The sequence below is a fragment of the Vigna angularis genome, chromosome 7 (assembly GCF_016808095.1).
Source record: "Vigna angularis cultivar LongXiaoDou No.4 chromosome 7, ASM1680809v1, whole genome shotgun sequence".
NCBI lineage: Eukaryota > Viridiplantae > Streptophyta > Magnoliopsida > Fabales > Fabaceae > Vigna > Vigna angularis.
The window spans coordinates 6,502,170-6,574,258 of NC_068976.1; the positions used below are offsets into that span (position 1 = coordinate 6,502,170).

General features: G+C 35.9%; 6 protein-coding genes across 8 annotated transcripts in view; 1 reads left to right on the plus strand and 5 right to left on the minus strand.

The window, feature by feature from the left end:
- Positions 1-10,013: 10,013 nt before the first annotated feature.
- On the minus strand, positions 10,014-11,685 carry LOC108337582 (protein NODULATION SIGNALING PATHWAY 2). Its single transcript, XM_017574139.2, has one exon. The coding sequence runs from the start codon at positions 11,573-11,575 to the stop codon at positions 10,169-10,171; it is 1,407 nt and encodes a 468-aa protein (XP_017429628.1). The 5' UTR covers positions 11,576-11,685; the 3' UTR covers positions 10,014-10,168.
- A 20,031-nt stretch (positions 11,686-31,716) lies between these two features.
- LOC108337601 (uncharacterized) lies at positions 31,717-32,945 on the minus strand. The gene is made up of 3 exons (XM_017574158.2): positions 32,699-32,945; positions 32,550-32,618; positions 31,717-32,062 (listed from the first exon to the last, which is right to left on the minus strand). Exons 1-3 carry the CDS (start codon positions 32,864-32,866, stop codon positions 31,883-31,885), a joined length of 417 nt encoding a protein of 138 aa, XP_017429647.1. The 5' UTR covers positions 32,867-32,945; the 3' UTR covers positions 31,717-31,882.
- Positions 32,946-50,420: 17,475 nt separating this feature from the next.
- On the minus strand, positions 50,421-52,259 carry LOC128197805 (uncharacterized). Its single transcript, XM_052880604.1, has one exon. It carries the CDS (start codon positions 52,257-52,259, stop codon positions 50,421-50,423), a length of 1,839 nt encoding a protein of 612 aa, XP_052736564.1.
- Positions 52,260-52,355: 96 nt separating this feature from the next.
- Positions 52,356-55,048, minus strand: LOC108319186 (uncharacterized). The gene is made up of 2 exons (XM_052880605.1): positions 53,922-55,048; positions 52,356-53,733 (listed from the first exon to the last, which is right to left on the minus strand). Exons 1-2 carry the CDS (start codon positions 55,046-55,048, stop codon positions 52,356-52,358), a joined length of 2,505 nt encoding a protein of 834 aa, XP_052736565.1.
- A 3,158-nt stretch (positions 55,049-58,206) lies between these two features.
- On the minus strand, positions 58,207-59,760 carry LOC108336922 (uncharacterized). Its single transcript, XM_017573365.2, has one exon. The coding sequence runs from the start codon at positions 59,758-59,760 to the stop codon at positions 58,207-58,209; it is 1,554 nt and encodes a 517-aa protein (XP_017428854.2).
- Positions 59,761-70,012: 10,252 nt separating this feature from the next.
- LOC108338114 (uncharacterized) overlaps positions 70,013-72,089 on the plus strand; it is a 12,107-nt gene continuing 10,030 nt past the window's right edge. The window contains exon 1 of one of the 3 annotated variants that reach the window (XM_017574824.2): positions 70,013-70,098. The gene's annotated coding sequence lies outside the window, so the exon portion shown is untranslated. Of the gene's footprint in view, positions 70,164-72,089 lie in introns of all 3 variants that reach the window. The other 2 variants (XM_017574828.2, XM_017574826.2) reach the window with 2 other exon arrangements.

Here is a 72,089-nt window from a genome sequence, read left to right on the forward strand (position 1 = left end):
ATATTATTTTTGGATCAACTTATAGATCTCTTTGCAAGGATTTTGCTAAGACTATGCAAAGTGAATTTGAAATGTCAATGGTGAGTTGACATTCTTCCTTGGTTTAAAAATAAAGCAAACGAAAGAAGGTATGTTTCTTTCCTAAACTAAATATTGTAAAGAAATCTTAAAGATGTTTGAAATGGACAAAGCTAAGGAGACATTCACTCCTATGGTAACATCATGTTATCTTGACAAGGATGAATCATGTACGCTTGTAAACCAAACTCTATATAGAGGCATGATTGAGTCTTTATTATATCTTACTGTAAGTAGGTTAGATATCGTGCAACGTGTTTGTGTATGTGCTAGATGAAATACTTGAAAAACACTAGAATGGGGGTTGACTAGTGTTAATGGAAAAATTCTTTTCGCAACCCTTTTGATATAACACATTTGTCAAGTTTTGTATTTATCAAATAATTACTTAGACGATCGACTTAATAAATGATTGTAAAAGATAGTTGCTCTTAACGTGCTATTCAGAATGTATATTGTAATGTTTCTAAGAACTTCCTTAGTTAAATAATAAATGTTTAGTGCGGAAGGTTCTTATATTCAGAAATAAAAACATAGATGCAACTTTTATAAGAGGAGCATTTAGACAAGAGAGAAATAAAAATTGCACAAATATTTTTACATTGGTTCACTCCAATTAAGTTACGTGTAGTCTCTTCTATAGAGGGTTCTACTATAATCTTCAACAAGATTACAACTAAGTATTTGCACCACTCCTAGTCTTCTCAGTCAACGAATAACCTCCTGTTACCCTAGACTAGATGAGTATTCTTGTAAGACCCTTGAAAATAGTTGTAATTAAGATGCTAGATTATTTTTGAACTATAGAAATAGCTACAGTAAAATGCTATAGTAAAATACATATAGTGCTACAGTGAAATATGTACAATGCTACATTAAGAATACCTCGTGAATCATGTGTGGCTATAGTAGTGCTATAGGATAAATGTAGTACAAGCTATAATACTGCTACAGTGAAATGTAGTACAACTACAGTACTGCTACAGTAAAATGTAGTACAACTATAGTATTGTTATAGTAACCCTAACTTCAACTATAAATAGGGGTGTGAAATGAAGTTTTGGAAGGAGAGTGAAATTGAGCAAGACTTTTGTCGAAAATAAGGAGATATTAGGACTATAATCTGAGTTGTAAAGAAGGTAGCAAGAGCTTCTGAAGAGGTGCTCTTCATCCAGGAAGGAGTGAGAATCAGGTAAGAGGAGCTAACCTTGAGTCTTTTTTTTTTGTATGATCTGAAATCATGAATATGTTTAAAATTTTGAGTCTCTTTACGGATTTAGAATGATATTCTGCTTCTATTGCATTTTTCTGGAAGGATAAGAAGTTGTCTAACTGGCTATGCCAAATTCAACTTCTTGTTTCCCCAGGACTTTTATTGTGTTTCTTTTTCTCTTGCAATTTTTTGGAAGGATAAGAAGTTCTCTAACCGGCTATGCCAGATTCAACTTCTTGTTTCCCCATGACTTTTATTATGTTTCTTTTTCTCTTGCATTTTTCTGGAAGGATAAGAAGTTGTCTAACCGGCTATGCCAGATTCAACTTCTTGTTTCCCCATGACTTTTATTGTGTTTCTTTTTCTCTTGCATTTTTCTGGAAGGATAAGAAGTTGTCTAACTGGCTATGCCAGATTCAACTTCTTAGTTCCCCAGAACGTTTATATTGTGATATTTTATTATTGTTAATTTATTTTGGGATATATTCATTTTGTATGGAATCTGTGATGAATACATTTTATTATGTTGAATAAGTAAACTATAAAATTGTGGGAGTAAATACTCAATCAAATTGTGAAATTTAAAATTTTGATCATGTTTTTATTTTTATTTTTCGAAGCTATCTTAGTAAAACTCTAATAGCTACTTAGTCTACCGTTAAATCAATCTGGAAATTTAATACATAGTTTATAAGATATAGAAATTAACTTTGACCATCAGGATCTTTAATTTGAGAGTTGTTCTTAGAGGAAATAATATTATAATTTTGGGTAGAATAACCATCACTTTATTTCAATCTCTAACTTTTATCGGAAAAATCTAAACTCCCCCTTCTTTTGCCGATAGATTAAGTTGGAAATTTTTATAAATGATTCCATAAATATATTACTATATTTTGACCACTCGGATTTCTAACTGGATGTTTGTACTTGGAGGAATTAATTCCACAATTTTGATAGACTCGACAACCCAATTGAATAATGTTTTCGAGTTGTATAAATCTCAATCTCTACCTAGTTAACCGTTAGATTAACCTAAAATTTAGATATGTAGTTCCTAAGACATGATGTATTTTGACTATTCCATTTTTTTTAAAACTAAGTGGTGTTTATTAAGGATCTCAATTTTATGTTCTTGAATTACGGATGCAAAATTTCAAATTTTCACCTTATTAATGGTCAGATCGAACTGAAATTTTTATCCAAGATTCTAGTAAATTATGATTCAATTTACCAGTTTAGATCCTGAATGTGGAACTTGTACTAAGAACAAATTTTTTTGTGTAACGTCATAAAAAAAGTTGGCTGATCTATAACCTTTGATCGGTGAAATTATGTTGAGTTTGTACTCGTTATGGGAAAGAAGAGATTATAAGAAGAGTATGATATCTGACAATAGGTTTATTTTATTTTGGATATTGACACGAAAATGAGTTATTATCAATTTATGATTAGAGAACGAACATGATTGAGTTAGGTGGATGAGAAGATATGATTTGTTGATTTTAGGAAATGTTGGGGTGAATATAAGAAATCATTGATTATGAAATAATGTTTACTATTGGGAGAAGTATATTTGGTTTATACCATGAGACCTTGATATGAGCAGAGTAACACATGAGGTTTATGAAAGCAGGCAAAGAGTGGTCTGACCATAAGGCTTTGACATAAACATATTACTCATAAGTCTTATAGAAAAAATCAAAGAGCGGTCTGACCATAAGGCTTCGTGAGTAAGCATAGTATACTTGTAAGGTTTATGAAAATGAGAAGTATGATTTTGAAGAAGTTAAGGAAAAATGAATTAATGACATCAAGATAATTGTGTTCATAAATTGTAATAATACATGATTGAAATATATATTATAAGTAATTTTAATGATTGTATGTTATGGTTAGCTTACTCTTATTTGTTTGTGTTATGATCGTATAACTCATGTTATACGTGAGCAGATAATGTTGCAGATGCAATTGAAAAAGCTTAGAGATGATGAGAGACATGTAGGGAAAAACTTTGAGGGGTTTTGTTTTTGTAAAAAGAATAAATTTGTATTAGAAAAATATGTTGTGTAAGGCTTGTAAGTCTAAATTCGAACTTATGTTAAGTGGTGAAGGCTATATTGTTTAAAGTTTGTAAGTTTGGAACCGTACTTTGATCTAATCAAAATAAAGTTTAGTTTTTATATTAGATATCAAATTAATTGGGTTTTTTTTACTACTAGTAATACCCTTAAATTAATTGGGTGTTACAATTCTCACCACTCCTGGTCTTCTCAATTAGCGAGTAACCTCGTGTTACTTTAGACTAGATGAGTATTCGCATCACTCTTGGTACTAAGCAACCTTGCCTAGATTTCCTTAATACAACCGAGTTTAACAAGTGTTTGAATTCTCTTCAGAATTACAATCAGCAATTACTTGCAAGTCCTTCAGACTATTACTATCGCAGAGAGGATGTGAATACAATACAATGCAGTCTAAACACTCGCAGGTGTTTCTCTCTTTCCTCTTTCTCTCTTTCTTACAATCAGTAAGCAAATATTACAATAAAGCTTGAGAGTATTGTTTTTCTTCTTTTCTCTTATTCTCTTTTTCTGCTCAGATATTCTATTTTTCTTAAGCTTTTTTTGTGTTTCTCTTTTGAACGAGTTCACAAAGGATGAATATTTTCATTGTATGCTATCGTCTTTTTTTCATTTGAATGAAATTATATTTAAAGGCTTTTGGATAAATGTTTGTTAGACTAAGCTCTTGGCCTTGATTCTTGTGTCTTCTCTTTGTTCGTGTACAGCAACCATTGGTTAAAGTCAACTTGTCAAAGTAGGCTTGCTTTTCAGTACTTTGCTTGAAGTAGGTTGTACTTTCTTTTAGACACCGGTTCAAGTGAAGAAAATTCTGTGAATATCTCTTTTGTCTCTAACTTTCACTTCTGATATTTTGATTAAGGCTTGTGGATGCGTGTATAGTAGGTTGTCTACAAAGAATAAAGTAGATTGTGCATGTAACAGATATGTCTTAACTCTTATCACTTTTGTTGTTTTTGAACGTTGAGCATTTAATGTCATTTAATGCTTGCTTAGAACAACAAAGTGTTTTTCATTTCCTATCGTGGAGGGGGCGTTTAACAATTAAGTTCTTCTTCTAAAGATACCAAGCATTGAATCGGAACTTCATCATTGAATGAAGTAACAATTTAGCTCATGATGTCGTTTAGACTAATGTAAACATTTTTTTGTAATTTCACCTTTTTAGAGCAATAGCGTTTAGCATGCTTATGTTTTCTTTGGTGTTTTAGGTTTAGGCTTTTAAAATGTTTTTGTCAAAGACTTTGTCTTGACACTTTTTCGTTTTTCCGAGAGTTCAATTAAATACTCCTTTGGGTATAGTAAGCTTACGCGTTTATCTTAAACTCTCTCAGACGTTTTTTACTTAACAGTCGTTTAGCATTGCGTTTGGGTGTTTTGATCTTAGGTATTTTTATGTTTTATACAATCCTAAAGGTTTTCCTAAGGTTTTTCTCTGTTGGGGATCCTTGAGTCTAAGTCGTATGTTTCAACCTAATGAATTTTCATATTCTTATTTCGTTTAATGTTATTTAGTTAAACTTTAAAACATGAGAGCGTTTAGATGTATAGACGAATTTGTCTTAACAATCTCCCTGTTTTTTATGTTTAACAAATACACATAAACTATATATAATCTTTCTTAGTTCAGCGTAGAGTTTTAAGTATATGTGTTTATGGTTCTTTGTATGTTTTACATCTTTTATTTGTTTTTATCTTTTGTACGTGGGTTAGTTGAAATATATAGAAAAATAATTAATTTAAAGCGTGATAAAAAAAATATACTAAGGCATAACAAAACAAAATGTAGAAACAACACAACAATAAACAATAAATTTTATATTTAAACACATAAACATATTAAAGGAATGTAAATATGGATTCCTAAGATGAACTTCTAAGAATCTGGAGACTCCCTCTTATTATGTGCTATCCTAACTTTTTGTGTACTCCCCATGAATACATGCTCCTAGATGTTGGCATGTTTACTCTCTTTCTCTATTCTCCCCCTTATTTGATAAACATCAAAAGGGAAGGAGAGAAAGGACATCATGGCCCAACGGATTAGGGAAAGCGGAAAGAGGGGAGAAGACACATAATTCATCAAATTAACAACATATTAATCATGTGTTGCATATTAATAATAACATCAAATAATTATCATGGCAATTACCATTCTAAGAACATCTAGACATTAAACCCAATTACCAAACAATAATCCTCAAGTCTCACAACCACGTTATTTCCTAATACCAGAATTTTCTCAGGTCTTACAGTTGAGGATTGGATGTGGTTGTTTGAGAAGATTGGTTCCAGGTTGAGAAGTTGAGGGTTGTGTTGGTCTAGTTGATTGAAAGGCAGGGCCATGGTCTTCTACAATTGGGCAAGGTGTTTGTTGAGGTGGATAGGTAGTGGTTGGTGAAGGATTGAATGGTGTTTCAGTTGTATCTTGCAAAGCTTGTTCTTCTTCAAGAGGTTCTTCAAAAGGTTGTAATTTTATTTTGAATTGTTCCTACTAAATCACTACTAAAACTTTGCAGCACATTGAATTGAAACAACTCGACAAGCTCAATATATTTCAACAATTGAAAGAAACCTAAGGAATTCAAGAAAGAAACCTAAGGAATTCAAGAAAGAATAAAAAAAACTTGAATCAAGAGACAAAGGAAACTTAATACTATAAACTTGATAATGATCAAGTATCAAGCGTGAACACAATTATGAAAAGTAAAAGCACACAAAGGCTAATTAAATCAGTGAAAATGGATTTTAACATGTTCAATCACAAATCCAACAAGTCAAATTGCAAATTATAAGATTAAAGGGCACTTGAATCGGTTAAAAAAATTAATTGATTAAAACCAAGAATTCATGACATGTAAAGTATAAACATGACATAAACACCATGGAAAGGATCTCAAAATGAAAATCAAATCAAATCAAAAAGGAATTCACTGAACAAAATTGATCAAGACTCAAATACAAATCAAAGCACACAAAAGTTTTCAAGATATGGAAGCCTAACACAAGTTATTGATTGGTTCAAGATGAACAATGAATTGAACCAGCATTTGAAACATATGAACTCATTTCAATAAGTAGAAACATTCAAGACATGCAAGAAAAATAAGAAACAACATTAATTAAGATGAGAGAAACCAAGACTTAGCTCATGAAGCCTTTGGGTTGACCTTGCTCATAATACCACTTGATGACTTCAAGATTCATTGATGAATGGCAAATGGAATCTTGGATGGGTGAATATTAGCGGAAGCACTTGAGAAATAGTTTGATGTTTGATTATATAGGTGAAGTATGGTAAAGGTTCTCTAGAAAGGTTAGGCAATCAAAAGGAATGAGGCTAGATGAGGTTATAAGAGAAGCTCTACCTAGGTTGACACTCAAAGAAGAGAAGCTCTGGAGTGATCTCGACATAAATTCACTATATCATTTAAGTGTAGTTTACAAAGGGGTGGAGACCTAAATTCAAGAACAAAAAGGGAGGGAGATTCAGATTTGAATTCCCTAACATGGCCTAAACTTACGCCACACAAGATGGATCGTGTTCCATGTGGCACTCACATTTTCCATGTTTTGCAACATGTGAAAATTATGTTAAATGTGAGAGCTATCCTAGCTTAAGGTGAACATCCTAGGATTTTGATTAGACCTATGAAAGCCCAATCAAAATCGTAGATGATCTCTCATGATCCAGGCCCAACTACAAGCACATTTATTTAAAACAAGGCCTAAAAATATATGGCCCAAATTGAAATCCTATTCTATTGGGCCTAAATATAGAGCCTAACGAAAACCTATTCTAAATCTTTATGTCTTCCTTGGTCCATGTCATCATCATCTTAGGCCCACTGACCTCAGATTTTTCCCAACCTTCTTGTATCTTCCTGGTCATACTTCTAGGAAAAGGTCATATGGCTGAACCTGAGTCATCATCTAGCAAAATTGAGGTGATTTGATTGGATTATAGTTTGAGACCAGTTTCTCAACTCAATCTAAACTAGTTAAATAGATGATTCGTCAATTCATCATTAAGAATAAAATCAAACCATAAATTATTGAATAAAAGCATAGATAAATATCAAAGAGGTAGGAGTACAAAGAATTTGAATTGAACCAACAAAAAAATGGCTTTTGATGTTTGTCATTTTCGATTTTTGATGTTACTGAAATCTCCAACATTATAACCAGTGACATTAAATTGACGTTGAAGTTGGAAACTAACGTCCAAGGACATCGATCCCTGGCTTAACCAATGTCCCTTAACAATGGTTGCTACATCACACCAACGTCCAATTGGAACCATTTCATTTTAAAGTTGGTCAGAAATTGCATTTGTTTTTGCATTAATAGACTTCAAAGGACTATATCATAGCCAACATCCTTTAACATCGGTTAATGAACAAACAAGTGTCAAATGCCGCCTTTTTAAAAATATTTTTGTTTATATATGCAATTTACCAAAACCTGAAAAGCTCATAAGAAAATCCAGCACAACTCAAAAAATTTCTAACATAAATTATATATTAAAACTAAAACTACTAACACAAAATGTAACTATTAACACTAAAACTATTAAAACTAAACCTATTAAGAGAAAACTAAAACTTTCTAAACAAATATGTACTCCTAGATAGTTTTCAAGCAAAGTAACTAATGTTATAGTGGGTCCTAACTTCATCGTTCCAATATATACACTGCTCACTCCTATCTTATATTTTACATTGTGTCATTTGTTATAGGTAATGGATTCTTGAACCTTTGAAAACATAACACCACTTCATTATGTATGGATACTAATGTTTAAAGTTTGATGTGATTTCTAATATGTGAAAGGTATGTGTGTGTGTGTGTGTGTGTGTGTGTGTGTATATATTATTATAATAGTCCAATCATCTCTAATTCCTACTCAAATGATAGTTTTTATTCTAGACATGATGTAATAGCCACATGCCCATGAATATAGTTGTTTGTTACACTAAACATGATAAAGAAAATAATCACATATTGTCATAATTGACATGCCAAAATTAATAACTTTAAGATGAAAGAGTTCTAACCTTTGAATATATTACTTGAATTTGTTGTGATTTGGGCTTACCCTCACCTCTAATTAAATTGAAATTGTACGTTAGTATCAATATAAACTGAGTACTTGAGATGAAAAAAGTAACACTTCTGTTGTAACAAGGATTTCAAATCATATTTCATTTTTCTATCCAAGGAACAAAACTATACAATTATCCATTCTCTTGGAATAATAACGAATAGTTACCAATGAGTCCTATTAAGTAGTGTGCTTGAGAGAAAAATTAGACGTACCTCAAAAGTTAAGGTGAACACGTATAAAAGTCCTTTTTATTCTTGATCTATTTACCATTTCATTTCAGATTAATTCACACACAAAAAAAAAAGAGTCTAGGCTCTAATTAATCCCTCATTTTTAAAGCCATATGAACCAACAAGTGGTACTAGAGTTTGCCTGTAGGTTTAACTAGGAAGAGAGGATTGAACTATTAGACTCAATGGAAGGAGACGGTCAAGTAACAAATTGCCCACTTTTGTTCAATGGAGAAAACTGACTTATGAAAACTAAAATTGCTAGCTTATCTTGAAGTAGTAAATATCGATCTACTATGTATAATTAGAAAAGGCATCATTGATTATTAGATGGCAAGGGAGATAACTACTAAATAGACGATTATTAGAGATACGTATATCAATTAAATGTTAAACTAAAACATATTATATTTTATGCCCTATCCATAGAAGAAATATCATAAGTACATGTAATGTCATCAACCAAAGAAATGTAGGACACTTTGACTTTAGCACGTGAGGATTTGAAAGAGGTAAGACGAAATAAACTAATTTTATTAAGACATCATCATGAAATATTTACAATAGAAGAAAATGGATTTGTTCAATCTATGATTACCCGACTATAAACCTTATTAAATAGTTTAAGATCTCTTATAATTGTTTATTACAATTATGATACTAATGATAAAGTTTTTCCTAATCTACTTTTGAAATGGAGAATACAATACATTGTTTAAAGAGAATCACGTAAAAAAATGTTTCTAAAAGAACTAGAAACATCCTTATTCTACATTAACTAAGTATCACAAGAAGATGAAAAAAAAACTAAAAGCATGAATCTTGCTTTAAAGACAAATTATAGAAGACGAGTAGCTCAATAAGAAAGCTTGAAGCAATAGACTTGATCTATAAAATGTTTAATTCACATATTTTAATTCTTTTAAATTGTTACAAATAATATTATATCATATTACTAATAAACACAATTTCGAATTATGACTTGATCTTCATTCAATAGTCACAAGGATTTGATTTATAAAATGTTTAATTAACAAATTTCCATTCTTTTAAATTGTTACAAATAATATTATATCATATTAGTTAAGCACTATTTGGAATTATATAACGAGTATCACATCGTATTAGAATATTCTTTTAATTTTAAGATATTAAAATAAAGAATTTGTAATGATAATTAAAATTCACTTAGTTTACATTAATTAAAAGTATGTTTAAATCAAATAATTATAATAAAAAGAGAAGTGAGTGATAAATTAAATATAAATTCAATAAAATAAAAAAATTACAAGAATTATAAATTATTCCCATGAACTGTATTGAAACTCTTTCAATCATTTTCAAGTCAACCAATAAAACAACGAGGTTATTTCATTAAAAAGGGATTGACAAGGAATAGAGAAACTCCCTTTTATTCTTAGGATGAGACACAACACAGAGCAAACAGAGGCTGAAATCAAGAGTTTGAAGTCCAAACAGAGGCTGATATCAAACGGCGTGATTTCCAACCCAACACCAATTTATTGTTCCCCATCTCCTCTACTCTATATCCATCGTTAAACAGTCCTAATAACAGATTCGCTTGGCAGTGATTAGCGAAGCTTACGGGAACTCCCCTGAACCCCGCCGCACCCAACCACTCCTCCCACGATCCTCTGTCCTCTCCTCCACTCCGGTACATAAGGCTCACAGAATTTGCTATTCTTGGGCCCAAAAACACGCGCTCCACCAAAGCCTGGGCCCATTTCTGCATGGGAAACCCAACCTCCAGCGAATCAAACACCGCCGAGTAGTGCTGCAGCGAATCCATAAACAAGCCCACAAAGCCGGCATCTCCACCGCGCGCCACCTCTTCCTCTACCACCATTACAACCCTCGGGTTCAACTCCTTCGCACCTTTCAGAAACGAAGCAACGGAACCTGAGGCTCGGAAGCTCAGGTGCGGCAAGTGCAGCATGCAGTTAAAGACCAAGGCCTCGCCGCGAATCAGTTTCAGTGACGAAGGTCGAAACGTTTCGCCAGGGTCCAACCGACATTGGTGAAAAGAAAACGGTTGCCCCACGGATGCCGCGAACGCCGTTAGCCTCCGTCCGGTTTCCTGAATGGTGGCGATGGATCTCCGTCCAGGGGCGGAGCCTCTGGACAATGCGGTAATGCGGAGGTGTGGGGCAGGTGGGCCGGTGCTTCTTGAAGAGAGGGACTGCATTAGGGATGCCCATTGGGCTCCTTCGGTCACGTCGAAGTCGACGATGTGGACCCGTTTTTCATGGGCTACGGCCTCTAAGATAGCCTGGTTGGCGGTGAAATGAGCGAACTTGACGTAAGGAGACATGTCCTGGAGAAGGTGGAACGCGGTGAGCGTGTCCGTGGGATTGGGGGTGTCGGTGGTTATGCTGTGCGCACTCCCGGCGCCATCTAGCAGATTTTGCAGCGCGCTGCTAAAGTGCGCCGCGAGTCTTTCGATGTTGGTGCCGTGAGTGGTGGACACCAACTCGTTGAGCCGAACCAATATCACTCGAGCCAGGTGGTGGCTCTCGGTGCCGGGGGTGAGGGCCTCCGCCGCCGCCATGAGGAGGTGCACCAGGCGGAGGCCCTTCTCGTCGTGGCTACTTAAGTCGGAGTCTTGGGCTATGGTTTGATCAGGGGTCGAAACGACGTCGTCTTCATGGGCGATGGAGTCAATGAGGGTTTGAAAATTGTCTTCGCCGGCGGCGAGGGATCCCCAGTCGACGAGAGGGGACCAAAGGTTGATCCAGTCTTCCTCGGAGGAAGAGCTGGTGGTGATGCTGGGTTTGGATAAGTCGAGGAAATCAGGGTCGTCCATGATTGCGTCTATGGGTGATGAGCTTAGTAAGCTCGCCATGAGTGAGAGAGAAAGTAATTGTACTACAACAGTAAGTAGAGAGGTGTGTCGTACACACTTTGGTTAGTGGGAGATTTATAATTATAATTAAGTTGGCTGAGAAAGCCTAGGAACAAACACAATTATTTTTTAACACCTTCTACATTTTTTTAGCAATCAAAATATAATTTTATTATTAGGTTAATTAAATGATAGATTTAAAGAATATATTTTATGATATAAAATACTAGAGATTTATCACCCCACAAGAGAGATTTATCATCCCACACTTACAAATTCTTATATGTTATCTGCAAACTACTCGTTAATTTGGGAAAACAAACAACAAACTATAATTAATTAAAGTATCATTTCTCAACACTACCAACATTTAATCGAGCTTACAAAGAAAAGATACAGACAGATATCATAATATTTTAATTTAATAACTTGAATGATCTTAATTATTTCATCGATTTTATTTAAAGAAATAATACTAAAAAATATCTGTATAACTGTATACAAGCTTTCTCCGTACAAAAACAACTAAATTATGTCTTTGGAATAATTAATCATGTGAAACATGAGGCAGACATTAAACTTTTTAGAGATATTTAGAAATTAAAGCATGGCCACCATTATTGGGAAAATAGTTGAGAATATGAACTTCTAATTAATTTACTCAATCCAATAACAATTGTTTCTCCATGTGGTGAATAACAAGAATCTCAACCCAAAACAAGTACTTGACTTCTGTGAATTAAGAAGATAATTATGAAGTAAAATTATACCTTTTATTGGGAAATGCAAGACCAAAATTGCGAACAGAGGGTTGTTTAAGAACACATGTCAGTTAATATCTAATATTCTTTAGAAAATATAATATGTCAAAGTAACGTCATTTTTTTAATATGCATGTAATGACATCCAAGATTTTTTTTTTCAGATGTTAATAAAGATTTAAAGGCACTAGGGGTAATTTCAATTATGGTTTATTCATTTAAAATGTTCTAAGTTGAATTAGTTGCCTTTTTAGCAAAGAATTCTTTTTTGTATTAATGAATTCTGAAAAAAAAATGTTTATTTTAATATTCTTCTAATTATGCTTTTTTTTATTATTGTTCATATCAATAATGTATTATTATTATTATTATTATTATTATTATTATTATTATTATTATTATTATTATTATTATTATAATATAGTATCCCATTCAATCTAAATAAATTAGATTGGATTTTATTTACAATTGAGTTAAAGTTCATCTAACTCAATCTTGTATGTTTTTTTTAGTTTTTTCTTTGGATTTTTAATCCTTACATTAAACAAAAAGTATTGTTTTTTTATTGTTTATCACAATCAGCATCATCACTTCTCAGTTTTAAACAAAATTATAACTACTCATCTTCATCAGAAAACTTCATCACATCATAATACCACAAAACATCACGATTAATCAATAAAATTAACTTCTCTTGTCGTAATATCACATAATATCATAATACCTTTAAAGAATTTAATTTAACCTTATTTGGGTAAAATAATATAAATTTTGTATTACTATTTTACTTCTCTTTTGAATTTTTGTTAATTATCTTGTTTTTACTAAGTTTTAGATTTGAGAAGGTCGATTTTGACATTTACCAAGTAAGTAAGAAAGTTAAGAATTTTTATTAGAATATAATAAAAAGTATAAATAAGACTTAAGTGAGTTATACTTCTTGGAGAGTTCTTATATAAAACTAATAAAATATGACTATTGTGTCCAAACATTTGAAGAGTAATGACAAATAATTATCTCATAAATAAGAGGCCACAATAATAATATGACTTGAATGTTTATTATAGATAAAATTACTAAGTTTTTTTTTTGACGAATTAAAGTCTCTTCCAGAATTAGTACTTATATATCTCTTTATAAAATAATTGTTATATATATTTATAAAAGTATTAGACAATCTCTCTTACACCAAATAATCTCACAAAATATTTTTCAAACATGTTTTTGAATATATTATATTTAATCGTTCTAAAACTAACACTTATTTCAATGACCATAATAAAATAAAAGGCTTAATTAAGTTTTGAGTTCTTAATAAATTTGAAAACTTTTAATTGAATCTCTATTAAAAAATTTTGTGGTCCATTGAGTATTCAAAATTATAATATTTTTCAATATAGTCTGAACTTTTCTGTTAATTATATTTCTGTTAACGGACCTGATAGTTATTTTTTAATATTATCTTTTTAAATATATCCAAATATTGTGTTGAGAAAAACCAAGACAATGAGATCTCCGTAAAAAAATATTTGTAAAGTTAATCAAAACAATAAAACTATAAAATAAAAACAAATAAAAATATAAAATATAAAATATCAAAATATAATCATATAAATTATGAATATAAAATTATAAAAATATATAACTATCAAACGATAACAATATTACATTTTGTAATTTCATAATTTAAAAAAAAATGTAGCCTTATAATTCTGTAATTTTGTTAACTATCAAACGAATATTACATTTTGTAATTTCATAATTTAAAAAAAAATGTAGCCTTATAATTCTGTAATTTGGTATTCGTATAATTCTGTAACTCTATAATTATATAATTATGTAATTGTGTAATTTTATAGTTTCTTACTTTTATAGTTTATAATTTTGTATTTTTATACTTTTATTATTTTATAATTTTATGCTTTTATAATTTTATATTTTTATAGTTTTATAATTTTATAATTTTGTAAATTTATTATTTCATAATTTTATATATTTATAATTTTGACTTTTTATAATTTCATAAATTTATAATAATTGTATATTATTTTGTATTTTATAATATTATTTTTATTTTATTTTATATTTTTTAATTTAATAATTTATAATTTCATAAATTTACATTTTATATTGACATTTGGAATAATTTTCATTAAATACATTATGGGAGATTATGCTTATCTTGATTTGATGTAATAAAGTATTATATGACCATATTTAAATTGAGTATCAATATAAAATAATTAGCATTTCATATAATTAATTAAAAAAGCTAAGGCTAATGAATTAATATAATACAAAAATTTAATAGAAAACTAATTAAAAGTTTTTAAATTTATCAAAACTCAAAACTGAAAACTGAATTAAGTAAAAACTTACTAAAAGAAAGCTAGGATGAGAATTTTATATTCAAGTTAGCCAATCTAATCCTCTTGTTTTGTCATACAAATTAGTTGAGATGTCAATTTAAACTATGGCTTATGAGTCAAATCCTAATTCATCCTTGAAAAAAAAAATTTTAAAAAGCTTTCTTAGAAGTAAAAAAAGCTTCAATCCCAAAAACTTCTTGTGTTAGGATCAATGTTAATATAAGTTTGATGCTATTACAAAATTTCAATTAATTTTTATAAACACAAATAAAATTATATATTTTATTGGATAATCTAATATATTATAACTTATAAATATTTTTATATCATATTTATTATTATATTATTAAATAAAATAAATTTAATCATATAAAATTAATTTATAAAATTAAATTTTTTATTTTATTTTTAATTAATGTGAATCTTCAACATCATCCCAATACAGAAAGTCAACATAAGAAATAGGAAGTAAAAAACAAACTACAAAGAAAAAGTACATTCTTAATGTGCCATATGTTTTCCTTAATTATCATACAAAGAGATTCCTTAATTTATGTTAACAATTTCTTAATTGTATATTCAACTGTTGTGACTGCAAGAAAATCACTTGACAGTGGATATGTCCCAGGGTAGGACGCAAAAATTGACCAAACCCACCAATTTTTTAATCCTTATATAACTTTTATGTTTGATTTTCACATGGTTGATACATGAATTTTTAAATTCTTTGGGTTTGTTGGCTCATCATGCCACAAAGTATTAAATTTAGTATTTGGCTAGTCATTTATCTATGTTGAGATGTGTATTTTGAGTTGAATAGGTGGATACAATTAATTAAATTATACTGAATGGTTAAAAATTATACTAAACTAAAAAATGATTTATTTATTTGAACTGAATTGAAAATTAATTAAGACGAATTAAGCTAAATTAATATTTAAAAAAAAAACTAAATTAAACTTTTATTTATAACATTGAAAAAAATTAATTAGATAAAAAATTTTTACTCAATAACGTAAGTACTCTCATAAACAACAAAATTAATTTATTAAGTCGGGCCAAAAGTGTAAACAAGTCAGGTTGAATAAAATATTGAAACGGATCAAGACTAAAATTAGGTCGAGATGGACACCGTCGACACTCAGTTGAGTTAGTCCAAATCTAAATAGATGAAACCCAATCAAGTTAGTTTCAATCGAAATTTGGTTGAGTCAATCCTAATAAAAAATTGACCAAATTCAGTTGAAATGATCATGTTTATCTATCTATTTATATATATATGAGTTTGCTAACTTGCGTACGCTCTTTTTTTAGTTGGTATATTTTAGCAATGTGTGTCGAGTTTTAGTAGACAAAATTATCCTAATATATTATGAATTCTAAGTTTTAAAGTCAAGGATATTTGAACAATTTTCATTCTCATAACTGAAAAAAAACAAGAAACCCCCAAAGCTTTACACACCTCCCTTATTCCTCTCAACCTTTTCTCTTTCATCTCTCACATCCCCACTGTGGCCCTAATTGAAAAAAAAAAATCATAAATACTCACGGTTAAACAATTTGTCTTTGTAAAGATGTGAGTCATTGACATATTCGCCTTCAAGGTTCATTCAAGATCTCTTCAATTTCATCATCTTCATTAACATCTCTAATTTCATCATCTTTATAAAAACCCTCTAGGCCATTACCTATTCTTTCGAATATCATTATACTTGTGAAAATTAGATAAAATTAAATAAAACAAAAATTATAAAACAAAAACTCTTTACAAAATCATTTTTTGTATGAAATTGTTTAACAACGAGTGTTTTTTATTTTTTTTTTCCAAGCCAATTACCAATTTGAATGTAGTTATGCTTGTGAAAATTAGATAAGACAAAAATTATAAAATGAAAACTCATTATAAAATCATTTTTGTAAAAAATTGTTTAACAACGAGTGTTTCTGATTTTTTCAGTTGTTGAGACTATCGTAGGGATGATAGAGAAAATGTTAGAGTGAGTGAGATGAAAGAGAAAAGGTTGAAAGGAATGAGGGAGGTGACTAAGGATTTAGGGGTTTCTTGTTTTTTTTTTAGTTTTGAGAATGAAAATTATTCAAATACTCTTGATTTTAAAACTTAAAATCCCTAATATATGAGGGTATTTTTGTCTACTAAAACCTGATACATATTACTAAAATATATCAACTAAAAAAAGAGCATATGCAAGTTAACAAACCCCATATATATACACACATATATATACATACACACATATATATATATATATATATATATATATATATATATATATATATATACACACATGTATATACATACACACACATGTATATACATACACACATGTATATATATATATATATATATATATATATATATATATATATATATATATATATATATGTGTGTATATATGTATATATGTGTATATGTGTGTATATGTGTATATATGTATATATGTGTATATGTGTGTATATGTATATATGTATATATATATGTATATATGTATATATGTATATATGTATATATGTATGTATGTATGTATATATGTATGTATGTATATATGTATGTATATGTATATATGTATGTATGTATATATGTATATATATATATATATATATATAATAAAGTAAAGGTAGACAAAATTAATTAAATTGCACTAAACCAAAAAATAGTTCATATAAAATTAATTTAGACGAACTAAACTAAATTACTTTTTGTTCTAACAAATTAAAATGAACTATTATTTAAAAACCTTGAAAAAAATAAAAATTAAGTAGATAAGAAAGATTTGTTTTACTCAAAAACATAAGTTCTTTCATAAACAACAAAATTAAAAGGTTGATATGAGTCGGGTCAAGCAAAAGGTTTAGATAGATCAAATCTGGCAAAATCTCAAAATGGGTCAAGGCCAAAATTCGATCTAGTTCCACTGGGACAAGCATAATCGAAATTTGGTTAAGTCCACCCCAACATAAAATTGACTAAATTAAACTGGGAAGACCACAAACAAAACTTAGTCAAGTAGGTCTCAATCGAAATTTAACCGAGTTGAACCCTGTCGAAAATCAGTGGAAATTCGATTGGAACAGTAACGCCCCTTCCAGAAGTCACATGCGATTCTTAAAAGATTATTTTAGACTAAAGAGATATAAACTTCATTACAAACCAATTATAAGTTCTGATAAATAACTTAATAATACATCTTTATATTATGTTTACGCCTAAAGCTTTATGGTCAGATCTCTCTGTCAGCTTCCATAAACTTTACAAGTATATTATGCTTACGTCCAAAACGGTCAAGATTTATTTCCCCTGTTTCCATAAGACTTACGAGTACTCTACTTATGTCCAAAGTCTTATGGTCAGACTGCTCTCTACTTGCTTCCATAAGCCTCTTAAGTCACTTTACTTAAGCCCAAAACCTTATTTGGAAACCAAATACACAATTCCTATATTTATAGTTACGGTAATAAAGACTTATACACCATTTTATAACTAACAATTCCACATATTCATTCATCATTATACATTCATACATCCCAACGAATCATATCATCTCATCCATCCAACTCAATCATATTCATTCACAAATGACAATAATACATTTCCAACACCCAAACATGACAATTCTCTCGATAAATCAACCATACACATATTGACAAGATAAAATATCCCAAAATTCATGTTAACATCATTTCCAAACTCTTCACATATTCATAATAATCAAATGATTCATAACAATAGGGAAACAATCACTGAAATTCAAAATCCCCGATACTGACTTTCTCAAACTCATTTCCTGAAACCATAGTTCATAGTCGTGAAATAATTTTATATGAAAAATTATTTTGCATTTTCGAAAAGAGGTTTTCTGAAAAAGAAATAAGTTGAAAGCTTGTTGAGTAGACTTTTAGAAAAGTGAGATACGTTTCAATGAACAACTTACGTACTTTGTCTTTCCTTAGCCAAACTATTCCCTAACTAGTTTCATAAATTTCACATTATCATCATCTCAAGACATTAATCCAGCAATCAGATTTTCACAACCGAACGATTTCACCCATCATATATTTTGAACAAAGAACATAGAATAATCAAAAGAAAGTTAGCATCTACTTACAATATTAACATTTTCACCTTCACAAATTCAATACAAGACCACAGACAATTTTCACCAACAACGTTCACACAGAAAACCATTAGCAAGGATAGTTCCCCTTACACCACAACAATATTAGACCATCAATGCCTATAATAACAAAGAAAGATCAACTCCCCTTACCTCTTGATGAACTACTTTGATCCTTTTTTTACGAAATCTGAGCAGTACTTCCCTTCTCTATCCTTAAAACCTTCTACACTCACAAGGACAACCTCTATTTACAAACAACTCTCTCTACAACTCAATCTAAACACCCTTTCAGAAGCTCTCACAACTTTCTCCATTACTTAGATCCTAGCCCTCCAATCTCCTTATTTGCTACTAAATTTTTGCTCTCTCTTCACCACTTTCACTCCGATGATGAAAAACTTCATTTCTTCACCCGTCTGTAATAGTACTGTAGTTATACTACATTTTATTATAGTTGTACTACATTTTTACTGTAGCAGTATTGTAGTTGTACTACATTGTTACTGTAGCAATATTGTAGCAACACACTTTTTATGAGAGTATATTACGATAGCATCATACGTATTTATTGTAGCATCATATGTATTCATTGTAGCATCATATGTACTTTACTATAGCATTATACATATTTTTCTATATTATAAAAAGTTTATCTATTTTCTTAAATATAATTATTTTTCAAGGGTTTTATAGGAATGACCACGACCAAAACTCAGTCAAGTTAGTCTTGACTGAAAATCAACCAAATTTGGCCGAATTGGCCTTAATCGAAAATCGACCAAATTTGGTAAGGATGACTATGATCGGAACTTAGTTGAGTTAGTCCATGTCGAAACTGGTTGAATTCAACCGAGCCAACCCTGGTTGAAATTCAATGGAATTCGACTAGGACGACAATAAATGGTTGAGACAGTTCTAACCGAAAATTGATCGAATTTGACTGAGTCAATCCTAGCTGAAAATTAGCCAAATTTGATTGAGTTGGGCGTAGAAAAACTCGATCAAGTCAATCCCAACCGAAATTCGACTGTGTCAATCCTTGCTGAAAATTGATCGAATCTGACAAGTCAACTCCAGTCGAAAATAGACCGAATTTAGTTGAGTCAGCTCCGAACAAAGTTTAATCGAATCAATAGTAGTTAAACTGAACTACAACTTTAGAAACTCTTAAACAAATAAAAAGTATAAAACGATTTAGTTTTAAGTTAATAAGCAGTTAATTGAACTATAACTTCATATGTTCAATTTTTTAAAATTGAACTATAAAATTGTACAATTCAATTTTTATGGTAAACAATTCAGTATTTTTAGTTTTATATTATACAATTAATTGATAGTTCAAGACAGTTAAATTAATTTTGTCCATCTCTAACTAACTAAGATGGACTAATCTTGACTTGCCTTGCAAATGACAAGAACAACGGGTTAAAATGCCAATTTTTACATAAATATTTTTTAAACAAATTTAATTACATTAAATGTTTTTAAAATTTTTAATTAATTAATTAATATCTCTAATTAGACAAATTGAAATAATAATTTATTATTAAATCTTAATTTATAAATATTAATAATTTAAAATATAATATTATTATAGAATAAAAAACTTTGAAATTTTTAGGGGTTGGCAAGCCATGACACACTTTCCTATTCCTAATTCAAAGTGGTCTTATCCATAAGATATATTATTTATAAGATAAATATTTTTTTTTCGTGTTTATTGTGCTTTAAGCTAACCCAGAGTTCCCTCTTATCTCACCTAATCATGACAAGAGTAACCCGAACAACACAAGTAGCCCACCAATCCACGAATGATGATTTGCCCAATCCCAGATGTAAAGGTCAACCTGGTGATATAGCTAACTGATACTTCCGATGTCACGTTATATATTAGTATAACGACTCATCAGTCTTGGAACAATTGTAACATAATTGTCATTTAGATGATTTTCCTTTTTATATGATGCAATCTTTTTCTCATAAATAAAAATGTTTTTAGGATTAAAAAAGTTATTCCTAAAATAGAAAGCATGAACGAGAAATGCATGGATTCATAAAAACAATAGTGAAACATTCAACTTATCCAATATTAAAATATCGTTAATGCCTAGTAGAAACTCATCCTCGTTCATGCTCTTCTCCGAGAGCCGTCAAAAATAACATTTCAAAATAAGTCACAATTCTCTTCATCATCCCCATCAAAACTGTTTTCAATTATATTTCAATCTAAAATTATTTTTGATAGTCATGGTCTTGCTTTTGGTACAATTCATATAACAAACAGATAATGTAAATTTTAAACCTTTTATCTATTTCTTTGGAGTCTTTAAACAAAAAGTAAAAGGAGTTTAAAACAAAGAAAACAAAGGATTGAGATTCATTCATAAAATTCTAATAATCAAGAGGAGCTACAATAGGTGATTCCATTTCATTTCACGGTTAATGAAATTAAAGTTTGTTTGAGGATGTCTAGAACGAAGTAGGAGAACTACCGTACATGGTCCAGAGCTCTAATCACCAAAATGTGAGTTGAATTTGTTAGCAATGCCTTATATTTTGTCAATTATTGATTTGTTGATAGTTTGTTTGATATTTCTTTGTTGAGACCGAGAATTTTCTATTCTGTGAGAACTACAACTGTTTTAAGTAAAGCATACAAGTAAAAAATAACACGAGAAACAAAATTCAAAGGCCTAAAAGATGAAAAACAGTTAAGGTGGTTTTAACGCAATGAAAGGACATTGGACGCATCAGTTAGAAGAGTAGATCACATGATTTTCAGCCTTGCCAAAAAGGGTAGAGAAAGACCAAGAAAGAAGCTGAAGAAAATATTGAAAGGAATCTCACGGTGAACAGTTTTAACCAAATCCAATGCTATGGTGGCATTATGTGATTTATGTAGTCAACCCCTAAGTAGATAAAATTGATGCTGTGGTTATTCATATTTCAAATTTTGAATACAAGGCTCTTCATCTTAAACAATAAGCATTAAATGAAAATAGGAGAGGAGGGGGTTCTCCAGAGGAAAAAATAGAGGAGGTGGAGGATTCAAGGTTTGAAACGGATGTTTCAGAACAAAGTGAGAAAAGAAATATAGTGTCTCTAGAATATACTAAAGAAGATGGGTAATTATGAATCAAGCAATGTGAGTCTTGCTTGCACAGTAGACAGAACGTGGGAAACAACATCCAATTAGGAATTTTTTAAATGCTGAATATAGGAGGGAAATCTCAACTTCTCACCTGAAAAGCTTAAAAAATAATGCTGTTTTGAGAAAAAAAAGGGGGTTTGCAAAAGGTCTTGGCCTAACACTGCCAAGGCCGCCATGCTGGCCATGACTGCAATTCATATATCCGTTATTCAAAACTTTGTAGCAGCTTATGGCCTCTCTGCGCCACTATAACACCCTATTATTGATAACTATAGTTCCTTAATCACTCTCCATATTGGACAAACCTTCACTGAAGTTCTTTTTTGAAGTTTATGACATATATATTCAATGGTAACATCCTTGATTTGTAACTTTTTTTCAGACGTATGATACGGTGTAACGAGGGAAGACCATGAAAACATGAGGGTGGAAGAAACACGTGGAAGCAGGCGCGTGAGGAAAAAGAATATTAGACTCAATGATTATGATTGGACGGGGATTCATTAAATAGAAGTTTGTTAGAGGAGGGAGGGTGTGCTGTCATTTACGAATTCTCTGACTTTTTCTTTTTGTCCTGTGCACTTCTTCACTGTTGCCATTTCCTTTTCTGTTATATGAACTTTTATACTCAGAATATTTGGAGGACGTTTTTTTTACAGAGGATATTACGAAAACCATTATAACTTCATTTCATTCTCCTTCCCAAATTCTATTACTGTTATATTGTTGTCTTACACTGGTGCTTTCATTCTCTGAACTATGGCCGAAAACACGAGACTGAAAGAACTAGCTACTGAAATAGCTCGTCTTAAGGACCTTCCGGCGGAAGTTTGTCGCATCGCGGAGGCCATGGAAAGACGTGAGCGAGAGTTACAAAAGTGGATGGAACATTTGACATTACGGGAACAAGATGCAGAAAACAGATTCCAAACACTTGAATCTACGTTGGGGTCCTTGCTCCAAACGAAACCACCACCCTCCACGGAGCCACCACCGTTCCAAGTGCGTAATGTTAAAATTGATTTTCCTCGCTTTGACGGTACTGACGTTCTTCAATGGATCTTCAAAGCAGAACAGTTTTTCAATTACTACCGCACACCCGATGATCAACGCTTGATCATAGCTTCCATTCATTTGGAGAAAGAGGTAATCCCTTGGTTTCAGATGCAAAATCGTGCCAATGCCTTTCCAACTTGGGTTGCTTTTACTCGTGCTTTGGAAACTGAATTTGGTCCTTCACCATATGAATGCCCCAGGGCCACCTTGTTTAAACTCACCCAAACATCATCTGTTCATGACTATTATACGCAATTCACATCTCTGGCCAACCGTGTCCAAGGCATCACGACGGAGGATCTCCTAGATTGCTTTGTAGGAGGCTTAAAACCAGATCTCAAACGTGATGTTATTGCCCAAAACCCCACTTCTCTGCTGCGTTGTGTGTCCTTAGCCAAATTATATAGGAGAAGTACATTCCCAGATTACCAAACACTTCCTATTATCCCAAAACACAAGCCACAAACACCATCCCCACAACCTCACAATCCATACGATCAACCCCCTTACCTCCCTTATTATCCTTACCGCAGTCATCTACATCCAGTTCCCACCCCAAACCCAATTTCATAAAAACACTTACTGCTGCAGAAATGCAATTACGCAGGGAGAAGGGCCTCTGTTTTACATGTGATGAGAAATTCACCATGAATCATAGGTGTCCCAATAAGCAGTATTTTGTTTTACAAGTGGATGAAGAGGTTCCTATTGATGTCCAACATGACCCTCCGGAGGACATTGTGGAGGCTGAACCTCCATCAATCGTGGCACAACGCCTTTCATACAATGCAGTAAAAGGGTCTTCAGGACTTGGCACGATGAAATTTAAAGGGTCTATCAATGGCATGATGGTCCAGGTTTTATTAGATAGTGGAAGCTCAAATAATTTCCTGCAACCCAGAATTGCTCACTGTTTGAAACTTCCAGTCGAGCCTATTCCCAATTTTCAAGTGTTAGTGGGCAACGATAATGCCTTGGTAGCTGAAGGATTCATCAAGGACTTACAAGTTAAGATTCAAGGTCACTTGCTGCAATTGCCAGTATACTTACTTCCCATTTCAGGAGCTGATTTGGTGTTAGGAGCCGCTTGGTTGGCAACTTTAGGACCTCATGTCTCTGATTATAGCAACTTATCTATCAAATTTTATGTTGGGAATAAATTTGTGACTCTGCATGGAGATCATTCATCCCTGCCACAGCCAGCTCAATTCAACCACTTCAAGAGAATGTGCCATACCAAAGGAATTGCTGAGTTATTCTCCTTGCAGGTTCAAACCTCTCCCACCATACAAGATCAATGGCTGGATCTTCCAAAGAATATGGAGTCGGAAATTGTATTGTTGCTCCATCAATACAAAACAGTTTTTGACCTTCCAACAGGACTACCCCCTGATAGGCAACAAAATCATTTTATTCCCTTAGTTGAAGGTGCTAACCCTGTGAAGGTACGTCCATACAGATACCCTCACAGTCAAAAGTTGCAAATTGAGAAAATGATTTCAGAGATGCTGCAGGAAGGAATTATTATTCCATCCACCAGTCTGTTTTCGTCACCAATCATATTGGTTAGGAAAAAGGATGATACTTGGAGATTTTGCACAGATTATAGAGCTTTGAATGCTATAACAGTTAAAGATAGTTTCCCTATTCCCACTGTGGATGAATTACTTGATGAGTTGTATGGGGCACAATTTTTCTCTAAACTAGATTTAAGGTCTGGGTATCATCAAATATTGATTAAAGAGGAGGATAGGCACAAAAAAGCTTTTAGAGCAAGTTCTCTGATCCTCTTCTGGTGGTCTCTGCTGTCTGCCGGCGGCCGGCCGCCATGGCCGCCGGCAGCCCCTAAAATCTCAGTGGGCAGTCCATTTTTCTTCTTAAATCTCTGCCACAGTCAGCATCAGTCCAGACCCAGTGTGCCACTGCTGTCACCGCCACTTTCCGCTGCCGTCATTGTTAACTCCGGCCACCGTCGCCGCCGCCGGCCACCGTCACAGATTCGACGGGTGACCTACGGATCTGGACCGTCTCTTCGAGCGACGGCCAACCACGCCGGTTTCGAGAGCCACCTCTCAGTCACGCGCCGCCACGCAGCGCTTCTTTCCGACTAGTCCGCCGCCGCCTTATCGCCGGCCACCGTCACAGTTCCGTCCGGCGACCACTGGATCTGGTTCGCCTCTTCACGCGACGACCAACCCCACCGCTGCCAGCGTCTGACTCTTTCCCACGCTCCGCCACGCGCCGCTTCTTCTCCGTTAGATCTCGGGTGCGTGCTTGTCACGCACCGCCTTCCCAGCATTGGCATCAAACTGCGACGCTTCCGGTTGTCTCGCCGGACCTCCCTCTCTCTGTTCAGACCTTCCAGAGCAGCCATTGCTGCCATCTTCGTCTGTCTTCAAAGCATCTTCATCTCGCCGCACGTTCCGCATTGTCGGACCTTCCTTTCTGCGTTGTGTGCTTCATCTCAGCTGCTGATGCCGTTCCAGCACCGTTTTCCGCTGTACAGGCACTGTTTGCCGCTGTCCGGCGCTGTTTGCCGCTGTCCCGCGCTGTTTGCCGCTGTCCCGCGCCGTTTGCCGCTGTCCCCATCACCTCGTCAATTAGTGATGACAGTCCCTGTAGTTTTGTCGCTTCCAGCCACTACAGGCCCCATCAGTCAGTGATGGCAATTTAGTCCCTACAGTTTTATAGCCGTCAACCGCCGCTGTAGTCGCTACCGCCTCAGACAGACGCAAGGGCTAGAGTTAGCTCAATCTTCTTGTGAGACACGGCTAAGTATCACCACTTGGGAGTTGTCCAGCAAAGAATTTTGGACCTCCAACGTATCTTTGGATCTTTGATGTCTTTGTTTCAGCATTGTAGCTTAATATTTTGTTTTGTTTTAGTGGTTCAGCAACTGTGATATTCCACATTTCCGCCGTTCACACTGAGGGGGAGTACGTTTCCAAGACACTGCAAGTCAAGTCACATATATATGGGTGTAGTCCCTGCAGTTCTGTAGATTTCAGCTACTACTGTTGATCCTGTCACCCATCCATCATTGATGAGAATTTAGTGTAGTCCCTGCAGTTTTGTAGCTCTTAGCTTTCAGCTACCACTGTTGATCCTGTCACTCATCCATCATTGATTGGGAATCAGTCCTTGCAGATTGTCATTGTCCACCACTGCTTTCCTTCATCCACTTTTGAAGTTGACGTTTCACAAGCTGTTGTTAGTCCATCTATGTTTACCTCACACTCTTGAAGACAAATCATCTAGTTCAACACTGAGTTCATCTATTCCAAGCTTAGTTCATACAATTTGTATGCTCCAGCTTGAGGGGGAGTGTTAGATATATTATATCTTTTATCTTTTAGTTAGTTTGTTATTATTTTTCATTTGTATTTTGGGCTTAGCCCATATTTCTTTTATTATAAATAGAGAACCCTATGTGTGTATTTAACAAAAGGGAGATTAATCTATATATAGTTTTTCACTATATTCAACAGAACTCATCAAGGGCATTATGAATGGTTGGTCATGCCATTTGGTTTAACCAATGCCCCTGCCACCTTTCAAGCCCTCATGAATGACATTTTTCAAGGTATTCTAAGAAAATTTGTCTTAGTCTTCTTTGATGATATATTAGTATACAGTCCCACTTGGGAAGAGCACCTCCAACATCTTGAGACAGTCCTACAGATTTTACAGCATCATCAATTATATGCAAAACTATCAAAGTGTGCTTTTGGCCTACAAGAAGTTGATTATCTGGGTCATACAGTATCTGGAAAAGGTGTGACCATGAACAAGGACAAAATTGAAGCTGTGATGCAATGGCCAGTTCCCACCAATCTCAAGCAACTGAGAGGGTTTTTGGGACTCACAGGTTATTATAGAAGATTTATTAGGCAATATGCCTCTATTGCTGAACCTCTAACTAATCTTCTAAAGAAGGACTGTTTTATATGGACTGACGAAGCCACTCAAGCTTTTGATGCTTTAAAAGCTGCTGTTACTCAAGCCCCTGTGCTAATTCTTCCAGATTTTTCCATTCCTTTTGTACTGGAAACTGATGCTTCAGGGTCAGCTATTGGAGCAGTGCTGATTCAAAACAAACATCCCATAGCATATTTTTCCAAGAAATTGTACCCCCGACTTCAACGCCAATCTGCTTACGTAAGGGAGTTTTTTGCCATTACTGAAGCTGTAGCCAAGTTTCGACATTACCTTTTAGGGCATAAATTTGTGATTCGAACAGACCAAAGAAGTTTAAGAAGTCTCACTGAACAAGCCATTCAAACACCGGAACAGCAGAAATGGTTACATAAATTGCTGGGGTACGATTTTACGATAGAATATAAATCGGGCAAGGACAATGTGGTTGCTGATTCCTTATCCAGATCATTTCTTATGGCATGGTCACAGCCCCAACTAGATTTCCTACCAGAATTACGAAAGGCTCTAAATACAGATGAAGAAGCAAAAAAAAATCATTACGGATTGTGTAGCCAAGCAGGTTGTTCCACATTATGCAGTCCATGATGGCTTACTTTACTGGAAGGACAGGATAGTCATACCTGCATCTCCTGAATTAGTTCAAAAGTTGCTTAAAGAATTTCATAATTCTCCTATCGGTGGGCATGCAGGAATCACGAGAACATTTAGCAGACTTGCTCAGCAATTCTATTGGCTTGGAATGCAGCAGGATGTAAAACATTTTGTTCAGAATTGCCTGATTTGTCAGCAGGCAAAATCAGTTAATTCTCTTCCCTTCGGGTTACTACAACCTTTACCGGTGCCAACTCAGATCTGGGAGGATGTGGCAATGGACTTTATCACCAGCCTTCCAAATTCTCAAGGCTATACTGTGATAATGGTAGTGATTGACCGACTCTCCAAATATGCTCACTTCTGCCCTTTGAAAGCGGATTACAACAGTAAACAGGTAGCTGAAGCGTTTGTCAAAACTGTCATCAAATTACATGGGTTTCCAAAGACAATTGTTTCAAATCGGGATAAGGTGTTTGTAAGTCAATTCTGGCAACATTTATTCAAATTAAGTGGAACTACCTTGCACATGAGCACAGCTTACCACCCTCAGTCCGATGGACAGTCAGAAGCTCTTAATAAATGTTTGGAGATGTATTTAAGGTGCTATACGTATGAGTCTCCTAAAGAATGGGTCAAATTTTTACCTTGGGCTGAGTTCTGGTACAACACTGCTTATCATCACAACAGTGGTATGACTCCATTTAAGGTAGTTTATGGGAGAGATCCTCCACAATTGACTAAATACACTCCTCATGCTTCTGATCCTCCAGCAGTTCAAGATGACCTTACGACGCGACAGGAAATGATCAGCAAATTGAAACAGAATTTATTACGATCACAGCACCACATGAAAAAATATGCTGATGTCAAACGGAAGCACATGGACTTTCAGATTGGTGATATGATGCTGGTAAAGTTACAACCGTACAGACAAAATTCAGTGGCCCTGAGAAAGAATCAGAAATTAAGCATGAAATACTTTGGCCCATTTCCTATCATTGAACGAATTGGCTCTGTTGCTTATAAGCTGTTGTTGCCCCCAACAGCAAAAATTCACCCTGTCTTCCACTGTTCTCAACTAAAACCTTGTAGGGGAGATCATACTCAGCAATATGTTCCAGCAATCACTATTGATTCTGAGACTCCACCTGTTATTCAACCTGCTGTTGTGCTTCAAGATCGTCAAATTATGCAAGGGAATAAGATAGTAAAACAGTTCTTGATCCAATGGGAAGGGTTAGAAGAATCAGCTCCTACATGGGAAGATGAAAGTGCCTTACGTAAAGCCTATCCAACATTCAACCTTGAGGACAAGGTTAATTTTAAAGGAGGAGGAATTGTAACGAGGGAAGACCATGAAAACATGAGGGTGGAAGAAACACGTGGAAGCAGGCGCGTGAGGAAAAAGAATATTAGACTCAATGATTATGATTGGATGGGGATTCATTAAATAGAAGTTTGTTAGAGGAGGAAGGGTGTGCTGTCATTTACGAATTCTCTGACTTCTTCTTTTTGTCCTGTGCACTTCTTCACTGCTGCCATTTCCTTTTCTGTTATATGAACTTTTATACTCAGAATATTTGGAGGACGTTTTTTTTTACAGAGGATATTACGAAAACCATTATAACTTCATTTCATTCTCCTTCCCAAATTCTATTACTGTTATATTGCTGTCTTACATACGGTCCCACTTTGAAGTTCTCACAAAGCATTATCCCCTAGTGTCTACATCAATTTCGTTTTGTATGCAGAAAATATTAGACAAATATTCCTGAGTATCCATCTCATATTTTTCGGAAGTTTGTCTTAACGATCCCCAATTTAGATCACATCTTCTTTTAGAAGGCTAGAATCATCAAGGCCCACCAGGAAAACATCAAAACCTATATGATTCAATGATTACACTCAGGAATATGTTTTATTAGAATAATAAAAAGACATCCCTCTAGGATTGACTCACAAATAATTCAAGTTTTTTATTAGTATTGTCAAAATGGGTTAAAACCCGCAGGTCAAAAGTTATCAATATTATAAACTTATTTATTCGCTTTCTGGGTTTGCTTTTTGGATTACATTTGAGTTGTATGTTAATTTTTTATTTCGAATTGTTTTTGAAGTTTAACATCATTTTAGGGTGAAAATATTTAAATTTGAATTACAAAAAAATTGTAATTTTTTTTGGATTTAAAAAAAAACGTGTAAATAAGTCAACCCGTTTAACCCACCCATCCGTGGTGAGTCGGGTCAGGTTCAAATTTTTTCGGCTCACTAATAAATGAGCTGGGTTGGACTGACTCACTAAGTGGTCAGCTCGTAGTGGGCCAGGCCGGGTTGGACCGGGTGGCCCGTTTTAACAGCACTAGTTTTTATAAGACCTATCCATGTAACAAGAAAGGAAAAGAGAAAAACTTTAAATTTTCTCATTTTTTTTTTGTTTAGTTTATTTTTCTTCTTCCTAGTGCATAACATTTTCTGTGTTTTCATTGATCAACCTCCATGCCTTCTCAACTAAACAAAGACCTAAATGAAACCTTGCAATCCATTTTGGACAAATTAGCCAACCTTCAAATACAACTTAACACTACTCAAGAAAACCACGATGGTGGCTACATAGTCTTTAACCAAGTCCTGGAATCTCGCCAAACTGCTTTGGAAACTATGCAGAACATCCTCAACCATGCCCTCACTACTCTACTATCCATCTTATCTTCTCATTCTACTACCATACCACTACCCCACGATATGGCCTTTAACGCTCTTCATATTTCCTCAAGCACCATGTCTTCCATTCAACCCCAACTTTCCATCCCTTCCAAGCCGTTTTTACTGCAACAACCACCCCAATCTTTTATCCTTGTATTAATTAATCATATATCTGTAATTCAGATTTATAATTGGAAATTTATGGCCTATCTTGTCATTGGACTTTAGGAATAGTATTTATGTGTGTAACTGTAGATCTTAAGAAACATATCCCCAGTCAAACATTGGGCCGATTTCTTACTCTGGATTTAAATTAGTAGAGCATTTTGAAATTATGTTTTCCCAAACGTAGCAACTATCTCACAAAGGGGAAAATGGTAACCTTAGATATCAAATAGATACAAAAATAGTCAAGAAGAAAAAGAGAAACCTTCATATTACTCAAATTATTAACAAATCAAATTCAACAGCCATGCCAAAAATCCTAAAGTATAGCTAGACCAGACCCTGTGAAGGAACAGAGCCGCAAGGACATTGGTTGGATTGTCAAATTCTCCAATGACCAATGCAGCTATTGTTGTAAATATGAAAAATTATATTCATCAAACATACAAATGTTAGGAATCAATTAATTATTATCAAATTACATATGTTCCTCGGTCCTCCTAATCCTAGTGTACGCTAGTTTCTTGGTTCATGAGTAAATGCTAATGTTATATGACAACAAGGTACAACATAAAATTTAAGAAACAATATGTTAGGATATGGGGTGGCAGGGTATAATGGGTAATGGGTTTAGGATAGAAGTAAAGAGCGGGATAGTTTGTTAGGCTGTTAGGGGGAGAAAGAGAGTATAAATAAGCCTTTTGGTAATTCTGTGAGGGTAGTTTTTTCGAATATTATTTTAAATCTGGACATTGGCCAGAAGAGGGGGATTAGGCCTCCGATAGGGTTAAGAGGGGGATTAGGCCTCCATTAACACTATCAGTGTACTCTGTTCTCAATTTCAATACAGAAATTCATTCTTTCTTTGTTCTTTTGTTTACTGTGAGCGTTGATAGTTAGGTTTCCAACCCAGGAACCTAACACAATAGTATGTATTTGTCTTTTTCTCCAGTATTCCCTGGGTTTTCTTTAACTACAAAGCACTTAGTAGAGGAAAACAAACGTAATAATACTTGGTATGAAAGCATCACTGCAAAGATAATATGCCCCATGGTGATCAACTACAATTTAAACAAAAATTGATTGAATCGTACTTCTGTTCTTATTCAGTTTTGATGCTGTAGAATCAGAGTGCTAACTCAAACCATCCACAGATGTATGTGAAACTAAATTCATGGTCAGCAATGAAACACTATGTTCCGGCTGTCGCTCTTAAAATAAATGACATAAAAAAAAAAACATAAGAAATAAACAATAGCCCTGCAAATAAAAAATAACTGCTGGAAATTTGTAGCCATAAGATTTTGACAACTTTTCAGTATTGAATGTCTTTCTCTCCATATAGCAAAAAATCCTTCTATTGGACTAAAAATAAACACCATAACAAATACCCTGTCCAATCATACCAGATATACAATTTTACTAACCTTGTTTCACTTTGAGGCACTACTGTGATTGTCAGGGGTAACATAATAAAGTGCCTTCGCTGCTGCTATCGCCGAATCCCCTCTCTTAACAATTTTCTGCAGTTCCTCAACCTTCTCTGACAAGGATGCAACATTTGAGTTGGTCGACTGAACCAACTGATTAGCAGTTTCTAAAGAAGTGCATAACTGAACAAAAACGGTAAAATAATAATAAGTTGAATATGAAGACAGATTAATAGTGAGAACATGAGGATGAACTACTAAATCCCCTTGCCCTTCCCTCATGAACCAATAACGATAATCATAACAATGATAGATAAATACATCATTTATACATTCACAATGTAGTAAAAGGATTATACATTACCCTCTTATCACAAATTGTCATCGATACTAAGCTTATTGAACTTTAACATAACTACCTTAAAAGTTATACAATTTTTTCTACCCTGATGCATAGAAATTAAACTCTAACAATAATAATAATAATAATAATAATAATAATAATAATAATAATAATAATAGTAATAATAATAATAATAATAAGAGGAAGCCTAAAATGAAATTTTCCTACCTTGTCCTATTTTTTAGATTTAGTTTATTCACCTAAGTTTGAATTATTCTATTGTGATGGCTTATCGTGGGTTAGGGATTGAGAGGAATGGCACGATACCTTCAAAGTGAGAGAAGTCCAAGAGTGGTCGGTGCCGGAGAGAGCCGAATTCAAGTGATCGTAATGTTTCTAAAACGACGAAAAGGAATGTCGTTTTAACGCAACTTACAATCTGAAGGGACAATAGATGAAAAGTACAAAAAACGAACCTGGAAGAGTGTGAGGAGGTTAGGAGGTGGATCGTTATCGTTGAGATGGGAAGAGGAGGGAGTGGGAGAAGCTTCGCGACGGAGAGAGTGTCCTTGTTGTTCTTCTCCGACGTCGTTCAGAAGATCTCCGATGCATAGAAGTGGCCCTCCGATTCCTCTCATTGACATTTTATCTCTCTGTTCTGTTTTTTCTAATCAAACCGAAGTTTGAGATTCTCTTCCTTTCCTCCCCTTTCAACGGCGGTGAAATATTGTTTGGAATCTTATTGTGGAAATAATATAATTTTTAAAAAATAATTTGGAATAATAAGCCATATTATTATTACTTTTGTTGCAATAAAAGTATGTTAACAAATAACAAAGAAAAAAAAACTGTAATAAAAATGATCCCACACTAAATTAAACTCACCTAGTTTTATAATTTTTTTGAAAATTTTTGTTGAGTAGTATAATTATGTGTTAATAAAATATTAGTATATATCAAACTTAATTGATGCACGCTTTCAAAACTTTGAACATAAAAAGACAACACATATTATGAATAGACTCTTCCAACTTAATTACATAAATAATAAATATGGTTAGGTCTAATAAATGGAAGAATAATAATATTGTATAGAAGTATTATTTAAATAATTATTTTGATAATTAAAACATATGGACACAGAATAATATTGTTATTTAAAAGTATCATCGTGAACATACTGACTTTATCATAACAATGAATCTTGATTATTGTGACACACCAGCATAAAAGAATTTTGTATAACAATAATAATATGCTAAGATCGGAAACAATAGAATATTGACATAAAAGCATAATCATAGCGTGTGCCATGGACAACCACACACCTTTTAAGTTTACTTCGTCAAAAAAAATATTATAACATTTTGACATACATATATTATGTTAAAATATTATAAAAAAACTATATACAAAAAATGAACATGTATGTATATAATAGTGAGTTAAATGCAATATATCACCCACACTAGAATAAATGTCCTCTTATTTAGGATTATTACTTGTAATTTTATAATACAAGTGACGACAACTAAATAAAATAATAGGATGAAATAATATTCATATCATCGAGCTAACAAAAAAAATAAATAGTAGAGACAGAGACTCAATATTAAAAAATATTTTTTTTCTAAATGCTTAATAGATCATACAATTTAATAAAAATTTAATTGAATTTTTCAAATTTATTAAAAACTTAAAACTTAATTAAATTGCTAATAAAAAACTGTAATAAAATAAAATAATGTAAGTAAAATACAATTTTAATATATTTGTGACTTCATCAACAAAATCGTATTTTTTTAAAGGATATTCTTTATCAAACACGTCTAGTATTTGAAGTGAAAAAACATATTTTAATTTCCTTTTACCTTTTTCTTATTCAACAGTCCAACGTGAAATAAATTACCCAAAATCTAAAAGTTATCCTGAGTCTTAGTCTTTTTGTAATTGCTCGTCTAAATTATTCGAAAAGTACGTGTAGAAGGTACTTTGATATTAAAGTCAGTTTAACATTTAACAATTCAAGTATTAATGATTTAGTAAATATAAATCACCTATCTCCTTATTTTAAACTTATTTTTATAGATTTTGGAGTGAGTTTTTTATTAACAACAGGCTAATTACGATTTAATTGTAGGTAATTACACTTTATCTCTAAGTTGTTTAACATTAGAGTTAATTTTCCTTATTATTGGCGGATCGATTCACCTTTCTGACTGTCTGGTCCAAGATTGGCTGAGTAGTTATATGGTACATGAAACAACTTGAGGACTACTCATTTTTTAAGTCAGTGTCAGTTCTTTATTCATCCGGTCCGAGATTTCTCCTTTTAATGTTAACTTGAATTCACAACCCATCTCACATATTTGACTAATTCTTATAAATCTAGTATTGGTTACATGATACTTGATACCATTTTTTTGAACTGATTAATAGAAAATAAAATTTAATTATAAAACTAGTTAAAAACTGGGAAAAGTAATGAACTTCATAAGTGAAGCCTGCTTGAAGTCGATAACGCCAAAGTGAATCCCGCTCGAAGTTAGTAGTGCCAAAACATAGCTTGCTTAAAGATGGTAGAACCAACTAGAAATTGCTTAAAGTCGACAACACAAGATGGAAGGACCATTCTAAAGCAATAACTCAAAGAGCTTGGCCGAATGCCTAAGAGCATGACTAAATGGCTAGTCCTTGAGGCCAACTTATTCAAAGAGCTCAGCCGACTGGCCTAAGAGCATGGCCAAATGGCCAAGCCTTGAAGCCAAATTATTCAAAGAGCTTAGTTGATTTGCCTAAAAGCACAATCGAATGCCCTAAGAGCACGACCAAATGGCCTAAGAGCATAACTAAATGGCTAGGCCTTGAGGCCAACTTATTTTAAGAGCACAACCAAATGACTAGACCTTGAGGCCAACTTATTCTAAGAGCATGACCGAATGGCCAAAGAGCACCATTAAATGGCTTGATTACTTGAAGAGATCGACCAAATATGTTGAGACAAACAAGACAAGGTCGTCTATAGAATCCTTGGATTTGAAGTTTAATCAAACAACATGAAACGAAGTAGTGTTAGTTTTGAAGTTTAATCAATCAACATGAAACAGTCACTTTGGTTATGCTAGTTGATAACTCTCAGATTTTCCCCTCTTTTCTTGTGTTTAGGAAGTTAATTTTAGTTTCTTTTTGTTTCTAATTTTCTAGAATTAGGATAGTTTTTAGATTTTTCTTTAATTTTAGAGTTTTATAAAAAATAGTATTAATTTTGTGTTTTTAGATGATAAATAGTATTTTTAAATAAATAAGTGTTTCGCTATTTTCTTTAAATGTAAAAATTTGTGTTTAGAATTATAGGATTTTATTTTTTTACTGATTAAACTCTTAAAAGTTTTACTTTTATGCAGATAAGGGCTGAAGACCATACATTGGGCTGCCAATGTTGTTTGGGCCAAGCCACATTTGAGTCAACATTGAATGGAAATAGTTGTTGGAATGGGTCAAAGTGAAATTGGGTCGCTGCTGGAATTTAGTGCACATTATCATTAGCTTTTGCAAATGCTGATTGGGTCGCTAGGTTGGATTGCAATTAGTGAAAGGGTGTTGCTCCCTCCACCACCACACCTTTCTCCCTCCACCTCTCTTTTATTATTTTGTCCCTCAGTAAAATTTTATTTTTAGGGTTATTATTTTTTAATTTTACCCATTCACAACCTATTTCACTAATAACCTATTCTAGTCTCGTACATGAGTAAAATACTTTTCTTTCATTTTAACATTATATTTCTTTCTCTCTTTCGTCGTTGTGTGATACTACAAGTTGCAAAGGTTGGTGGTGGTGGAAAGAATTATCAAGCAGTTTCCCTCTCGTGGTGCAGTATCGCTCTCGTGGTGCAGTGCGTAGAGTGGTGCAGTACGCGGAGTAGTGCAGTGCGTGTTGTGCTTCCTCGTATTCGAATAAACCTTGAAATAATACCCTAAAATAAAAAACGTAACCTTTAAAACGGAGGTGACATCCTTCAACGGATGTCAACATCCGTTTAAGGAAAAACGGATGTCGACATTCGTTTTACCTTAAACGGATGTTGACATCCGTTGAAGATGTCACCTCCATTTAAAGGTTACTTTTTTTTATTTTAGAGTTTGTTTTATTAGGGGACATCCGTTGAACGATGTCACCTCCGTTGATGTATACTTTCTCACGCTGGTTGATGCTCTGGACGCTCCTCGATGTTCCTCCACACCACGGCGGCGACGCTCCTTCACACCATGGCGGTAATGGAAGCTTTCAAACCAAAACAAAAAACTGGGAAGAAAAAGGAATGGAAGTGCGGGAGGTGAAACGAAAATGGGAAAAGGGAAAGAGAGTTTTGTGGGTGGATGCTAAGAAAGTAAAATTAGGGTTTCAAATTATTTAAAATAGGGTAAAAGTAAAAGTCTTTTTAACTTAAGGATATAATTGTATTTAAAATAATGTGGAGAGGTAGAGGAAATATAGGGTAGTGGTGGAGGGAACAATAACCTTAGTGAATTCGTGCGTTGAAGCTGCCTTTGGGGTAAAGCTCGCGCATATTCATTTGGCAGAGAAGATCAAATCAATTAGGGCTTCTTTTCCCCAAATTCTCTCAACCCTCGAGTTAGGGTTCTTCAAGCTTAGAAGAAGAGAAGCAGCAACGCGAGCTCCATGAGCCACTTTGGAAGAAGACTAGAAGCTCCACAGCCCAAGAGGAAGCTGGCCCAGAAAGCAAATCGGACTGGAGAAGAAGAATCGTGATCGGAGGTTTGCGAAGCTAGATCAATTGAAGCAGAACGGTTAGAAAGTTAGTTGGAAAAGCTTCACGAAGCTTCTAAGTTAGTTATCAGTTCTTTCCCTCCTTTTTCCCTCTTGTCTGTTTTTTTTTTTCTCTTATATAAAGGAGTTTTGTAAAAATAGAAACATACGTGCACTGGGTGACAAACGATGTACTTAGACTTAGAGTAGATAGTGTGGGTGACATACATCACTCGTAGGGTTTACATTACGATTCAATTTTCATTCTCTTGCTTTAGTTTAGATTTTCAAAGCTTTCTTAGAGTGAAAGAATCCTTCTTTGCACTTGAATTCTTGGGGATGATCATTGGGTGACAGACTTTGAACTCTCTTGGATTTCTGGTATTATGTACTTTCGATTTCAGATTTCAATACAAATTTTATGCTTTTGTTCTTTCAGTTTTGATTCTCGCACATTATTTTACTTTCCCTGTTTTAGCATTCATTGATTTTTCATTTCAGTATTGGATTTTGAGTTACTTTAGATTTGTTATTTGTTCCTTATGATTTCAGCATTTGATTTGGGTATTTCATGACTAGGAATGGTATTCTAGGAAGTCCATGGTTGTTTGATTAGTTTGATTTGGGCATTTCAATTCTGCTTTTGGGTGTTATTAGATTTTCAAATTTCCATTCATAGTTACTGTTTTAATTTCTTTCTTAGCATTCATTCCCATGTTAGTCCTTATTGTTCATTCACTTAGTTAATTACCAAATTAGGATTTCTTTCATGTTAATTGATCATATGTTTGATGCATTTATGTTTTGTTTGCATTTATTCCCAGTTTTCCATTAGTTTCTTTTGCTTATTTTAGTGATTCATAGATTTAGGTTTTGTTATTTCATTGCATGAGTAATAATGTTCATTAGTTTAGGTTATATTTTCTGCATTAAGTATAGATATCATACATACATTAATAATTAGTTTCTCTTTTTAGATTCCATTTAATTTTCTTTCTCCACCTAGTAAATAGTAAATAAATAATTAGACTATAATTCTACAATTCTATACTTTATAAGTACCAAGTTTTTAGATTGATACCCTAGGTTGTCCCGTACTACATTAGTGGGGAATTTAGGTTTGTTTACTTTTGTGTGATCAAAAGTCTTTCGACACTAGTAGAATTTAATTCAAACCCCAAGTCTGAAAAAACAAATGTCCATACATCAAGTCTAACATATTCAATTCACTAATAATCCACTAGGAAGAAAAATCTACATACGACCTCCGAAGAAGTTTGACACAAACAAAATATTAGAATTAGGCCAACAATAGAAAAACCTCAGGAAAACACATAGGATTGTAGACTAATAATCCACCAGGAAAAAAAAGTTTGTAGACGACCTCTCAAGATAAAAGTATGATACCAACAAAATATTAAAATTAGACCAACAATAGAAAAGTCTTAGGAAAACACTTGGGATTGTAGAAAACACAAAAACACCTGAGTCAAAACAACAAGATGAATGATAACCATCTAGTAAGTGAAAAGCGTTTAAGAAAGTTACACTAAACATGAAAGCCATAATGTAACCAAAGGGTATTGAGTTGGACTCTCGGAAAACAGAAAAAGTGTGAAAACTATATTTTGACAAAACACTATAAAAGCTTAAACCAAAACATAAAAGAAAACGTAATTAACCTGATAAACAATCTTAGAGACAATATCACAAAAAGCGTTTACATCAGTCCAGATGATACCATGTGTCGCAACCGGAATTGCGACGGGACGACGATCCAAAAAAAGAAACGGGTTTTGAAAAGAGATTTTGGAGTCGCCACCATAGTTTATTCTGGAAAACTACGGAAAAACCATAAAATGATAAAGCATGGTCTACAAGAACCAGATTCTAGGTTCGGGAGTCGGTTACGTGTAGGGAAGGTATTATCACCCTACAACGCCTACCTTAAGGCAGTACCTTTAACTAAATGCACGAATATGATGTGGTTTTCAAAATGTTTAACTATCCCCTAAAATAAAATTCTAAATAAACAAAATATATTTTTTAGTTTTTTGGGTCCGACAAGGATTGACCTTGGTCCTACGTATTCTCATTCAGAATGAGAAATCAGGGTTACGTAGTTCTTTTGAAACTGTTTGAGAAATTTGTTTGGAAATTGTTTGAAAATTTGTTTTGAAATGATTTTGGATTTTTTTGGAAAGTGAACCTGACAAGGACTAGCCTTGATCCTACGTATCTCCACTTTTGATGGAGAATCAAGGATAACGTAGTTCTGGCTAGAAATTGTCTGTTGCTTTGAAATTGTTGATGTTTTTAGTTTTTGACAATTTTATATTTTTTTGATATTTTTATAAAATAAACGGCAAAGGTATTTAGCACAAGGACGATGCGTGTGATCACACATGTGCTCAACCTTTAAAATATTTTTGTAATTTTATTTAAGAAAGAAGAAAAGGTTTTTAGCACAAGGACGACGCGAGCGGTCACACGTGTGCTTAAACTTCAAAACGTATTTTTTTGTAATTTTACTTAAGAAAGAAGAAAAGGTTTTTAGCACAAGGACGACGCGAGCGGTCACACGTGTGCTTAACCTTTAAACGTATTTTTTTGCAATTTTACTTAAAAAGAAGAAAAGGTTTTTTAGCACAAGGACGACGCGAGCGGTCACACGTGTGCTTAACCTTCAAAACGTATTTTTGTAATTTATTTAGAAAGAAGAAAAGGTTTTTAGCACAAGGACGACGCGAACGGTCACACGTGTGCTTAACCTTTAAACGTATTTTCGCAATTTTACTTAAAAAAAAGAAGAAAAGGTTTTTTAGCACAAGGACGACGCGAGCGGTCACACGTGTGCTTAACCTTCAAAACGTATTTTCGTAAATTCTTTTATTTAAACTATAAATATTGCATTATTTAATATATATTTTAGGATAAATAGATATCTAGAATAAATAGATAGAACAAAATAAAATAAAATAAGACAATAAAAATAAATAAAAATAAAATAAAAATAAATAAATAAAACAAATGAAATAAGATAAACAAAATAAGTGAAATAAAATAAAAAAAAACAAATAAGTAAATAAAAATAAAGCAAATAATGAGGGGCCCGAGAAAAGGGGTGCCAAACGGTCCGTCGCAGGCTACTGTGCAGTTCGTGGAAGTGGCCGAACGGACGTTGGGAAAGGATTCAGAGTAATGAGCGCTCGTTGGGGAGATGACGAGCGGACGCTGGGAAAGGATGCTGAATGACGAGCGCTCGAGCAGACGCTGGGAAATGGGGCTGAATGACAAGCGTTCGTTGGGGAAGATGACGAATGGACGTTGGGGAAGAAGAGGAGGCTGGATGACGAACGTTCGTTGGGTGAGATGACGTACGGACGTTGGGAAAGGAGGTTGAATGACGAGCGCTCATTTGGGAGATGACGAACGGACGTTGAGAAATGGAGGCTGAATGACGATCGCTCGTTGGGGGGATGACAAACGGACGTTGAGAAATGGAGGCTGAATGACGAGCGCTCGTTGCGGGGATGACGAGCGGACGCTGGGAAAGGAGGCTGAATGACGAGCGTTTGTTGGGGGGATGACGAGCGGACGCTGGGAAAGGAGGCTGAATGACGAGCGTTCGTTTGGGAGATGAAGAACGGACGCTGGGAAAGGAGGCTGAATGACGAGCGTTCGTTTGGGAGATGACGAACGGACGTTGAGAAAGGAGGCTGAATGACGAGCGCTCGTTGGGGATATAATGAACGGACGTTGAGAAAGGAGGCTGAATGACGAGCGCTCGTTGGGGATATGATGAACGGACGTTGAGAAACGGAGGCTCAATGACGAGATGACTCGCGGACGCTGGGAAATGGAGGCTGAATGACGAGCGCTCGTTGGGGACGAGCGTTCGTTGCGATGATGGTCACCAAACGGTGTTACCAATAAGGAATATTGGTAAATCTTGAAGAAATTTGTTTTGATGATGCTACAAGAAGTTTTAGTTGAAGAAGATATTAGAATTAGTTAAAAGCAATTTATAGAAATTAAATGTAGTAGGAAATTCTTGTAAACCTTGTAAACTTGCATTTTTAACTGCAATAATCGATTATGATTAAGCAATAATCGATTATCACAAGTCTTACTTGAATAATCGATTATCACTTCATATAATCGATTATCACATTTTTGAAAACCTGTAACGGACTTGAATAATCGATTATCACTTACAATAATCGATTATTCATGGCAGTTGGGAGCTGATCTTTGGCACTCAGTGTACTTGGCTATATATTTTGTTTTGGAGAAATTAGAATACAACGTTGTTGAACAGAAGCTCTAGCAGAATACTGTTTGTCAGAGGAAGTTCTCAGAAGCTATAGTTCAAGTTCCCTTGCTTGGTCTCGTGAACAGGAGAGGCTCGCGTTTCGTGTGTCGATTGTCGGAGCAAGCTCTCTTCGAGTTAGCAAGGTGCTCTGCCTGGTCTCGTGAATAGGAGAAGCTCGCGTTTCGTTTGTCGATAGTCGGAGCGGTTCTCTTCGAGTTGGCAGAGTGTTCTTCTTCCGGTTCGTTTGTCGAAGGAAGGTTTATTTATCTGCTTTATTAAGTATTTGTTGTAATCTGTGAAACATCTTTTTAGTGGAATTGTTAATCACTTTTTATAGTGATTAACGACTGGACGTAGATTCTGTTGAATCGAACCAGTATAAAAATTACTCGTGTGATTTTCTATTCCCTACACTCTTTATTTTTTTCGCATATCAACTGTTCGATAAATTTTCTAAAAGAAAATTATTTTTACAAATTTATCTTAAAAAGGTGACCGAACACGCTTTCCACTCTCTTTCAAGTTTTTAATTCCGCTGCGTGACTCTATAACGGTACCGATTGTTCCGACAATTGGTATCAGAGCTTTCTTTGATAGTTTTTCAAAATTTGCGAAAATGGCCGGTCACAATCAAAACCATGTATATGCTGAGGGTGCTTCCATTAACAGACCTCCATTGTTTACTGGTGATAACTATGCTTTTTGGAAAGTTAGAATGGAGATTTTTATGGGGTCTGTTGATAGAGGCATCTGGGAAGCTGTACAAAATGGTCCATATATTCCTAAAAATACAGTTGATGGTGTGGAAGTAGAAAAATCATATTTTGACTGGACTGTTGAGGAAAATAGAATAGCCCAATTTGATATTAAGGCTCGGAATATAATTTTATCTGCACTAACCATTGATGATTTTTTCAAAGTATTTGTTTATAAAAGTGCTCAGGAAATGTGGAAATTTTTAAGAGTCACTCATGATGAAGTATCGAATGTGGCTAAGTTGACTTGTTCGAATTCATGCTCTACATCAAATTCCTTAAGCTCAAGCGATTCAAATGAGCAAGAAAATCTATGCTTGATGGCCAACGTTAAATCATCTGACAGCCAAATCTTGAAGAAAAAGAAGGACTATCAAGGTTCTTCTTCAAGTTTCAAATGTTATGGATGTGGTGAAAGAGGCCATCTGAAAGCTGATTGTTCAAGCAACAAAAGAAGTAAAGAAAGAAAAGAAAAGAAACTTCACAAGAAAAAGAAGGTTCACATTGCTTGGGTTGATAATGACTCAAGTAGTTCAAGTGATTCTGTTGAAGAAACAAACTTATGTTTGACAACTAATGTTGATGACACTGCAAGCCAAGTAAGTTGTTCTAATTCTGAATCTAGTGAATTTGATTTGCAAAAAGCTTTTCTTGAATTGCTTGATGAATCTGAAAAATTGAATGTTGCTCATAAAAATTTGAAAAAGGAATTTAAACAATTGCAAATTAAGTATGATAATGCATTAGATGAGGAAGTCATATTAAGAAACAAAGTTAGTAATCTTGAAACAAAATTGTCTGAATCTAATTCAAATGAAAAACCTGTTGAGTGTTTATCTTGTAAAAGTCACATGTTTGACATTGACATATTGGAAAATTTACTTTCGAAAGAAATCAAGCCTATCTCACATGTTCAAAATGTTTTTAGGAAGAGCAATCTTAGAAATATAAACATGCATCTTCATAAAAAGTCTAAAGTTAAGAGAACTCGTAGAGTTTGGGTTGAGAAAGGGACTTTTGTGAAAAACAAGGTGCATGATGTTTGTTGTTTTTATTGTATGAAAAAGGGACATACTTCTAACAAATGTAGAATTAAACATTTTGATGTTCCAAATGGAAAATATGCTTGGATTCCTGTTATAAAGTAAATTGTCTCTAACCTCAAAGGACCCAAATGAGATTATGGGGACCAAAACTCTATTATTTTTACTTTGCAGGTTAAGTTTTCAAAAGGATAAGAGAGCTCTATGGTATTATACTCTTTGAAGTGATGCTACAAACCAGGATGTAACTCCATCAAGTGGTATCCAAAAGCCTTTATTCAAGCACCAAGTATTTGAGCTAAGTGTTGTTTAAACTGTGATGTTACATCTTGTTTTTATTTAATCTTCCATTATTTGATTATTGTTATATTCATTTAAATGAGTTGGTTGATAGATTTTCATTGGCATTTTTAGATAATTAAGTTATTTGATGATTAAATTGGTATTTCCGTTTCAAAGATGATTTCTATGGAGATCTATTTATATGCATGCCATATAAGCTATGATTTGCTCCGCATAAAGCTTGATTGCAAATTGTGAAAATCACTGTAGAATAGTCTTTAAAAGCAGTTGTCGGAACTGCATTTCCTTGTTTGAGTCAATTTTCCAGTTTTAAATTCTGGTTTGCCAATATTTCATGGATAAAATCCATTGAACCAAGATAAACAATGTTATTGAATTAAATCTGATTACTGCATATTGTTGTTTTAATTTTTATATATGTTGTTTTATATGTAGAGTTGAATTCATTGGGTTAAACAGATTGGGATATGAGAGTGCATGAATCATAGTTGTTGTTTTGAAAGTTGTAAATTGTGTTGTCAAAGTTTTTTTTTTTTTTTTAACTGATTGTGCTAGCTGAAATGCTTTCATGTCAAAACTGTAGCAGCTATGATAATTTCCATTTAAGCTACTGTTGCATTCATTTTAGTTTATAAATTGGTTGCTTAATCATTGATATCTTAATTGTTTGAAAAGTGGTTGTTGATTTCGTGGGTTAATTGAGTATGCTAAAAACTAAATTTGAATTGCATATTTAAGGGGGTATCTTTACTTTATGAACTTAGAAGAGAGTTAGGAGTGTTAGACATATCTTAGAATCAAAATCTATGCAATTTTTTGCATTTTTCGTAAACTTAACGCTTCATAATCGATTATCACTAAGTTATAATCGATTATTCATGTTTAAAATTAAATTCTGGAAAATCTTGAGCAGATAATCGATTATCATTATGCATAATCGATTATCATGCAAATCTGGGCAGTAATTATTGAACGGATAATCGATTATCACGAGCCATAATCGATTATCGCGCTGACAGTTTCAAAAATAGAGCCGTTGGAGCATCCCATAACGGCTATAAACGGCCATAAACGGCTAACTTTTCCATTTTTCTTATAAATAGCCCCCCATAATCGATTATTAGGCACTCCTTTGCACCTAAATACTGCTGAAATCAAATCTAGAGCTCAAATCTTCTTCATTTCTCTTTATCTTCTCAAAATCTCATTTTCCCATTCTTCCTCCATGGCTGACTCAAGAAGGCACCGTCGCAGAACAGCTGGAGCCTCCTCTTCTTCTCAACCACGTCTTGCAAACATAGATGGATGGATTTCAGATCAAGGGAAACACGCAGACTTTGTTAATTCTTGGCAAGAAAGGAAGATCATGGCGGTAAAGTTTATTCGTCTTGACTTTTTCCGCTTCTATGGCTTTCAATTTCCAAACACTTTTGCTGAGCAGGGGTTAACGCATCTGTTAGAACAAAAAGGCTGCATTTATCCTGATCTGATAAGAGTCTTCTACTTCAACTTGCGCTATCGAGATGGGATAATATCTACTAAGGTCAAGGGAGTATGCATCATTTTAGATGATGACATATGGACCAATGTTGCTCAACTTCCCATCTGGGATGATGCTGTCAAAGTCCACTTAGGACTTGAAGATTTCAACGGGATGATGACTTTTCAATCCTTCCTACGTCATCCTGAACGACAAACAAATCGAAGGCAATTACTGGTTGGAGGCTTTAAAGTTGAAGAAAGGATGATCCACTACTTGATTGTCTGGATTTTATGTCCTAGAGCAACCAACCATGCTCAATGCTCTGAGCAGGATTTACTTTTATTGTATGGGATTCTAAATCACATACACATCGACTGGCCTGCTCTCATTGCTGACACAATGGTAAAAGCCAAGAAATCCCATTCATATCAATTTCCCTATGCTCTTCTTATCTCTAGGATTTTAGAATTCAAAGGTGTACCTATTGAAGGAGAACTAGTTCAAAATATTGAAACTGTGGGATCAGAAATTGGAGATACAACCTTTCGTCAAATGGGATTCATTACTAGAGGAAGATTCCTTATTCACAAAGATGATGATCATCCTGATGTAGATGAAGATGATGACATGGACACTCATATGGCTGACCCAGTAAGTGCTGCTGCTCCGTCTGATGCTGGACCATCCAACATACCCTCCTCTTCCTCAACTTCTATGGAAGAACATTTTGCAAGGTTATCTAAACAATTGGAGGATATGAGTCTTGCACAAAAGACTCACTTTGAGGAGATTTATGAGTGGCAACGATCTGTTGATGAGTACATGGTTGATCAATTTCTTGATCTTGATGTTCGCCTATCTAACATCGAGAATCATCTCAACATTCAACCTCCCGAGAGATCTCCTAGTCCTGAGTTTTAGATATAGGTTCTATGTTAGACTGTCTTGTTGTTTACTTGCCATTTCATCTATGTTATAATTTTGTCTGTTATGTGTCTTCTTATAATGTAATATTTATTTTCATAAATAAAATGATCTCTTGATTATATGCATCCTTTGATTAATTGAGGGGGAGATCATTTTTAGGGGGAGCCTTTCACATCCGATCTTTTTGCTTTTGATCAAAAAGGGGGAGAAGAATAATACAAGGGGAGAAGTATAAATTATTACAGGTATTGCTAACCTTGTTGTTTTTTGTTAGCTTGTATGTTTTGCAGGTAAGCCAAACTTGCTTTTAAAATTGAATTTTTGATCATCATCAAAAAGGGGGAGATTGTTACCAATAAGGAGTATTGGTAAATCTTGAAGAAATTTGTTTTGATGATGCTACAAGAAGTTTTAGTTGAAGAAGATATTAGAATTAGTTAAAAGCAATTTGTAGAAATTAAATGTAGTAGGAAATTCTTGTAAACCTTGTAAACTTGCCTTTTTAACTGCAATAATCGATTATGATTAAGCAATAATCGATTATCACAAGTCTTACTTGAATAATCGATTATCACTTCATATAATCGATTATCACATTTTTGAAAACCTGTAACGGACTTGAATAATCGATTATCACTTACAATAATCGATTATTCATGGCAGTTGGGAGCTGATCTTTGGCACTCAGTGTACTTGGCTATATATTTTGTTTTGGAGAAATTAGAATACAACGTTGTTGAACAGAAGCTCTAGCAGAATACTGTTTGTCAGAGGAAGTTCTCAGAAGCTATAGTTCAAGTTCCCTTGCTTGGTCTCGTGAACAGGAGAGGCTCGCGTTTCGTGTGTCGATTGTCGGAGCAAGCTCTCTTCGAGTTAGCAAGGTGCTCTGCCTGGTCTCGTGAATAGGAGAAGCTCGCGTTTCGTTTGTCGATAGTCTGAGCGGTTCTCTTCGAGTTGGCAGAGTGTTCTTCTTCCGGTTCGTTTGTCGAAGGAAGGTTTATTTATCTGCTTTATTAACTATTTGTTGTAATCTGTGAAACATCTTTTTAGTGGAATTGTTAAACATCCCCGCAACACCACCTTTCCCTCTCTTCTTCCCCTAATTTTTATCATTTCTTAGTGATTTACTGATTAATTTGGCATTGATTGAATCGACGTTTTACCGGGATTGAAAATTACGAGTGTGTGTTGTGTACATCTGAATGTGAGGGGGTGAATGCTGGATTTGTTCCGCCTTGTGTGTTGATTGGGTTATGCTTGTTGGAGGTGGTTACGGGTGTGAACACGATGACCAGAGGAGTAGAGGATCAAAGGGGTTGATGGAAGCTTGCGAGGGAGGGAGACAAAGGTTGGAGTCGGGAAATGGGTGAAGATGGTTAAGGGTAGGATGAGGCTGGGATGGTGAATTTGTTTTAGTGCTCTCTGTTCGTGACCTTGGGTGCTTCAGGGGCTGAAATATGCTAATGACGATGGTGGTTGTTTGCTAGCGATGCAGATGCGAAGTGGAAGCTGGAGCAAGAGCCCTACGTGAATGGCAGCCTATTCGGTCTAGCAACCGAAGGAAGACAGTATAATGGGGGATCACAACTCGCATTAAGGCGATGCGAGCATGAATATTGGATGTAAATGAATGGAATAGTGGATGAAACAGTAGGATAATCGAAAATTCATACCAGTATGACTATGAACGAATGCGGATAACATAAATTAGGGATACTTACCTCCAATGAAACGATTAGCCCTCTCCTTCCTCTACTGTGTGCTTGCTTTCACTTTCCCTCTGCTCTTCCCACCCCTTGCACTCTCCTCTCTTTGCTGTCCAATCTCCCCAGCAATGGATTTCTCTTTTTTGATGAAGGCCCCTGTAGCTCTCCCCAAAATCCCCCTTTCTCTATGCTTTTCTGTGCTTTTTGTGCCACTCTGCAATTCTGTACCAAATCGTGTATGTGCCAATTCTGTAGGCTCCAAAACGTCTCTGCCATACCCGCGCACTCTGCAGAAACGGTTTCCTGCCCCCCCTTCCAGCACACACACTGTTTCTTCTTTTTTCATACCCTTTTCACTAAAGACAAAAACGCCCCCTTTTCTTAATTCTTTTCTTTTCTCTTTTTAATAAAATAAAAAGGTAAAAACTAAAAAAAAAAAAAAAACTAAAGACACAACTAAACTAATAAGAAAATAAATAAATAAATAGAAATAATAAAAAATAAAAACGAAAATAATAAAATAAAAATAAAAAAGGGTAAATAATAAAACAAAGGAGAACAGCCTACGGTAAAGCCAAAAAAAACCAATCCGGACGAAATTCGGTATTGACAGTTGTCCCTCTTTACTTAGATTTTACTAGATAATATGACAAAGTGATGTTTTCATATTATATTGTAAAAGATAAGTAAAGATAGAAATACTAATTTCGTCTGGATTTCTATGGAGGCGAAAGGAAGGAAAATGAATACGAGACCTAAGATTAGCCAAATCCATGCAAAATGTGAGATTGTAATGAAAGAAAATCGACCATTGCGTAGCAGAGGGCCGACATTGCAGGACAACAAAATGGAATTGACCATTGCCTAGCCGAGGGTCGGTAGCACAAAACAATAAGTCGAATTTGACCATTGCCGAGCAGATGGCCAGCAACAAAACGAAAACTGGGTTCGACCATTGCCTAGCAGAGGGCCGGTAACACAACAACGACAACTGGATTCGACCATTGCCTAGCAGATGGTCAATATCGCAGAAGAAAACTTAAATTCGACCATTGCCAAGTAGAGGGCCAACATTATAAAACGAAAAGTTGAATTTGACCATGGCCTAGCAGAGGGTCAACACATAGAATAAAAAGCTGAATTCGACCGTTGCGGAGCAGAGGGTCCAAACATAGAAGAAAACTCGGATTGGAAACTTTCTGAAACGTTGGCAAACGCTGAGCAAAACATTGAATATACTTGAAAGAAAATGTTGTACTATCCTTTTCACAACTTCTCTTGTGCCTTAAGGATTTTCAAACAAAATACCTTGCTTACTATGAAATATATGACGTAATGTCATGAGGGTGCATGAATGCATGAACACATGAAATCTTTGCTTTGTTCTTTTTTTTTTTTTTTAGCATCCCTCTCTTAATTAGACTACCCATGTTTGGAACCCGTTGTCAACATCGTCATCCAACTTGATGTACGTTCAAAACGTAATCATAAAAAAAATGCCAAGAGACAGTGAAACCTCTAATGAGAAAGAGAAGGGTGTAACCATGAGTTCAAATTCTCTTTATCGCTTCCTGCAATCCAATTTGGCTTGAACCTGAGAAGGTGAGGAAAATCAGGGATGAGACGTAGATAGCTGAATGATTGTATGTGGAGCTAACATTTGTGTTCTCCTCATCTGGGGAGGTATGGTTAACATAGAAACATGTAGGGCCTACAAGATTGCCCCAATTTTGCTATGTAGGTGAAAAGGTTTGGGTAGGAAGGATTGCCCCAGTTGGTTTGATTTTCTTTTGCATTCTGCTGGTTGATTGGCAAAGAGATCCCTTCTTCCTGAGACATTACTTTTTTTTTTCAATCACTTTTTTTTTTTGGTTTTTTGACAAATTGCAAGTCATCTCGTATTATCGCAAAATTAAGCTTTATGAAAATTTCAGCAAACATTATTCAATGTGTGGACTTTATTAGGCTTGTAATGTGGCTAGGGCTAGAAGGTATCGAAAGAAAGGGATAAAGGCTCAAATGAATGCTTGTCAGTTATTTTTGAAACAAGGGTTATCATCTAGGGATCACATCAACTATTTGACTTTTTGAGCACTTTGCTTTTTTTTTTCTTGAACTTCGTTTTTTCATTCTTTTCATTTATCACCACTTTGTTTTGTTTTTTTTTTCTTCTTTTTTTTTTATTTTGAAGGATTCTCCCGTTTGATCACTGAGTGCTCTTCATCTGCTTCTTGGGTTGACTCATACGGATGATAACCCTTGCTTGGGAATAATTTTGAAAAAAGATTTATTTTTGGCTCAAAACAGGATAACAATGGATATATTTGTGTGTTTTTTTTTTTGGATTTTTTTTTGGATAAAGAAAGGAGGCCACACATCATTTCGAACTCTGATTGCCTTATTTTCAAAAGATTAACTCTACGATTGGATGACCTCAACATGAGTCATTTTTTTTCTTTTTGAAAGTTCCCTTGTTTGTCTCAAGGGATTTGGGGATCACCCTACTAGCGCAAGTGAGGAAAATTTTGGCCAGGCCAACCTGCCCCAGTGTTATATCCACGACAATCCTTTGTTTTGAAGGGAAATGAAAAAGGTTATGGGTTCACGCGATATGAAAAACAGATGCTTTAACGAGAAATGAATACAAGTTACCCCCGAAACCCTGAATCAGGAGAAGACTCCACATCTTTGCCACTTCAAGTTATTGTTTTTTTTTTTTGAACATACTATGCCCTAGACAACTTAATTGACAATGAATTCAACATGTGCATTTTTATTCTCTCCTTTTTTAGTCTTTCACGACATCCCTCAGGAATGAGCTTGTGCCAACCGAATATACCCGCGATGCTTTTACTCATGTGTGCTTAATTATCATTGCCTTTATTTTCCCTTATTTACCTAAAAGCTCAGCGAGACATGCAATATTTCAAGAAGCGTGCGAACAAAAAATATGAATGAAACCGTGCAGTATTTATTGAATGAAATAACACAGAGTACAACAATTCTTCTTTGGTACAATTGCCCATGACACACTACTGTTAACCTTTTTTCTTCAATGAAATTGAGCTGATCAAATCGAGCTTGAACCCACTCAGCTTCCTCTAGTTGGGTTTCCATTAACACTCGTAAGGACGGAATTTCCACTGCAAATGGAAGTACTGCTTCCATCCCATACACAAGCGAGAAAGGTGTTGCCCCGGTTGATGTTCGTACCGATGTGCGATATCCATGTAGAGCAAAAGGAAGCATTTCGTGCCAATCTTTATAGGTGACCACCATCTTTTGCACAATTTTCTTGATATTCTTATTGGCAGCCTCTACCGCCCCATTCATCTTTGGACGGTAAGGAGAAGAATTATGATGATGAATCTTGAATTCCTCACATAACTCTGCCATCATCTGGTTGTTCAGGTTAGTGGCATTATCAGTGATGATTCTGTTAGGGAGCCCGTATCTACAGATCAACTCCCTTTTTATGAATCTGGTCACCACCTTTCTAGTCACGTTGGCGTAAGAAGCAGCCTCCACCCATTTGGTGAAGTAATCGATTGCGACTAGTATGAAACGATGTCTATTCGACGCCTTCGGCTCTATAGCTCCAATGACATCTATCCCCCACATCGAAAATGGCCACGGTGCAGACAACACGCTTAGAGTCGTAGGTTGCATATTGATATTATCTGCATACTTCTGACATTTCTCACACTTTCTCACATGTGTGCAACAATCACTTTCCATGGTCAGCCAAAAATAACCAGCTCTCAATATCTTCCTGGCCATCGAGTGCCCGTTCATGTGCGTGCCAAAGGTACCCTCGTGCACTTCTTTCAATATCAGCTCAGCCTCCTTTGCATCCACGCATCTGAGGAGGACCATGTCGTGATTTCTCTTGTATAAAATATCCCCACTCAAGATAAAATTGCCAGCTAATCTCCTTAGCGACCTTTTATCGTTTTCAGATGCTTTCTCAGGGTATTCTCGGGTCTTAAGACAATGCTTGATATCAAAATACCAAGGTTTACCGTCTAATTCCTCCTCGATGAAATGACAATATGCTGGCTCTGCATGGCTCTTCATTTTAATCATTGGTAATTCTGCATCTTGGTCAATTTCGAACATTGATGACAAGGTAGCCAAGGCGTCTGCCAATTGATTTTCTTCTCGCGGTATATGGTTAAATGTGATGGAATCGAAACACTCCATTAATCCCCTGATGTAAGCCTGGTAGGGAATTAATTTTCTATCCCTAGTCTCCCATTCACCCTTCAACTGGTGGATGACCAAAGCTGAATCTCCGTATACATCTAGAACTCTTGCCTTAGATTCGATTGCCGCCCGAATACCCATAGCACAAGCCTCATATTCTGCGATTTTATTCGTACAATTAAAACACAACCTTGCTGTCATTGGTATGTACTGCTTCCCTGGAGAAACAAACACTGCCCCTATTCCATGTCCCATCACATTCGAGGCTCCGTCGAATAATACCGTCCATGCTTTTTCGTCTCGGTCTTCTCCGTTCTCTTCTAGTAGAGCCATGACGTCTTCATCGGGAAATTCAGGTTGCATTGGTTGATAATCGCTAATGGGTTGATGAGCCAAATATTCTGCTAGAGCACTACCCTTGACGAATTTCTGAGTAACATATACGATGTCATACTCTGACAATAGCATCTGCCACCGAGCTATCCTTCCAGTGAGAGTAGGCTTTTCAAAAATAAACTTGATAGGATCCATCTTGGATATCAACCATGTAGAGTGACTCAACATGTATTGCCTTAGGCGATGAGCAGCCCATGCCAATGCACAACAAGTTCGCTCTAACGATGAATATCATTGTTCGCAGTCTGTGAATTTCTTGCTCAAGTAATATATTGCATGCTCCCTTTTTCCAGCTTCATCATGTTGACCCAATACACAACCCATTGACCTTTCCAATACAGTTAAATACAAAATGAGTGGTCTTCCTGGCTCGGGTGGACGCAATACAGGTGGGTCTTGCAGGTACTGTTTGATTTTTTCAAAAGCGGCTTCACAATCCTCGTTCCAAACCATAACCTGATTCTTTCGTAGCAACTTGAACATTGGTTCACAGGTAGCGGTTAATTGGGAGATGAATCTAGCAATGTAGTTCAATCTACCTAGAAAACCGCGAACCTCCTTCTCCGTGCTAGGCGTAGGCATTTCTGATATCGCTCGCACTTTGTCAGGATCCACTTCTATCCCCTTTTGGCTAACCACAAAACCCAACAACTTCCCGGATTTCACTCCAAATGTGAATTTGGCGGGGTTTAACCTGAGTTTATATTTTCTCAATCTCTCAAATAATTTCTTCAAGTTGAGGATGTGTTCTTCTTCCGATTCAGACTTTGCAATCATGTCATCCACATAAACTTCGATCTCCTTGTGCATCATATCATGAAAAAGTGTCACCATCGCCCTTTGATATGTTGCCCCGGCATTCTTGAGCCCGAAAGACATCACCTTATAACAAAAAGTCCCCCACAACGTGATGAAGGTCATCTTTTCCATGTCCTCAGGCGCCATCTTAATCTGATTATACCCCGAGAAACCATCCATGAACGAAAATAACGAGTACTTGGCCGTATTATCAACCAAAGTGTCGATGTGTGGTAACGGGAAGTTATCCTTCGGACTTGCATGATTCAAATCACGATAGTCAACGCACATTCGAACTTTCCCATCTTTCTTAGGCACTAGTACAATATTTGCTACCCATTGTGGGTATTTCGCCACAGCCAGAAATCTTGCGTCGAATTGTTTCTGTACCTCTTCCTTAATTTTCAATGACATTTCTGGTTTCATTCTTCTTAGTCTTTGCTTGACTGGAAGGTATTCCGGTTTAAGTGGGAGCTTGTGTTGCACAATATCGGTATCCAACCCTGGCATGTCATTGTAAGACCAAGCGAACACATCCTTAAACTCCTTTAATAGGGCTCGCAACCCTTCCCTCACTTCCTTTTTCATGCCAGTACCGATTTTTACTTCCTTTATCTCTCCTTCCTCTCCCAAGTTGAGTACTTCAACATCCTCTTGATGGGGTTTTATCTCTTTAGACTCTTGTTCCACTAATCTCAAGAGCTCTGGAGAGGGTTCCGGATCATCTTCATAATCATCTTCCGTATTATCGACAGGGTGCTCAAAATTAGGAATATCGACATTGTTATTTTCAAAACTTTCATTGTCATATCTGCATTATTTAAATTTATAAAAAAGAGAATAAATAAAAAGGAAAAACTGATGACGAATGCAAAATGATGATAAAACACAAACAAACACGATTTGATTATCACGCTGAGCACAAAAACTAAACGTCAACCCGCAAGTCATGAATCCCAAAGCCCCGGGTGAAGCTATAGGATTAATTAAAACTATTACATTTTATTCAAATTAAGCATCACGGGTAAACTCAAAGTTTCCCAATTGTTGAGTGGTGCAGCTGGTGAGCAGGCCCGCACGAAATTTGAGCATTCAGAGCTATCTTCATCCTCCACGGCGGCTATATGGCCCGCGTTGATCCATCCAGCACTACGAAAGCTCTCCTTGATGTCACGAATACCAATCTTTTCCACCCTGGGTTCACGCTTTTCTACACGAGCCAGACCGCGCTCTCTCCTTTCTTCCATCAGCCTTCTCTTGTCCTCTTTGGTGGGCTTGTACCCTAGGCCATACCGATTTCTATTCTCAACGAACTTTAGGGGGAAAGTTCGCCCCTGCCCATGCTTGCCTAAACCTCTACCAGGTATATACTCCTCTTTCAGCAAGACCTTGGCCATCATGATAGAAGCACGTGACAAATGCGGGCTTACTAGGAATGGCTCCACATAGGCATTTCCCACAATCTCCAATGACTGGAAGGCTGTTTCAAGAGCTTCCTCAGCCACCTCAATATATCGCGTGGACGATGGTCCGCTCACAAGGAGGTCCTCCTCTCCTGATACTATCACCAGCTTATCTCCCATAACATATTTCAGCTTTTGGTGTAGTGTGGAAGGCACAACTCCTGCAGAATGGATCCACGGGCGACCCAACAAACAGCTATAAGCCGGGAGGATATCCATAACTTGGAATGTCACTTGAAAGACACAAGGACCGACTTGGACTGACAATTCAACTTCTCCCATCACTACCCTCTTACTGCCGTCAAAAGCTCTCACAATCATAGAGCTTGGCTTCATATTCATTCCATCACAGGGTAGCTTATCCAATGTCGTTTTTGGCATGACGTTCAGAGAGGAGCCGTTGTCCACCAAGACACGCGCTATAACGTGATCTAAACATTTCACAGAGACATGAAGAGCCTTGTTATGACCTCTCCCCTCAGTGTGTATCTCCTCATCAGTAAAGGTAAGGTAATTATTAGCGATGATGTTGCCAAGAATGCCCTCAAACTTGTTCAACGAAATACCTTGCTCAACATGAGCCTCACTGAGTACCTTCATCAACAACTTTCTGTGAGAGGTAGAATGCATAAGCAATTCTAACAAGGAAATCTGAGCAGGCATGCGATTCAAATGCTCCACCACCTTATACTCACTCTATTGAATGAATTTTAAAAATTCGCAGGCCTCTTCTTCGGATATTTCTTTCTTTTCCTCCTCGTTAGGGGTCTCCTCTACCTGCGCGCCCTTTCCTTTTAAGACCTCCCTGGCTTTTGCGGCCATTGTTGTTTCATTATTATTGGTCCCCTCTCTTGTCACCATTGGTGACGCGAAGATTCGACCACTTCTCGTCATCCCACCTATGCCTGTTATGTTCTCAACGGCCGAATCTGCGCCTTTTCCCTCATCTAACACATGTGCTCCATACATCCAAGGGACAGCCTTCTCGCTTTTGTAAGGAAAGGGAGACGGCGCCCAAATGACGACAGACGGCTTTTCTTCAGCCACTGGCACAGGGGTGGTTCTAGTGAAATGGATCACCAATGGCTCAGGCAGAGTTACGTCGGATTCCCCGCCAATTTGTGTGAACACTTCCCCCTCCTTATCCTTGTAGCATACTTGCATTAGACTTCTATCCAGCAAGTCTTGTAGAATATCTTCAAATTCACCACATTCCTCAATAGAGTGCCCATCATCCGGATGAAGTGCACATGTTACGTCCTCGTCATAATCGCCTTTTAAAAGGCCCACTTTTATCAGCGCCTTAAAGATAAATTTTCTAGAACTTCGGATTTCACCCGCGTTTCTTATCAACTCATGTTTTTCATCCTCGACGGCATTCGTCGAGGCACTCCCATGCCCAGAAAGCGGATTAGTCTCGATGCTAGGTTTATCTTCTTGAAACTTTAACCACCCCGAGTCAATTAGAGCCTATACTTTGTGTTTAAAAGCCAGACACCTCTCAGTTGAGTGACCAACACCTCCCCCATGGTAACTACATTTGGCCTCTGCATCATAACCCCTGGGGTACGGAGGTTGTATGGGCTTCATCGGACAAATAGCAACCAAACCCCTTTTGACAAGATGGGGTAACAATTCTGTGTAAGTTGTAGGGATAGGGGTGAAATTAACAAATTGGTTCCTTCTTGGGTAAGTGTTTTGGCCCGCATTCTGATTTGGACCTGCAATTGCCCCAGCCCTCCAAGTATCAGTTGGGGGCAATGGCGGTTGATAATACCCTTGTTGTTATTGAGGCTTGGCTTGATGAGCAAACGCCGCATTAGCTGCATAAGGGGGTTGCCCCAAGTATGGTCGGAAGCTATGAGTGGGAGCTTGACCTCTCCACACAGGCATTGTCGATGCCGCATGGACATCCCCTTCCTTCTTCTTTCCCGCATTGAAATTGGGTTTTTTGTAATTCGTAGTTGCGGGTGAACTGTATGCAATTTTCCCACTTTTAACCCCAATTTCTATCCGTTCGCCTATTATAATGATATCGGCGAAATTAGCAGACACATTCCCGACCATGTGCTCGTAAAATGGCGGCTAGAGAGTGTTCACAAACATTGCCACCACCTCCCTGTCATACAAAGGCGGCTCAACTTGTGCAGCTAACTCTCTCCACCGTTGGGCATATTCCTTGAAAGTTTTGTTGTCCCTCTTTGACATATGTTGCATCTGCAGTCGATCCGGTGCGATGTGCATGTTGTATATATACTGCTTTACAAAGGCGTCTGTCAGGTCTGCCCAGCAACGGATTCGAGACGGCTCAAGATGGGTGTACCAGTTCAACGCTACCCTAGCCAAACTGTCTTGGAAAAAATGGATGAGTAGCTTATCATCGTAAGCGTACGCAGCCATCTTTCTACAGTACATGGTCAGATGGCTTTTCGGGCAGGTATTACCTTTGTATTTCTCGAACTCCGGCGCTTTAAATTTGTGTGGTATCATCACCCCGGGAACCAAGCTCAACCTCGCAACATCTCCAAACCCATAGCTTTCGACCACTTCAATGGCCCTCAATCTCTCCTCCAGAATTTCCAACCTACTCTTGGCCCCATCAGCACTACTAACTACCCCCTGCAACATGGTGTGTGGTATGACTTTGGCTGAAGAGCCCTCTCCAGTACCCATGTAGGGTGGTACAGTTACTCGCGTTCCTTCAATTGTGTTTGCCCCAGTCATCCCTATACTCGCCATGGGAGCTGTCACTGAAACAGGTCCTTGAGTGCCGGTCAGTACTACATTAGCCGTTGGGGGAAGGGAGACTGAAGTTTGCTCTACTTCTGCGTACTCTCCTGTAGGAGGAGTATAACTTGGAGGTAAGCCATACATCGGGAAAGGGACCGATTGGCTTACAGCATTGAACATCGGGGGATAATAGTGGGCATTCCCCTCAACTCGTGCAGATGAAGACTCCCCAGTAGTCTTTAGGGATTCGAGGGCTGCCAAGATCTGGCCAACCTGGTCTTTCAACAAACTAACATCAGCTTTGATGGATTCATGCGACTCCTCCCAACTGTCCATGACGCTTGAATTGGCTCGAGTCTTGTAGGGATGTCGTGGAAACTTGGCCGTTGACCCTCACTCGTACTGCTTTATTATTTTAATCGAATTAAATTAGATGAGAATGAGATATGCTAAAGAAAAATATGATGCATGCTAGTGAAGGGTGGAAATCATAGGATCACGATAACATCACTGATGGAAATTAACACAAGTTGGTACCAAACGAACATCCCACATCTTTCATTTAAAGAAAATTTCAGTTCACTACATTGCCTAAAGGCACAAAATACAATAATCTCATTTATACATCACTCCTGCGCTCGAACGATGAAGGATTTCATCTCTCATACCAACCATTTACAATGATTAATAAAAAGTTTGATTTCTTCCGGCGGGTTACAAAAGTGGGTACTAGCTTCGGCGTCCAACACCATCTTGGGGATGTCTTCAATTGCCCCGTTTGCCAACATAGCCAATTGGGAAAAACTCCCATTCTAGTGCTTCACAGCCTCTTCTTGCTCTGCGATGTGATCTTCCATTCGCTTTACCAAGGCTTGATGCCTTTCTTCAAACTCCATCGACCTCCACCGTTCCTCTTGTTCCTCAATATATTCCTCCATTTGTTTTATCAGAGTTCGATGCTCTTCTTCTGCTTCTGCTAGCTTCCAACGCTCCTGGTTCATATCCGCCTCAAACGAAATGGTCATCTCTTTCATCTCATGCCCCGCTTTTTCTACCTGAACCTGCGCTTCTCTTAGTCTTTTCAAGGCTTCTCACTTATCTCTTTTGGCTTCTTCGTAGAGGTGCTTCCACTGTTTTCCCTCTTCTAACGCCGCATTCTTCTCATTCACTCTCATGGCCAACTCTTTGCTTGCGGCTGCGAGATCTTGCTTCAATCGGAATGTATAATCTCTCTCGGCCTTCTGATTTCTGATAATTTCTTCATAGGCCAGTGCTTTTTCTTCTTTGTCATTCCTCATATCAATAAAATCGTTGCGCGCAGTTTGTAATTCCTTTCCCAACCTAGCATTCCTCTCCCTCAATTTTTCCACTTTTACCTTCAATTCTTTCATCTCTTCACTCTCTAGGTCTCGGGAGGGCTCTTCATTAACCGGCTGATCACTGATTGGCTTGAAAGGCAATTTGATTTCCTTCACCCTCTCTAGGATCCATGTATGATAACTAACTTTGCTGTCCACCACTCCCAGCCTTAGATCCTTTTCCGCTTGCACAACGCTTTTCCAAGCACTTCTAATTTTCCTCAACGTTTCAGTGAAGTGTCCATCCTCATAATAGATGAACAATGTTGTGAGGTAGTCCGGTAAAGGTGCCCCCTTCATGGGATGTCCGAATTGCCTTTGAACCAAAACAGGGTTATAATTGATGCAATATCGGGTACCTATGAGGGGTACATTGGGAAAGCTACCACAATGATGGATAGAGGGCTTAATCGCAAGCCAAGGAAGACGCCACTTTACTTTTCCTCCATTCAAACCAGCAAAGAATTGGGCCCACTCATTTCCTCCTTTGTCTTTAAGCCCCTGGTGTGACGGATCTTCCGATGAACACCTGACATCAACTGACCCCTTACATACACGCGCAGTCATCCATGCATATAGCGCCGGCAAACAACAAAGAATTTTCTTCCCTTTTCTCTCATGGCAAAAACTCATGGTCCCATAAACATCAGCAAGGACTGCAGTCACAGGATTGTCCGATCTCGTCTTTCTCGCCACGAAGACATCTATTGCGGTATAATCCACAAAGTCTTCTATTTTGGGGAATAAAACAATGCCGTACACGGTGAGAGCTAGCACATCCATAAAAGTCTCCCACTCTTCCTTATCAGCCAGATGTTGTAGGTACTGTTCCAAATATCCTTGTGTCAGTCCACGTACTTGATTCCTTGTTACCAACCTGTCTTCAAGTTCCTTGAGAGGTACTTTCATTATGGCGGCAATGGTAGGGATGGAGGTGTGATGCTCTGAATGCTGATACGGAGTGGTACCCTCTAATGGCAATCCCAGGATGTGCTCAAACTCCTCTATAGTTGGCGCCAACTGAAAATCTTGGAAGGTGAAGCACCTTAGTGGAGAGTCGTAATATTGTGCTAGGGCTGTGATAGCAGGCAACTGTACCTCAACTTCCATTAGGCCCAACAAGTCTCCATACTTCTTCTTGAAAACTTCTCTTTTTATGGTCTTTAGTCGTTTGCCTAAGCTTATCAGCCCTGTCAGATTTCCCCCATGAATCCTCAGGCGAGGCTTCTTTCTTAAAATGATAGAATCGGTCTGTTGTGTGGCACCAGATCTTGTATCAACTTCCATCTTGTAGGACCTCAAGTGAACACCTGTGATTTCCCCTAAAACCAACACGTCACCAAATGATGTATGAACATGATGCATGAAAATATAATGAAGTAAAACAATATGATGAACAAAAAATGCATGTATGGTATGAGAATGCAAAGTCATTATTTTTGAAAAAGAACAAACAGTGTGAGAGTTACAGGTATATACATTTCTCCCTTTGTGCCCTAATAGAGGTTCAACGCTTTGGAGTTCAAGGTCAAGTATATGCAATCTCACAAGGATGGTACCCTGAACCTAAAGATCAATGGTCACTAGAGCTATGGCCCCCTTCATAGCATCTCCACAACAGTCGAGTAATCAACTAGGTGTGAAGACACAAATGAAGAAAACAAACTCTAGTTGGGGTTCTCACGATAGCCAAACAGGAAGTATGTCCCAAGTGGCACCGCTACACAACCCCTCTATTTCTAAGTTGCACTCAGACCCGGGTATAGGGTCCCACTCATGATATGTATAAAGTGTGTGTGTGAAGGGAGAATGCAATTGTACACCTCAAACCCTCACCTGCAAAACAACCAGAAGATTCCCAGGCAGATATAACATGTTTTCTACCCTAAGATTCAATATCCAACAAACAAATTTATTCACATGCAATTATTCAAATATCAAAGATAGATAAAGAAAAAAGGAAGCAAAACATATAGAAAAACCACATTGAATTCGCGCATATAGTTAAATGGCTTGACTCTCTAAAAAAAAATCCCCAGTGGAGTCGCCATCTGTCGCAACCGGAATCGCGACGGGACGACGATCCAAAAAAAGAAACGGGTTTTGAAAAGAGATTTTAGAGTCGCCACCATAGTTTATTCTGGAAAACTACGGAAAAACCATAAAATGATAAAGCATGGTCTACAAGAACCAGATTCTAGGTTCGGGAGTCGGTTACGTGTAGGGAAGGTATTATCACCCTACAACGCCTGCCTTAAGGCAGTACCTTTAACTAAATGCACGAATATGATGTGGTTTTCAAAATGTTTAACTATCCCCTAAAATAAAATTCTAAATAAACAAAATATATTTTTTAGTTTTTTGGGTCCGACAAGGATTGACCTTGGTCCTACGTATTCTCATTCAGAATGAGAAATCAGGGTTACGTAGTTCTTTTGAAACTGTTTGAGAAATTTGTTTGGAAATTGTTTGAAAATTTGTTTTGAAATGATTTTGGATTTTTTTGGGAAGTGAACCTGACAAGGACTAGTCTTGCTCCTACGTATCTCCACTTTTGATGGAGAATCAAGGATAACGTAGTTCTGGCTAGAAATTGTCTGTTGCTTTGAAATTGTTGATGTTTTTAGTTTTTGACAATTTTATATTTTTTTGATATTTTTATAAAATAAACAGAAAAGGTATTTAGCACAAGGACGATGCGTGCGATCACACGTGTGCTCAACCTTTAAAATATTTTTGTAATTTTATTTAAGAAAGAAGAAAAGGTTTTTAGCACAAGGACGACGCGAGCGGTCACACGTGTGCTTAACCTTCAAAACGTATTATTTTATAATTTTACTTAAGAAAGAAGAAAAGGTTTTTAGCACAAGGACAACGCGAGCGGTCACACATGTGCTTAACCTTTAAACGTATATTTTTGCAATTTTACTTAAAAAGAAGAAAAGGTTTTTTAGCACAAGGACGACGCGAGCGGTCACACGTGTGCTTAACCTTCAAAACATATTTTTGTAATTTATTTAAGAAAGAAGAAAAGATTTTTATCACAAGGACGACGCGAACGGTCACACGTGTGCTTAACCTTTAAACGTATTTTCGCAATTTTACTTAAAAAAAAGAAGAAAAGGTTTTTTAGCACAAGGACGACGCGAACGGTCACACGTGTGCTTAACCTTCAAAACATATTTTCGTAAATTCTTTTATTTAAACTATAAATATTGCATTATTTAATATATATTTTAGGATAAATAGATATCTAGAATAAATAGATAGAACAAAATAAAATAAAATAAGACAATAAAAATAAATAAAAATAAAATAAATAAATAAATAAAACAAATGAAATAAGATAAATAAAATAAGTGAAATAAAATAAAAAAAACAAATAAGTAAATAAAAATAAAGCAAATAATGAGGGGCCCGAGAAAAGGGGTGACGAACGGTCCGTCGCAGGCTACCGTGCAATCCGTGGAAGTGGCCGAACGGACGTTGGGAAAGGATTCAGAGTAATGAGCGCTCGTTGGGGAGATGACGAGCGGACGCTGGGAAAGGATGCTGAATGACGAGCGCTCAAGCGGACGCTGGAAAATGGGGCTGAATGACGAGCGTTCGTTGGGGAAGATGACGAACGTACGTTGAGAAAAGAAGGCTGGATGACGAGCGTTCGTTGGGGGAGATGACGAACGTACGTTGAGAAGAGGAGGCTGGATGACGAGCGTTCGTTGGGTGAGATGACGTACGGACGTTGGGAAAGGAGGTTGAATGACGAGCGCTCATTTGGGAGATGACAAACGGACGTTGAGAAATGGAGGCTGAATGACGAGCGCTCGTTGGGGAATGACGAACGGACGTTGAGAAATGGAGGCTGAATGACGAGCGCTCGTTGGGGGGATGACGAGCGGACGCTGGGAAATGAGGCTGAATGACGAGCGTTCGTTGGGGGGATGACGAGCGGACGCTGGGAAAGGACGCTGGGAAAGGAGGCTAAATGACGAGCGTTCGTTTGGGAGATGACGAACGGACGCTGGGAAAGGAGGCTGAATGACGAGCGTTCGTTTGGGAGATGACGAACGGACGTTGAGAAAGGAGGCTGAATGACGAGCGCTCGTTGGGGATATAATGAACGGACGTTGAGAAAGGAGGCTGAATGACGAGCGCTCGTTGGGGATATGATGAACGGACGTTGAGAAACGGAGGCTCCATGGCGAGATGACTCGCGGACGCTGGGAAATGGAGGCTGAGTGACGAGCGCCCGTTGGGGACGAGCGTTCGTTGGGAAGATGGTCACCAAACGGTCCGTCCAAGAAGTGGCCGGACGGACGTTTGGAGAGGAGGCCGATTAACGAGCGTTCGTTGGGGAGATTATGAACGGACGTTGAGAATGAGGCGGAATAACGAGCGTTCGTTGGGGGAGATGGTCACCAAACGGTCCGTCCAAGAAGTGGCCGGACAGACGTTTGGAGAGGAGGCCGATGACGAACGTTCGAAAAAGGCTTAATAACGTGCGTTTATTTCTGGGCTTGGCCCACCCGGGTGGTTTCTAACCTAGAATCCCCTAGGGGTTCGACATCTTCCCTTCCATTCCTCACCCACTCAGATCCAACACCCTCCCGTAAGCTCACTCCCTCACCTCACACACTCTCCAGAGACCCAAGGTCTCTTATTCTCTCTGCAGGCTCACCGCCGCCTATGCCAGCGCCGGCCACCGTCGCCTCAACCAGAACGCGCCTTGGCCTCGCCGGCGACAACTCGCGCCACCAGACCCACTGCCGACCGCGGCGCCACTGTCTTCTCTCCCTCGCTTCTCTCGCACTAGCCTAGGGTTGAGGCTTTTCCACCTTGGGCACCGCCTGCCGCCGCCAGAGCCGGCCACCGTTGCCTCTAGCCGGAGCACGCTTCCTCTCTGGCGCCACCAGCGTCACTCTCCTCCCTCTCCAGTCGAGGATTTTCTCAATTGCTAAACGTCCCCGCAACACCACCTTTCCCTCTCTTCTTCCCCTAATTTTTATTGTTTCTTATTGATTTACTGATTAATTTGGCATTGATTGATTCGACGTTTTACCGGGATTGAAAATTACGAGTGTGTGTTGTGTACATCTGAATGTGAGGGGGTGAATGCTGGATTTGTTCCGCCTTGTGTGTTGATTGGGTTATGCTTGTTGGAGGTGGTTACGGGTGTGAACACGATGACCAGAGGAGTAGAGGATCAAAGGGGTTGATGGAAGCTTGCGAGGGAGGGAGACAAAGGTTGGAGTCGGGAAATGGGTGAAGATGGTTAAGGGTAGGATGAGGCTGGGATGGTGAATTTGTTTTAGTGCTCTCTGTTCGTGACCTTGGGTGCTTCAGGGGCTGAAATATGCTAATGACGATGGTGGTTGTTTGCTAGCGATGCAGATGCGAAGTGGAAGCTGGAGCAAGAGCCCTACGTGAATGGCAGCCTATTCGGTCTAGCAACCGAAGGAAGACAGTATAATGGGGGATCACAACTCGCATTAAGGCGATGCGAGCATGAATATTGGATGTAAATGAATGGAATAGTGGATGAAACAGTAGGATAATCGAAAATTCATACCAGTATGACTATGAACGAATGCGGATAACATAAATTAGGGATACTTACCTCCAATGAAACGATTAGCCCTCTCCTTCCTCTACTGTGTGCTTGCTTTCACTTTCCCTCTGCTCTTCCCACCCCTTGCACTCTCCTCTCTTTGCTGTCCAATCTCCCCAGCAATGGATTTCTCTTTTTTGATGAAGGCCCCTGTAGCTCTCCCCAAAATCCCCCTTTCTCTATGCTTTTCTGTGCTTTTTGTGCCACTCTGCAATTCTGTACCAAATCGTGTATGTGCCAATTCTGTAGGCTCCAAAACGTCTCTGCCACACCCGCGCACTCTGCAGAAACGGTTTCCTGCCCCCCCTTCCAGCACACACACTGTTTCTTCTTTTTTCATACCCTTTTCACTAAAGACAAAAACGCCCCCTTTTCTTAATTCTTTTCTTTTCTCTTTTTAATAAAATAAAAAGGTAAAAACTAAAAAAAAACAAAAACTAAAGACACAACTAAACTAATAAGAAAATAAATAAATAAATAAATAGAAATAATAAAAAATAAAAACGAAAATAATAAAATAAAAATAAAAATAAAAATAAAAAAGGGTAAATAATAAAACAAAGGAGAACAGCCTACGGTAAAGCCAAAAAAACCAATCCGGACGAAATTCGGTATTGACACCATGAATTAAAACTGTTACTTCATCCAACAATGAAGTTCTTACTCAACGCGTGATATCTTTAGAGAAAAGCTAAATTGATAAATGGTACCTTAACGGTAGAAAATGTAAAAAACACCTTGTTTTAAGGAAGCATTAAATTAAATTAAATGTTCAACGTTCAAAAACAACAAAAGTGGCAAGAGATATATGATGAATGTACTACACGCATCCACCTAAATCCTAAATGGATCAGAAGTGGATGACATTCATAGATGTTCTCGCCTTAGGAAATAGTAACCTAAAATACAATATAACCTACTTCTAACAAATACTAAAAATAACAAGTGAAACACTAACTAAGAAAAAGCCTCTTACAGGATAAATTATATTAAACACACACTTAATAAAACAAAAAACATAAAACCCTGAACAAACTTTAAATAACATGAAATGCTCAACGGATAAAAATGTCAAGGTAAATAAGAAATAAAGACAGATTTGTTGTATAGACATCCATTCTATCTTTTGCAAGATAACTACTACAACCGTTTATCTGCCCTATCTCATGAGAATAAAAAATGAATGTTGGGAAGAAGAAAATATAAGAAAAATGATATGTTCATCAAAAGTTGTGCCAAATAAGAAGTCAGATATGCTTTTGATAAAGTTTAGAAAAGCATGCCTGCTTTGACAAAAATACTTCATCCTATGATAAACACCTACGCGAATAGCCAGAAGTGATCAGATCTCGAGAAAAGCTTCCTCAAATGGTCATATTATCAAAGTTCAATACAGGCATCGTCAAAATGGCTATATTTACAAATGTGTATAAAAAAAAGAAAAACAAGAAGAAGAAGGTGATGACGATGGAGAAGAAAAGAATATGAAGAAATAAAGTTTAAAAAAGTGTCTAGTTGGTCCTTACTTAGTAAATTTTGTGTCAACATCGTTTCTTTCGTTAAAAAGAAATAAACGGAGTTAATATCCTGATGATATGGCAGTGGTAACGTGTCATTATTATGTTGTCTGTGGTGATGTGGTAAGCAATTAGAGGTTGAGGTGGATACTACACATAGCAGCCCCTTCTCCCACCCAAAATTAAGGTATTGATCGAGAGGGGAAACTGCTTACTCCTACGCTGCGAAGGAAGGTTGCTCGCGATTCTCGGCCATGATGGAGGCGTGAGTTACTCGTTGCTACTGGATCGCGATTAGAGTCTTGAACTGTTTTAGGGCTTCTAATTTCTTTTCGCAAGTGCGTACTGGGTGGAGAATACTCACGACGGCGCGAAGCTTGTGCATCGTGTTCGCGAGAGGGTTTGCGATTTAAGCTCGTGGTCCTTCTGTAGATTTCTGGTTCTTGTGGTTTGCAGGTTTGATGGTGTCGTGGATGGAGATGTGGTGATTGCAGGTTCTCGCGTTGAGTGACGCGATTCTTACGACGGTGATGGCTTGAAGTGGCCTTTGCAGTGCGACAACGGTGGTAATGCTTCACGGTGGCGATGACATGAGGCAATGGCAGTGGTGAGGTCGCACTTAGGTTCACGATCCTGCTGGGAGAGTCGCTTTGGTGCGAAGCGAGTTCCATGATTGATGCGTCAATGAAGGAGATGATGACCATGGTGAGGACGCGATTTTGGGTTCTCTCTGCCTCTTATTTCTGCATTGATCTATGGTGATGTTGATGGAAAAAGGTTATATCGTGGCGACTGACAGTTCGTTGCGGCTTTGCGACATTGACGGTGTGGGTGGTGGCGACATAGTTGATGCCAACAGCATATGGTAGGATGGTGGTTCTGTTGTGGATGGATGGTCGTGGCGGCGTCTTAATAAGGTTTGGCTGATGGTGGAAGAATTAGGGTTTCTGCTAGGCAAAGCTGACGTGGCAAGAGGGATTAGGTGGCCCAAAGATTAAAAAAATGATTTGGAAAGGAACTTTCATATCATCAATCCTTTAACTTTGTTTGTTTTTTTTAACGGAAGGAACAAGGTTGACACAAAATTTAATAAGTAAGGACCAACTAGACACTTTTTTTAAACCAGGGACCTAATTGACATAATCGAGCAAAAATTGGGACAAAATAGGCTATTAAGCCAAGAAATATCATCATAAGGAAATCACTTTCAGCTATCAGAGTAATACTCCTCTAACCAAGGATATAGAGAAAGAGAAAGGCTCAAGAAAAGAAAAACTATCAAGTTTCATCAAAATATACGCTTACTTTGTATTAAGAAAGAAGAGAGAGTAATAGAATGAAACACTAAGAGGTTCTTTCAATGATTATTTTAATATTTGCTTACTGTTGTAAGAAGAGAGAAAAGTGTGAAGAGAGAAACACCTACGAGTATTTAAATTGTACTATTTGTACACATATCCTCTCTACGAGAGTAATAGTCTAAATGAATTGTAAGCAATCATTTGATTGCAATTATGGAGAGAATCAAAATACTTATAACTTAACCTAAGAGAGTTAAGGAAATCCAGACAACGTATTAGAGGATACCATAATTGTCTAGTATTAGGAGTTATGCAAATACTCATCTACTCTAGGGTAACAGAAGGTTATTCACTCAATGAGGATACTAGGAGTAGTGCGAATACTCAACTAGTCTTGGGTAACTAGAGGTTAGGGATACTAGGAGTGGTGAGAATACTCAACTGGTTTAGAGTAATTAGAGGTTATTTGCTGACCAGGGATATCAGGAATGGTGAGAATACTCAACTGGTCTAGGCTAATTGTAGGTTATTCGCTGACTAGGGATACCAGAAGTGGTGAAGAGTACTTCACAACCAGGAGTGAGTTAAAATCATATAAATACCATACCTAAAAAGGTCAGGTAGCGTTGCCCATCAAGGGTTTATTATTGTAATTTCGATAGTATTTACTGTCAAATAAGTGCAGTTTAATTGTCTATCTCCAACAGATCAATCCTATATTTAAATCGCATGACTGACATATGATACACTGATATATGTATATTTATATATGTGTGTGTGTGTGGGAGATCCTATATATACTCATGCATATTCATCATTAAGAAACATTGATACTCTTATAGTCAAATATCCTGATTTCTTATTGACTTGAGTGTTAGAAAATCTTTTGCAAGTGAATCTCCCAGCGCTTCTCAACCTTCAGGAGCACACTAAGGCCTTGTTCTTTTGAGTGGATTTGAGGGGATTTGAAGATAAATTTTTTTGTCGTTTATTTGAGTGAATTTGGAGGTAAAGGAGAGTGAATTTGAAAATAAAATTTGTGAGAATTAGTATAGAATTGTATTGACGTGACAAATTAAAAAAAAAAATTATTTCTAAATTCACTTTTATTTACCTCCAAATTCACTCAAATAAACGACAAAAAAATTTATCTTCAAATTCTTTCAAATCCACTTAAATTCACTCAAAAGAACAAGACCTAAGGAATATTTTTGGCTTAGTCAAACGCTGCCACTATCAAAAGGCCACACCCCAAAATATGGTAATAACATGTTTATTTCTCAAATCTTTATAAAAGTCCATTATTTTCATAATATAATGAAATTAGCTTTATTCTAATTCATTCTAATAAGTCCATAAATAATATTTTAATATTATTATTATCTAACAATAATATCTAATAATATTTGAAGATATATTTTAATTTGTAACAATTTCTTAAGATATATTTTAATTTGTAAACATATATATATAGTACATAATAATATCCAAGAATGTCTTTTAAAATCTAACAATATCTAATAATATTTTTTTAATTAAATAATTTTGTGCCAAATCTTATTTTTTTTAAAGTCTTTTAGAATAAAATAAAACCTTTAAATATAAATAACAAATTGTTTTATCTTTTATTTAAAGTATGTTTTTCCTAACTAGTAAAATTTCTAAGATTCACATTCCCCAACCATAAACAATTTTCATCTTCTAAAATATAACTACAAAAAAATAAAAGTATCTTCTTCTCATGTTTTCGTATGATAAGACTTAAGAACAAACACAACACCTCCATACTTTAACAATCAAGACACAATAATTATTATAAATATTAATACATACCACATTTGCAAGTAAAACAAATAATATAAAAAACCCACAATTAGCATAATTATTTTACAAAAGTATATATTTAATTTGTATATCACTAATCACACCATGCTAATATATATAATACTTTTAAAAGAAGTAAATTGCCCCTCAAATATAAAAATGTGGAATGATATATATAGAAATTTTGATGGACGAGATATTAACTTAATAAAACCAAATAGACTATCAGACTTATCTTTGCTACAATCATGTCCAATAAATCATATGAATATATACACATATCACACAATCATTTAATATAATAGTTAAATTATTAAAACACATTTTATACATACAATACAATAAGAATTAAACACATAATCATCAACCCATAACAAAATTTTAACCATCTATAATACACTTTACTTCAATAATACTTCTCTTTTTATATTTCACTAATGACGTTTAAATACATCACCTTTTTATAAATTTTTCCAGGTGTTAGGCAACATAACCATGTACATCCAGTTCATGCATATATGACTTATTTATGAAAGATTATGAAATTAAACACTGAGGACCCTACACATGTCATAGATAACACCAACATTTTGAGTGAATCCTCTTAGAGTCAACAATTGGAACTAACCACCTATTAATTTTCATATGATAAGGTAAACTTCTTACTACCTATCAACTAGGTTACGAGTATCTCATTAGACTTTCACCTACTCAAGCGTTTTTCTCTATTTAATACTAAGTAACTAACACAGTGAAAATAATCCTCTTATCATCCCTATTTAATTGACTTCTTCATAATTATTGATTCGAGAATTGTGAATATAACTTGTATGATAAAATAAACAAAACTCTTGAACAATCATTATTTTTTTTATAAAAAGTAAAGAATATAATAAAAATTGTATATTAATTCAAATTTATTTTCTTTTTAAAAATACTAAATAAAAAAATTAATATAAAGACTAATATAATATAAAAAAAATAATGAAGAATGAGAATAATATACACTAATTTAAATTAAAAAGTTTTGTAAAAGAAAAAATTAAAAAGAAAATATTGAACAATAACTAAAAAAATATAAGAGCACTTAAATATTAATTTATACTATGACTAATTTTTTCCAAGATAAAATTAATTTTTTTATATAAAAATCAGAATAAAAAAAATAATATCACTGTAAAATATGAAACTATGTTAACATATTCATGTTGTCACATAAGAAAAAAGTATGAAAAAATATTTTAAATTTTAAAATATTACTTTGAGAAAGAACTTTCTGACAAGACATCTTCATGGGTTAGTCTTCTTCTCCCAGTTTGATCTTCTCCCATCTTCTCCCATCTTCTCCTTCTCAGTACTCATACCTTCCCAATTTGTATGTGATTTTCATTTTATTCATTTTTCATTTTCTCCTTCTCAGTACTCATACCTTCCCAATTTGTATGTGATTTTCATTTTATTCATTTTTCATTTTCTCAGCTGTTTATCTTTTCCACTGAAATTTAATCTTCTTTGAGTTTCTTTTCCTATCTGTTTCTTTATGATTTTGTCATTGTTTGTTCCTTCATCACGAATTGTATAAAACGAATCACACGACATCCGATTTGGGATTCCTCTTCCGAATCAGGTTAAAAAACTATTCATCAAACTATATGTGTATGGCTTCGCGATTCCAATAGTACTATTCTTAGGATTCTAACTACACTGGACTTGTTAATAGGTTTCATCCATCTTCTGATTTTAACTTGTGTTTCTGCACATCAAAATCCTTAATTTCCAATTTAGTTTAGTTCTAGCATTTTACCCAATTGGGGATTTTAAGTTCTGTTCAGTTTATGCGTTAATTAGGCATTCTTAGCACCAACTCATATTGCATTGAGCTTGCATTATTAGGATATAGTAGACATGATTTCATGCATTGATTCTCCACAATTCTCATTTTTAGTTCTTAAAAGAACTTTTATCAAACAGTTATAAAATTGTTATTTTGCATTCTGAATAAGCGAGACACATTTCATTGCATCTCCATATTAAAATTGGTTAATCATTTCTATTTCCAGTCATTGCTATTAACATTTTGATTGTATTAGTCATCCACATTGCATGCACATATTAATCTGTCTTAATTAGGAATAGTTCTTGCATTTTAGAGTACTTTGTTAAAATCTTAGTACGACATGAGGTCATAAGCTTCACTCTACTTTTTTTATCAATTTAGGTTGGTTCAAATAGTTTTGAACGTATCTTTTAGAATCCTGAATATGTAGTAGTATGATTCTAAACAAGGTGAATATGAATAAATCCTGCATAAAGTTGGATACTGCAAATGTTTTTGCAACTTTGTAAGTTTCCTGTGGTCCATTCTTTCCATAAGTTATATGTTTAACTTATACATCAATGATTGAATCTTTAGATATTGGTATGATTTGATGGTTTACAGCTTATTAGGTCAAGGCCTGCTGGAATTTATTACAATACTTAGGTGGATACATTTCCCATGTTCTCACCCTATAATAATTCACCAAAGGTAACTGTTACGGTATAAGGTAGGGGTAATAATAAGGTTTGGAAAGTATATGAGAAAGAGAAGGAAGGTAGGAGGGAAGTGAGGCTGAAGGTATTGACGAACGATAGCCGAACGGTGGAAGGCGAGGAGAGGACCAGGCCGAACGGTAGACAAGGGGGAGCGACCAGGCCGAGCGGTAGACAGGGGGAGCGACCAGGAAGAGAGGTAGAAGAGGGGGAGCAGCCAGGCCGAGCGGTAGACGAGGGGGAGCGACCAGGACGAACGGTAGACGAGGGGGAGTGACCAGGTTGAACGGTGGAAGCAGCGAGGAAGCATCCTAACTGCCTTAGGATGGGCGAGAAATTAATTAGAGTAATAAGAGAGATATTCAGCAAAAGATAATTAGAGTAACAAAGCCATATCTTAGTATATTATTCCGTATAAGTTAAATATAGTAAATATGGCTAAAAATATTAGTATCAGATAATTATAGTAAATAGGATTATTTTCTAATATTCAGTACTTTTTGGGGAGGGAATTAATTAGTATAAATAAAGGGGAAGACTAGGGTTAACGATATGCTTTTGATTATTGAGTTTTGTAAAGGAGGTTATGCTCCAGAATAGTTGATAGAGGTTATGCTCCCAATTATTAGAAATAATTGATGGTTATGCTCCCAATTATTGTTTACTTTTGTTTATTCAACTATTACCATTAATAAAAGAGGTTTAGTCATTCATCTTTTATTGTTCTTTGTCTGTGAGAGTGTGTGAGAGATTGTTCTAGTTACATTCCATACTTGGATACCTACAGTAACTGTACAACATAGTCTCCCTTAAAAACATTTAGCTGAACTTTTA

What these genes read in the sequence shown, in the direction of transcription:
- LOC108337582 (XM_017574139.2), bottom strand. Translation starts at nt 11,575, where the DNA reads ATGGCGAGCTTACTAAGCTCATCACCCATAGACGCAATCATGGACGAC.
- LOC108337601 (XM_017574158.2), bottom strand. Translation starts at nt 32,866, where the DNA reads ATGTCAATGAGAGGAATCGGAGGGCCACTTCTATGCATCGGAGATCTT. An exon ending in ACCTCCTCACACTCTTCCAG is followed by an intron (nt 32,619 to 32,698) that starts GTTCGTTTTTTG and finishes TCGTCGTTTTAG; the next exon opens with AAACATTACGATCACTTGAA. An exon ending in GGACTTCTCTCACTTTGAAG is followed by an intron (nt 32,063 to 32,549) that starts GTATCGTGCCAT and finishes GTTTTTGTTCAG; the next exon opens with TTATGCACTTCTTTAGAAAC.
- LOC128197805 (XM_052880604.1), bottom strand. Translation starts at nt 52,259, where the DNA reads ATGGATCCTATCAAGTTTATTTTTGAAAAGCCTACTCTCACTGGAAGG.
- LOC108319186 (XM_052880605.1), bottom strand. Translation starts at nt 55,048, where the DNA reads ATGCCTGCTCAGATTTCCTTGTTAGAATTGCTTATGCATTCTACCTCT. An exon ending in ATGCTTAATTTGAATAAAAT is followed by an intron (nt 53,734 to 53,921) that starts GTAATAGTTTTA and finishes TAAATAATGCAG; the next exon opens with ATATGACAATGAAAGTTTTG.
- LOC108336922 (XM_017573365.2), bottom strand. Translation starts at nt 59,760, where the DNA reads ATGGAAGTTGATACAAGATCTGGTGCCACACAACAGACCGATTCTATC.